Source organism: Nomascus leucogenys, chromosome 8 (genome assembly GCF_006542625.1).
Source record: "Nomascus leucogenys isolate Asia chromosome 8, Asia_NLE_v1, whole genome shotgun sequence".
NCBI classification, from domain to species: domain Eukaryota; kingdom Metazoa; phylum Chordata; class Mammalia; order Primates; family Hylobatidae; genus Nomascus; species Nomascus leucogenys.
In genome coordinates this window covers 90,878,625-90,950,713 of record NC_044388.1, presented here as the reverse complement: position 1 = coordinate 90,950,713, position 72,089 = coordinate 90,878,625, and the positions used below count along the sequence as shown (strand labels likewise).

General features: G+C 41.9%; 1 protein-coding gene across 2 annotated transcripts; it reads left to right on the top strand.

Moving 5' to 3' along the window:
* The first annotated feature begins 16,653 nt into the window (after positions 1 to 16,653).
* On the top strand, positions 16,654 to 54,582 carry TNFSF8 (TNF superfamily member 8). Of its 2 annotated transcripts, XM_012509125.2 has the most exons (5): positions 16,654 to 17,140; positions 28,973 to 29,015; positions 42,022 to 42,093; positions 43,579 to 43,677; positions 53,761 to 54,582. In XM_012509125.2, exons 1-5 carry the CDS (start codon positions 16,946 to 16,948, stop codon positions 53,844 to 53,846), a joined length of 495 nt encoding a protein of 164 aa, XP_012364579.1. In that variant the 5' UTR covers positions 16,654 to 16,945; the 3' UTR covers positions 53,847 to 54,582. The 2 variants fall into 2 exon arrangements, with proteins under 2 accessions (XP_012364579.1, XP_003264096.1); XM_003264048.4 differs by lacking the exon at positions 53,761 to 54,582 and having other exon boundaries at positions 43,579 to 46,757.
* The last annotated feature ends 17,507 nt before the right edge of the window (positions 54,583 to 72,089 follow it).

The window sequence follows — 72,089 nt, the reverse complement described above, 5'->3', positions numbered from 1 at the left end:
ATAAAACAAATCTTGTTAAATTAATGAAACCACAAAAGACAGAACTGAACTTCCACAGTGATTCTGATCACTGCCCCACACTTTCCTCTCTTGGATCTACCCAGCCTTGACATCATGCTAGATTATCTTTCTAACTATTGCTCTAATTTTGCCATTCTTCTAAAAAGAAAATGCAATGTCCCACTATTGCCCACAGCATAAAGTCCCAACTCCTTATCCTACTATTTGTACCCTTCTGTGATCTGGTTTGACTGCACCTGCTTTACCAAATTTCTCTTTCTCTCTCTTCTCCTCTACCTCCTACCTATGAATGCCAGGTGGCCCACTGCAAGGCTGCCTTGATGAAGAAAGTAATATACTGATTTACATTCAAGCACATTTTTTATCTCACTGAGACACAGAACAGCTATTTTGAATACCACTGCCTAATACAGTTCTATCTGTCTGTTAAAGTCCAACTCAAAGTCCACCACCTCCAGAAAGTCTTCCCTGGTCTTTTCAGCTCAGCTAAACACAGCGTCATTGATGATCCTGCTTATACTCCCTAACAGCATCTACAAAGCTGGGTGTGGCTGTGCTTATTCACTTCTCCAGCCTCATCCAGCACCACCTGCCCTTTGTCCCTATATATAGGTCCCTCCTCTGTATGTTCCTTGAACATATAAAGTTCTTTCCGTCCTGGGGGCCTTCATACATATTCTTTCTTTCTTCTAAAACCCACTTCCTCCCATTAGTTGTCTGGTCCACAATTTCTGACATTTCAGGCTTCAACTTAAAAGCCACATCCTCAAAAAGACCCTCTTGGATATACGTCAGTCAGGGCCTCGGCAGGAAACAGGTGTCACATTCCAAATGGGGTAAAATGTTCACAAAGAAGCCATATACAAAGGTATGGACAGGGTTTAGGGACACCAACAAGAGATAGTGTGGTACCCCATGGCTACCATCAGCTGGGGAGGCCGGAAGCAGGAGGGAAGGGAATGTACTAGAACCTGGAGAGTGTAAGGATAAGGGCCACCTTAAAGAATTGAGAATTGATGGCATTCAGTGGAGAGTTTCAATCAAATAGAGATATGGCGTGGAGAGAGCCAGGAAAGCAAATAACCCAGCCTCATTCTTCACCCACCATCTCAATGGCCAATCCCCACTGGACGCAGAGGAACCCTTTAAAGCAGTCGATGCAGAAAGGCTCCCAGGAAGGGTGAGGAAGGGTGGGAAAAGGGGCTGCTGGGACAAACAGAAGCTACCAAACACACCACTCATTCTTAGGTAGACACTCTGATTATTCTGCCTCATACACACCAACCTATTGTTTTTCTTCTTAGTAGTCAATAACATTTTTAATTATACATTTATCTTTTTGCTTATGTCTATAAGCACCTTCAGATTGTCAACTCCGTGGCCATGAAGACACGAACCTTATTTAGTGAGCTCACTGAAGCATTCACAGAATGTAGCACATAACAGATGTTGAATAAATACTTGCTAATAAATGAGTGAACACATGGATCCATCAGATATGTAGACATGTGTCAATACGTGTGTGACACATATAATTATGCACACATACTTCTCAGCTTCAAAGAAACAAACCTCCTCTGCAGAATTAAGAAATGCCAGAACATTTCACATCTAAATCAATGAAATGAAAACAAAATGCTGCATAGCATAGAGACTCAAATTCTAACTTCAAAGAGAGCTGATCATTTTCTGAGATGAGAAAGTCTTTCCCATTAACCTCCTGTGAAACACACTGAGCCAGACTAGATAAGCTATCACTGTATTATACAAAATTGTTATCTTCCCCAATACACATTGCAGATTTAAATGAGGTTGAGTGGGAGTATTCTCCTTAAACTCTGTTCTTTAAAAAACCTCAGTAGCTCCCATATCCAACTTTTTAGCTTCAAAAGATGGAAAGTACTAGCAAAAGCTGAGTCCCCTTCTCTTGGAATTGGGGTTTTACATATCTTCCAAAAGCCTACATTTCTCTGAGATCTTGCAGTACCATTGCAAGGAATCCAGACACAACCTCTTTAAATCAAATTTTCCATAAGTTCATATTACATGGTAAGTATAATTTATAGACCGTTACATTTAACACCGAAACACAAACTTCCACATTTCCTTCTCTCCTCCCTCCGCAACACATTCTCACTTTGATGGGAAAGGAGGAAGTCTTTTTCCTTTAGCATCACACACAGCATAATTCCAAATGCTTTCCTTCAGTTCCTCAAATGTGTCATATGCCATGTTCTCTCCAACCACAGGGTCTTTGTACTTGTTCCTTTTTGGTAGGAAATGCAACTCTCTTTTCTACAGCTAGTTTTGTCTTTAAACAACAACAACAAAAAAACAGAAAGGGGGTAATATTAATAACTAGATTGTAGAATGACTGTAGGGCAAACTTGTCCAACTCATGGCCCGCAGACCAGGATAGCTTTGAATGCAGCCCAACACAAATGTGTAAACTTTCTTAAAACATTATGAGGTATTTTGCAATTTTTTAGCTCATCAGCAATCGCTAGTGTTAGCATATTTTATGTGTGGCCCAAGACAATTCTTCTTCCAGTGTGGCCCACAAAAGATTGCTCACTCCTGCTGTATGAAATAATCAAGATAATACATGCAAGGCACATAAAATAGAGCCTGACACTTAGTAAGGTCTCAGTAAATGCCATCATCATTATCATCATCAACCACATCATCAATTATTACTTTACTTCCAAATTATCTTTCAGATCTCTAATCTAATATTACTCACTCCAGGAAGTTTTTACATACCCCAAATTGGATTAGATGCCCCAATCATGCCCTTTCATATGACTAGTACCTTTTCTTCATAGCACTAATTATAACCCATAATTAGATATTATTCAAATAAACACAAAAATAGTGTATATGTTGCCAACTAAGAGAAAAAAATCCTTGAGGATGTGTGCAGCAAGCATGTTTGTTACTGTCCACCCTTGTGTCTCTAGTTCTAGAATAATGTCTTGCATTTAGTGCTCAAAAAATGTGTTAAATGAACAAACAGACAACCTCTCTCCTTTTGTGCCATAGTAATCACTTTTCATAAATTTCACACCCCTTTTCATAAATTTCCTTCATCCTCCTTATTTCAGGAGCTCTAAAGTTAGGCATTTCAAGAAGCTGATGCATCAAGAAGACCCATGACCAGAGATCCCAGCTCCCAGATTCACAGATGGGCCACAACCCAAATGTGCATAATTCCAATTGCAGAGTATCCTGGGCATAGGAAGGAAATGAAAGAAGCTATCTGTTGTGGACTGAAAGCTTGTGTCCCCCCAAAATTTAAATGTTGAAGCCTTAACCTCCAATGTGATGATATTTGGAAGTAGGGCCTTTGAGGGTAATTAGATTTACATGAAGTTATAAGGGGAAGGTTCTTGTGATGGCACTAGTTCCCTTATAAGAAGAGACCAGAGAGCTTGCTCCCTCTCTTTCTACCATGCAGGATACAGCAAGAAGGCAGCCACCTGCAAGCCATGAAGGGGGCCCTCATCAGAACCTGACCCTGCTGGCACTCTGATCTCTGACTTCCCAGCCTCCAAAACTGTGAGAAATAAATGTCTGTTGTTTAAGCCACCCAGTCTAAGGTATTTTATTATAGCAGCCCAAGAAGACTAATGCAGTCTCCTACATGGATGGGAGTGGGGGTGGGGGACACTTTGCTGCATTCATGGATACTTCAATCTTACTTATCTAGTTTCTTACACAATTGTTAAAGCATAGTTCTGAGAAAGTATGCAAAGAAAACGCCTTATGTCCACCACATTATTTCCTCTTCCTGGACACACAGAAGGAGCACATTTCCCTTACTTGTACTTGGATGCAGGTCACATGACTGAATCCTGGTTAATAGAAGGCAGACAGCAGTGCTAGAGAGAGATAGATTTTATATATATATATATGCCATTCCCATGCCTGACCCAAAAAATATCCCATGTGCAATATTCCAGTCTTCCCCTCCATTACCACCTTGTAGGTTACCAGGGCTACTTGTCACCTATTATACCTCAAACAAGTGAGAAATACATTTTTATTTTATTAAGTCCCTGATATTTCAGGGCTTATTTGTCACTGCTGCATATCCTAGTATTTTCCTGACTAATGCAAAGAGACAGAGTGGAACAGTGGAAAAAGAAAGAGAGAGATCAAGGATTTGAGGCCTGGTTCAACCATCAGCTTGTGATGTCATATTGGAACATCATCTCCTCTGTAGCCCTGAATTTTCTCATTCATGCTACTCAGATGGGAATAGATCACCATGAACGGTCTCTGATTTTGCCCCATATCTACCTGGAAGCCAGATTCAATGCTTCATTATATCCCTTCCTCCCACACATACACACAGTTCTAAACACAGTGATAAATCACATTGTTTTTCACTGACAAATTTCTTGGATGATAACAGGGATTATAGCTAGAATGACCTTATATGTCATGGTTTGGCTAGGAAAATCTCCATTTATGCCTGTTGTCTCAGTGTAATTCATTATGGTTATTAATAAAAGAGCCCCCCATTTGCCTCTTAGGCATCCTGGTTTAAACAATAAATTATAGGGTTAAGCTAGTTATATCATACACAGTTCTTACCAGAAACCTCTCTGCCCATTCTATTTTTCTCCCTCCACCTTGAGGCTTCATCATCCACAAAAGTCTTCCCTGGAGTCCTTTACTAAGTAACGTTTATTGGATCATCTGCCTGCAGCCATCTGGCTAGCTGAGAAATTGCTCAGAGAAATACCTAACTCACAATCATATTCCATGGCCTCAAACTGGCCACATGGCCTCACTCTAACTGCAAGGGAGACAGGTTATTGTAGACTTCCTGGTGGCCTTGTATGCTCATGAACTTAAAACAAATTGGTATATGTAAAGTTGTTATTTTGTTTTGTTATTATTATTGTATTTTATTTTGTTGCTATAAAGACATGGGAGTATGTCAAGTTTTAATAAAATGCCTTTGCTTTCTCTGTAGGAAAACGACTATGGGGTAACCTTATAGGACTATTCCCCGGAAGCTATTCCCTGATAAAGGTGGAAAGGCATTGTTAATGAGGAAAATGACATCTGATTGATAAACTGATTCTACACCGGGCAAACTGTGAATGAATATGAATACCTGGAGGGAAGGCATAGATTTGGGCTTCCCACAGTGCAAGACCTGGATGCTGTTATAAAAGATATTGGTTCCTATGGAGTTTTGAGTTTTTAAGCTAGGATGGTTCCCATACTTAATCCTGTAGTCTCTACAACAACAACAACAACACCTGTGTTTTTAGTGGGAGGAGGAGCCTGGTCCTTGGGCTGCCGTGAAAACTCACACCAAAAAGATGATATGCTTGATGCTGCCCTCCTGGCCTGCTGTGTTTCCTCTGGAACACTCTTCTAAGTGAAATTGACCACTGTGGTCATGTGACTTTGATTACCTTTCCTTGCTATTCAAAGTATGCATCTTGGAGAAGCAGCATCAGCATTCTCCCAGGACCTGTGAGATATGCAGTCAACCTCCTCCCCTACAGACCTACTAAATTAGAATCTACAGTTTAACAAGGTCTCCACATGACTCTTATGCACAGTTAAAGTTTGAGAGGCAGCGGTATGAATGTACCAGGACTATGGCTAATCAAATAGCCTGCAGTCCCAACACAGCCTAGACAACAATTTCCCTCAATGTTTTAAGTGTATTAACAGTTAGGCTTTATTACCTTCCCTCGAAAATGTTTACCAAGCTCCATCACGTGAAAGCAAGAGAAAAAGACAATAAGAGAAAATCCATGTAGACTAGAACACAGGGCTCCCCTGGTCCCATGAAGTCCAGGAGAGCTGGGCCAGTTTCGCTCAGCCTGGGCCCTCCAATAAACATCTACAGGGAAATTAAAGGCAGGACTTCATGGGAGAAGCTCTAGGCCAAGAGAGTCCTTCCTGCTTTTCCAGCCATGCATGGGTTCCAGCTCTCTGAGAGCAGAGGAATTGTCTTCTATAGTGTTGCCAAATTGGCACAGTGAGGCCCTTAGACTGATACCTTATTCTCTCCCAGTTCCCATTCTGTCCAGCTGTTCATCAGCTACACTAACATCTTCTGAAGTGAAGAACAGAATGGGCTACCCCGGAAAGCAACTTTTTGGAGAACAAAGAAAAGGGCACACAGGGCTGGGTCAACTACTCCATGTGCTGGCTTCAGAGGGAGAAATTTAATTTTATTTTTATATATTCCACATTCCCTGGAAAGAGGTAGTGAGAAGTCATGCCTGGTGTTTAGATAAAGAAATACTAGATTTTCCTATAAGAAATAGGAAACCACATGTATTAAAAATGAAAACAACCATATAACATATATTCCGTATGGTCCCAAGATATTACTTACAGTCTTCTCTATGGGTAAGGATTATGAGCTGTTTCCAGTAACTTCTTTATAAAAAATAACACATAATATAATGCATTGTATTAAAAAAAATACAATCATACATTTTTCATTTGAAATGAAAATATATAAAATGTGAAAACAAAAGAGATAAATACAAGAGATCTTCAAAAAACTTTATGAAAAATGCATATTGTGAACAAACTCCATGAAGTTCAAAAATGTTTTGCACCAAAATAAACTCATACTAACTTGTTATAACATGTCTGAAACAGATTTAGTTTTAGGCACTAAAAAGAAAATATAGTTTGAAAAGCTCCTATATCAGAATGAAGTGAATTCTGCTAGAATTGAAGCAAGAACAAACATCAAATTTTTGGTGAAGTTTGAGTGGAAGAATGGTGAAATCAATGATGCTTTACAAAAAGTTTATGGGAACAATGCTCCCAAAGAAATCAACAGCTTACAAATGGATAACTGGGAGTGTGGAAGATGGGAGAAAAGTGAAAAGATTGCCTTGGATGATTTGAGAAGAAAGAAGGGAGAGTTGTTCTTGTCTGGATATGTAGCTCAATGGTTTATTTGGCTAGCTTGGAATCTCACACTTCAAGTCAACATAAGAAAGGCTCACACCTGGCCAGGTGTGGTGGCTTACATCTGTAATACTAGCACTTTGGAGGCCAAGGCAGGAGGATTGCTTAAGCCCAGGAGTTCAAGACCAGACTGGGCAATATAGCGAGACCTCCTCTCTACAAAAATTTATTTTTAATTAGCCAGGCATAGTGGCACATGCCTGCAATCCTAGCTACTTAGGGGACTGAGTTGGTATATGTAAAGTTTTTGTTTTGTTTTGTTACTATTATTATATTTTATTTTCTTGCTATAAAGACATAGGTATACGTGAAGTTTTAATAAAATGCCTTTGCTTTCTCTTTAGGAAAATGACTATGGAGTAACCTTGTAGCACTATTCCCTGGAAGCTATTCCCCGATAAAGGTGGAATGGCATTGTTAATGAGGAAAATGACATCTGATTGATAAACTGAGGTGGGAGGATGGCTTGAGCCCCGGAGATCAAGGCTGCAGTGAGCAGCAAGCAGTGATCATGCCACTGTACTCCAGTCTGGGCAACAGAGCAAGACCCTACCTCAGAAAAAAAAAAAGAAAAAGAAAAAAAGAAAGAAAAGGCTCAGATCCTTTCAACAAATGTAAGTTAAGTGCTCGCTATGTATTATACAAGGAGATGTTTTAAAGTGTTTTAAACATACAATATCCATCCTTTAACCACTCTAAAAGTGAAAATTATTATTATCACGCTATCAGTGAAAACAACTGAGATTTGGGGTGACTAAGTGGCCCCCCTAAAGGCTGCAAGCACCTACCTTATTGCAGGGCTTCATAAATGTTTGTTTTGGAGTAGAAGAAAGTGGAAGGGGAGTTGAAGTCAGATCTGCATTTCCTGGACACCTCTTTGAACTATTCTTCAAATATTCAGTCTTCTATAGCTTCACTGAGGACAAATTTCCCAGAGAAATTTGCTCCACTTAGTGCTTCCATTTTCAACACCTTTTGCGTCCCCCACATTGACTATCCCCTCTCTGGCCCCTCTGCCCAGGCATCAAGCAAACACCCACACTTGGGCAATTACTGTCTTCCAATCCTCTCTTTCTTTGCACAGCTGAAAGTTCAATGTTAGGAAGGCAAAGTATTAAAAGTATAAAAAGAAAAAAATCACTGAAAAATCCATTGGTGCTCTATGCTGTGGTTCACCTGTTTCTCCTTTGCTTGTCTTTTCACAACTGAATATATGCACCACTGCACAGCTAATGTACCTGTCCAATCTGATATAGCTTACTCAATTGCCCTATCCACGCAGAGATGCATTGATTTTTACTTCAAAACCAACACCACCAAGCTTCCTATTTCATAGAAATTGAAAAAAAAGAAAAAGTTAGCCCACTTTAAAGAGAAAAGGTCACTTCCTGATTTTGCTAACATCAGGAAACAAAGCTTTAGATCTTTCAGTACCTGCCTCCACCCCCAACAAAGCCCATAAATCTAGCATAACCAGAGGACAGATGATTGATTGTACATGTGAAAAGTTTGGGTAACTCAGAAATGAGCCATTCTTCTTTTCAAAAAACTTCAGATCTTGAACTTCTAAAATGTACTCAGATTCAGATCTCTCTCTTTCTCTCTCTTTCTTTCTTTCTTGAAATAGCATTTGTTCATCCAAACTTTTTGCACGCCAATTACGTTAAAGGAACCATTCCAAGAAGGCACCAGTCCCCTGAGACATCGGTGCGCAACATTTTCTGTCTACTTCTGTTTCGAAAACATGTGTGAGTACATGCAGTTAGAGGCAAAAGGCAGAGTGGGGAGAGACAGATATTTGGAGGATGGAAGTCAGCAAGAGGGAACCAGAGAAAAAGCCAGGCCTGAGCTGAGATCTCTTTTCTGGGATGGTCCTGTGGTTTTGGATCTCTGTAAAACGAAAAAAAAAAAAAGAAGCCTTAAAACAAATCGTGTTTTTCCTGATATTTTGTATTTAAAATTACTAGGTAAATGTACAGTTTAAACATTTATTGGGAGCCTGCTAGGCATGAACATGTACAAACCACATGCTGTATTCTCAAGGTGCTTACAGTGCATTTGGGGAGAGCCCTACATAGCTACCTACAATACAGGTAACATAATTACATAGTGGTTACAGCAACTTTCTCTGGAATCAGGCAGACCTGTGCAACAATGCCAACTCCATCGATTAGTAGCAGTAAAAACCTGGAAAAGCCATTTTGCCACTCCAAGTCTCAGTTTCTTTATCTGCCAAATGTGAACAGTAGCATTAGTGGGATTATTGTAAAACTAAGTGAAATTATGAGCATCATGTGCGTAGCACATGAACTCGTAATATGAGCTCACTAAAGGTAGGCAGTTGTTGTGACGGTAAAATAATAATTAGTACTCTCATCATTAATGATTGCAGATAGAAGCATGATATGAAACCCTACAGAGGAAAGAGGGATTTCTTTCTTACTGGAAGTTGAGGGAGGAAGCACAGAAATGAGGCAATATATGAGCAGTAACTTTTTTTTTTTTTTTAATGAAAGATGTATGAAAGGGCATAAGATGTCACAATGAGGATGCCGCCTGCACAAAAATGGAGTCAGGCACTGGGGTTGGAATAAAGAAGTGTGCCTGGAGTCAAGGGAGTGGAATCAGAGGCTGAAAACAAAGCTAAGGGGAAGGCCAGGGAGGCCTTCCAAGGAAACATGACCAGGATTTTGCAGGCACGGGGAGATGTTGAAAGATTTTACATTGGAAGAGGAAGGGAGTGAAATGAACTAGGAAGAGTTTGGGGTGGAGTCTTACTCGTCAAGCTAGTGTAGAGGTAGAAGAGTTAACCTCAATGAAGTCCCCTAGAGAATGACAGATCAGCTTAAGATTTCCCTACTGTGTACACATAACACCATGAATTGTCTGTTATTAATATAATGTTATATAATAATTACTTATTACTTAACTTCTTGTCTTACCCACCTTACTGTAAGTTTCATGAAAGCAGAGATAATGTTTGACTTGCTCATTGTTATATGGGCAGCGCCCAGTACATATTAAGCTCTCAAATACCCAATGGATATCTCTTCCTTTATCCATTATTAATTGATATAGAAGGACTTTCCCCAGCTTTGCAAAGAATGCAGACTCATCTCTCTTCTTTGAATGACAGTGGAGTTATTAAGGACCATGTAACTAATAGAGTTTTCTAGCCATTCAGCTATACTGGAAGACCCCAGAAGCCAGAAAAGTGATGTTCTTTTTTATTTTTTCTTTCTTTGAATCTCCTACTTCCCTAGTATTAGTTTATCATTAGTTCTGCATCACTGAAAATCATAAAACTACATTTAAAAAGTTTCAGTATTTCCACTTGGTAAAATCTGCCATTATCCTAATTCATTGCAATGGCATGCTTTAAATTCATAGATTACATTCATCTGGTATTTTGGAATATGTTGCATATCTCAAAGCACTTATATAACCAGCAATGTATCCATTTCTCCTTTTAAGCTCATCTGCTTTTTATGACCAAAGAGAGTTATGCAATCCAATGTATAATCCAATCTGCTTCTTTTCCCTGGTTACCAGGAAGCTCATAAGTATACATGTTATGCTTAACTATTAAAACTGTTATCAGACAGGATATCTTAATACATTCACTTTACTCTCTACGTTTATATCTTGACTCCTACCTTTTACCTTTTGTTAATGGCTTCAGTATATACCTGTGCATTTATTTTATATTGTGTCAAAACCTTTTTAAGGTTGACAGGAAGATGATAGATAGATAGATAGATAGATAGATAGATAGATAGATAATAGATCGATAGATAGATATATATGATATGATTTAAATACACACATATATATATATCACCAATACTGGAAGTATATCTATCTAACTCCCAGATGACTTCTGTCCCACATTTCTATCAGCTCTGTCTTCTTCAGTAATCTATTTTGTCACCCACCAACCAGAACACATAACTTCTCTACAATTAGTGAATTCCAAAAAGAATCTTCTCACGTGAAGCATGAGTTAACAATTTAGACATTAGGGAAGAGTTTATAGAGGTGTCTTTTTTTATTTGTACCAATTATGGGCCACATGTGAAATTTTGTTACATGTATATAATGCATAGTGATCAAATCGGGGTATTTAGGGTGTCCATCTCCTGAGTAAAGTACATTTTTGTTTAAATGTAGTCATACTACTCTACTATCAATCAGTGAATTTATTTTTTCTATCCTCCGTATATTCATACCCTTTAACCCACTTCTCTTTGTCTTCCCACTCCCCCTGCACTCATCCTTCCCAGTTTGTATTCTCCATCTTTCTACTCTCTACCTCCACGTGACCCAGTTTTTTAGCTGCCACTTGTAAATGAGAACATGTGATATTTGTCTTTTTGTGCCTGCTTATTTCACTTAAGATAATGATCTCCAGTTTCATCCATGTTGCTGCAAATGACATGATTTTATTCTTTGTTATGGCCAAATAGTATTTCACTGTGCATATATACCACATTTTCTGTATCCATTCATCTGTTTGTGAACACTTAAGTTGATTCCACATCTGTGCTATTGTGAATAGTGCTGCAGTAAACATATGAGTGCAGGTATCTCTTTGATATACTGATTGTTTTCCTTTCGGTAGAGACCCAGTAGTGGGATTGCTGGATCAAATGGTAGTTCTATTTTCAGCTTTATGAGGATTCTTCATACGATTTTTCATGGTGGCTGTACTGGTTTACATTCCCATCAATAGGGAATTGAGTTCCCTTTTCTCCGCATGGAAGTGTATTAGGAAATGCATTTCTGTTCTTTTTCCCAAATCTCTTTCAGTTATCCTGCCTTGGGTCTATTTTAATACTCTAAACCAAGGGTCATCAAGCTTTCTCTGTAATGGTCTAAATAGCAAATATTTTAGACTTCGCCAGCTGTGAGGTTTCTGTTGAAACCACTCAGATTTGCTGTTGTAGTGGAATTGAAGCCATAGATGTATACACAAATGGATATGATTACATTTCAATATAACTTCAATTACAAAAATAGGTGCCTGCCAGATTTGGCCTGTGGTTCAGTTTGCTAGCCCTGTTCCAAACCTTCCTCCCCCTGTCCCTGTCCTCACTGGGCCCTCTCAATGAAGTGTCACTGTGGCTCAACTCCAACGTCCAATGTCTTCAAGTTAGCCCCAGCAAGACAAAGAGCTCTAAAGTTAAAGGGACAGGACCCTCCCTCCTCAAAAGGCCTTTTAGTTACATGTGTTATAGCTTGAATATACCCTAGGTGAGTCTGTCCTTGTCTCACATATACCCATAGTTAAAAAAATATATATTTCTACCATGTACAGTGATCACCAAAAGAGAACCTTAAATGAATAAAATTATTAATGGCAAAAACCGCAATCACTTTTGCACCAACCTAACGATTTTAAATGGAGTAAAATGTCTCCATTCTATTTCAAATATAGCTGCATTCCAGAAAAGTTCTGAAAGTATTTCTAGAGCCTGCGGCCTTAGTCAAGGTTAGAAAGAGGGCTCAATCAAGGGAGCAGAAAAACTAGTCTGTAAACCAACATGACCCAGCTACATGACCCCAGAGAATAACTTTATTATGCCTCAGTTTCCCTACCTACACAATGGAGGTGGTAGTTTACCTGCCCAAAGGCTAAATTTTGGACCAGATGATCTCTTGGAGATTGTTTCCCTAAATCAGTGTTTTTCAAGTGGTCTCAGGCATCTGCATTCCCTGGGGTGCTTTGTTAAAATAGACTACCAGACCCCAGCCTGAGTTTCTGAATTAGAGTAGGTCTAGAGGGTCTTAAAGTGGCACCAAGTTCCCAGGTGCTATTGCTGCCACTGCTGGTGTGGGCTTACACCTGAGGGCCTCTAGTCTCTACAACGGAGATCTCCCAGTCCCTTATACAGGAAAGCAATGTTGGAGGAATGGCTACTGCTGGCTTCCCTTTATTTTTCAAAATGGCTTCCTTCTTGAAGGGATGAGAGGTTGGTTCTATTTGCCCACTTAGTCTCAGGCACTGCAGCCACACCTCAGCAGCTAATTCCAGGCTGAAAGGAGGCTGGGGTGGTCACTCTCATGGGGCCATTCTCTGGAGAAAGATAGAGACACGGAGTACAGTTGAGAAGAGAGAGGCAAGAATGCCACCACACAATTCCTTTATATAAGCCACCCTTCTAGAACTTTCTCTTTCCATAAACATGAAGCATAGATTGAAGGTCAACCCTACATATATGCCCAGCAGCAAGAAATGCAAGGTGGGATGCAAGGACTTAGAAGGCTAGGAAAGTGCAGACCGCCCTCCGGGACTCTCATCTTATGGGCAAGGCAACATTTACATGTGTTTACACACTTGGGTTCCACGTCAAGAGAAGTAGATAATTAAACAATTAGATTATGTGGCATGAAAATAGAGGCGTTCCAGAGAGGGTGTTGGTGGACTTGAGAGATCTGGGCAAGCATTCCTGGAGATGGTGAGGCGGGTTGGCAAAGGCTGGAAGGGAGAGGAAGAACAAGAGCAGTGGAAAGCCAAGTAAAACGCAAGAAGAAGCCTGGATGCACCTGGAATATTAGCAGAGCCAGCATGAGAATGAGCAGAGGGGGCCGGGCAAGCAAAGGGGGCTGTGTGCGGTAGCTCATGCCTGTAATCCCAGCACTTTGGGAGGCCGAGACAGGCAGATCACGAGGTCAGGAGTTCAAGACCAGCCTGGCCAACATGGTGAAACCCCATCTCTACAAAAGATAAAAAAGAAAAAAAATTAGCCAGGCATGGCGGTGTGTGCCTGTAATCCCAGCAACTCAGGAGGCTGAGGCAGGAGAATCACTTGAACCTAGGAGGCAGAGGTGCAGTGAGCCGAGATTGCGCCATTGCACTCCAGCCTGGGTGACAGGGTGAGACTCAGTCAAAAAAAGAAAAAAAAAAGGAGAGAGAATGAGCAGAGGGGACTCTTACACCTGTCTCTCTCCCTGCTGGTATGTGCACCCTTTAGTTGTTCCCATTTCTGTGTCCCAGTTTCCTCCTTTCGTGGAATGAAGGATTCAAGCCAAATTTTCTGAAGTTTCTAAATTTTGTTCACCTTGGAGAGACCCCATGCCAGAAAAGGGTGAATGAGCAGGTGAAGCTTAGCCCTTCTCTCTGTTCCACCTGTGCTTCAGCCAAAGCAGCCCTGTTTTCTTATGTTTTTATACTCCTTGTACAGCTTTGCTTCCAGAAAGGATTTAAAACTTACTCAACAAGAAATTCTATAAAGGCTCCTTCCATCTGCACATTGTACAGCTTGAGTAGAAGACAGAAAGAAGCCAGTTAGCACAGGTCATGGATTTCTATGTTGGACAGGCTAGATTCTAGAACAGCTGGAAAGCAGAGAGGGGCTTAGAGCAATGGGGGTGGGAAATAGGGAGCCATTGAAGGTTTGTGAGTAGAGGAGTGTCACAGCAAAAGAATGAATTGAGCCCACAAACTACTGTACTAAGAACTGATCTGAAAATCTCAACTGCTCAGAAAGTTGAGTAAAAACAAAGGGTGATTTTTCCCCCTTGTCAGCCTTCCCTCTCAGGACATTGTATTGTATGCAAAACGGGTAACTGTAAGACAAACATTTTTTTCCACTGCCCTTCTCAGTCCCACAAGCCTTCAGGAAGATCCGAACTTCAAGCAAAGCCTTTTTATTTTTCAACACCCACAGCTTCCATTCAACAATCAGAAGTTTTCCACTTTGATCAAAGAGGCTAAACAAGAGGGCCAAGGGAGCAGCTGGTTCTCAGCAGCTCTGGGCAGACCACAGAGCCCTTGCTACCTACTCACTGTCTGTGCCCACCAGAGGACACAGCCTTCTCCCCAAATCAGCCAGGTACATGCCCCAGAAAACACTGGCTTGCCTCGTTCCCACTTTAATTACCAGACCAAACGAATGTGAACACACTGTTTTCAAAACCAAACTCAACTTGGGATCATGGGGGCCTCGGTTTCCTTGATTGTAAAATGGGCATATCGCCCCCCACTCTATTTAGCCCAAGAAAACAATTTATCTCTTGATGTCTCTTTCATCTCCAGGATCTATGCTTTTACAGACTCACTGGGAGGAAATAGCCAGACCAACTCCTGAAGCCTGACCTAATTTGGGAGATGCTCAGAAGTTTTGGTTCTATGCAAGAACAGCAGTGGTAATAATCCAAGCTTGGCTTTAGACACAGGACATTTCCTTAGGGGCATCTGGAATCTCTGCTGGCTCAAAGTGATGCACTGCAGACAAAGAGTGAGCAGAAAGGAAAGAGGTGCTAGGCAGAATGAGCTTCTTCCAGTGTGATACCAAATGGAGCTTTCAAAGGCCCACATCTGGAGGCAGCAGCTATGCAGTGATTAACATTTTAAATGGTGTTTTGAAATGGAGATCATTAGTAACCACAGATGTGACCTAACTCTGTCCCCCCCCAGATAATCTGTTTATTGTATCTAAATTCCAGACTTGGCCCAGTAGACCACTTGGGATGCTTAACAGGAATTGTCCAACACTATCCCCAAATCTATTTTTATTCATAGTACTCTGACATCATCTCGCTTGGTCTTCCTGATGACTGCAATGCAGATTGGGAACAGAGAAAGCCATGAAGACTTGTATGATGGCCCAAGGCTAAGAAGGGAAAGGGCTGAGACCACACTTCAGGTTTTAGCTTTCAGGTGCAGTGAAGATTGAATGACTTACTTAGCACGAGCTTTCAGCCAGGCAGGCTGCAAAGTGCACCCAAGTTCTTTCAGTGATCGACACTTGCAACTTGGGTTGAGATAGTTTTCATCCTCCCTGAGCCTCAGTTTTCCCATCTGTAAAAAATAAATATTGCCTGCCTCGGAGGGTGGAGGTGGAAGTGGAGTGAAGCCACATTAACTCCTAGCGCTGTGCCTGAGACAGTAGAGGTTCAATTATAGTAGTCATATACACACACAACACATACATACACAAGACACAACACACCACACACAACACATACCTACACAACACACCACACACAACACATACATACACACCACATACGGCATGCATTACAGGTCACAAATGCACACCGCACACACACTGCATACATATACCATACAGAACACACAACACATACACATACCCCCATACCACAAATACACACACACCACATAGTACACGACGCAGAACACACACAGCCCCCACATTCCACACCACACCACCTCACTGCCAATTCCTTTCCCTCTTCATGAGTTTTATGTCGGGTCCAGGTTCATCTGCTGGTTTAACAGATCCCAAAACATTCTGCAGGAGTGTTTGTTCAAAGGATTTTTTGATATTTCCAGATTCTTTCTCTCTGACAGTCTCTTTGAACCCCAAATTTCATACTGCCATGAGCCAGTCCCCCTTTGGAGAAATATCTCCATTTGTGCACCCTCTTTCCCCCAGAGAGCCTGCAGCATGTCCCTTTTTAAGCAGGAGCCAATCAAACCGAACCCTTTGGAGTTATTCCACTGCAGTCCGAGGGATCCGGCCTCCCTGAGACCCAGCAAGGACTCATTATCTGGGGAGGTCTTCTGAGCCACAGGCCTCGCTGAAAGAAGGTGCAGCTTCTTGAAGAGGAAGGCGTTTTGTGGCCGAGTCTAAACGAAACAGAAGTTGCTTTGTGTGTGCGCACGCATGCACACACACACACACACACACACACGAGTAGGAGAACCGTCATTTTCCTACGCGCCCTCTGACATCAGCCACCTTCTCTGTAGCTAGTTTCTCTGCACACAACTTAATCCCTGGCAATGAAAAATGAACCTCTCCCCCACCCTTGCTGCTGCCTCTCGCCTCACGCCCCCAGAGAAGAGTTTCTCCGCCAGGCAGCAGGTGAAGGTTTTTTTCCAAGTCACATGATTCAGGATTCAGGGGGAGAATCCTTCTTGGAACAGAGATGGGCCCAGAACTGAATCAGATGAAGAGAGATAAGGTGTGATGTGGGGAAGACTATATAAAGAATGGACCCAGGGCTGCAGCAAGCACTCAACGGAATGGCCCCTCCTGGAGACACAGCCATGCATGTGCCGGAGGGCTCCGTGGCCAGCCACCTGGGGACCACGAGCCGCAGCTATTTCTATTTCACCACAGCCACGCTGGCTCTGTGCCTCATCTTCACGGTGGCCACTATTATGGTGTTGGTAGTTCAGAGGACGGTAAGTGGACTACTCTTCCTCCCTTTCCTTTTCTTGTTTTGCCTAGAGAAAGAGCCCTGGGAACAAATGATATTCGTTTGTTGGTTAAGAGCAAAAAATAAAATTAAATAAACTCTCTCTCTCTCTCTATATATATATATATATATACACTACAGTATATACTGTATAACCTAATACACTTATGTTACATAATATATGTTATACTATATATATATATGAGAAAAGGAGAAAAGAAAGAGGAACTTAACTCTCTAAAATAATTTGGCTTGTTGAGAGAAATATTGTTAGACCATCATCATCTTAAAATTTTGCAGACCTGTCTGAGCAAAACAGTGGAGGGGAGCTATTGGCCTTTGAAAGTTAAGATTTAAATCTTAATGAGCCAGAGACCCGTATCAAGGAAGGAAGCAATAGAGAAACCTGATAACACATTTGCACAAGTTGTTATCATGTCTTCAAGGACTTCAGACTGGATTCTGAGGTTCTATATCCTAAGTCCGAGTGTCCTGGAGGTTTCTGAGGCCTCACCCATTGCCAAGAGTTTTGTTTTTGCTTTCGTTTTATACAAGGAGCTAAGTTTCAGAGGCCAAGGTTTAGAAGGAAAGGAGGCAAAAGAGAAGACCATGGCTTCTTAGAGCTTTGGACATTTTGGTGTTAAAGCCAGCAAGACAAATCGAAAGCTTCCTCTTAAGCCACAACTTTGAAGAAGTTAGGGCGTCACCAAAAAAAAACAAACAGGACATAGAAGCAGAAAGTCGAAAAGTTTTTAGCACCTGTTCTCTCTGAGGTTCCTCACAATACTAAACAATTGATGGGTACACACTGTACAGGGTCAGACTGTCTTGGAAGATTTACTTTGAAGTAAATGGTAAGATTTGTTTTGAAAACAGAAGAGGAGGAGAAAGAGGAAGTTTCTTCATATTTTAGGAAATTGGTCTTTACAGAGAATCCACCAGTATATATTATATAGAAAATGCTGTAGTAATAGCATATATTGCTCATGAATTTTTTGATGAAGTTGTTAATTTGGGTAATTTAAGAACTGCACCCACCCACATGACCTGCCAAAGTGAGAATATTTCTGTTTCTTACTTCATAGTGCCTACTTTTCGTGGAATTATAATCCTGCAGAATTTGTTCTGGTTTTTCTTCAGTTTCCTTAGGCCAAATACTCTATAGCTTATCAATTGCTGGAAAGAACTAGGCTTTAAAAGGCTTTGATATCTATTTCTCAAGTGTCATCAAGCTTTGAAATTAAATGGAAGCTTTGAAACTCATATCTCTACAAAAGTAAAAAGAAGGAGTCGCAAATATTTGATTTAGATAGTGGAATTCTTAAAACTCATAATTTAATGGGCTTATCTACATCTACTAAGTATAATAATCTTGAAAACACTTTAGGGCATCTTTTCTTCTGTAGGGGCTCTGCAATTTCTGTAATTCTAATTTGGAGTAAACCAAGGGTATGTCATTTTATAGCAATGGCCAAAGAAAAGAAATTGAAGTATCCTTTAAGAAGTTCTTTAGTTAAAGGATCCAACTAGAACTGCTGAGAGAGAGAGAGAGATGGTGGAAAAATGGGTGGCGAAGTCTCTCTGAAGCTAGAGAGAGCTTCAGAGCTCATTCATATCCAAATTTTAGTTGAATTGATTTCTTCTATAAAAGAACCAGAGCAGATCTTTCTGCCTCATTTTTGTAAATGTGGAAAATGAGGAGCAGAGAGGGAACAGGACTTGAACTATGTCACCCTGAGAAAGTGGTAGAGCCAATGTGGCTTGATTGTTTAATGCAAGCAGCATCCCCTTTGCCAATACAGACAGCCACAGAAGCACTAAGAAATATTGCACCCACTCTTCTCTTGGGAGCTTTATCTTCTTGTGCGTCCACTTCCTTGACTTACCCCTCATGTTTGGATATGAAAAGATTCACCACGCAATCTGATTGCACAGTTCGGTGTGCTGTGATTTCTTAGCCCAGGAAATATCAGTTGCTTCCTTAAAACTAAGGCTTGCCATGTTAATAGTAGCCGTAGTATATAAAGTGTCAAATGCATTGCACGTATCATTTTCAATAAATTCCTCAGATCTTAACTGTTGTAAGACCTAACAAGAAAAAAAAAAGCATCATTTTCCCATTAACTTGAGTTATCAGGAAGGGTTTCCTATAGGAAGATGGAATGTAGACTGACTCGAAAACAGGAAGAACTTAGACAAGTGAAGAGGCTCTAAAAGAAACTCTAGGAAAGAAATCAATGGGAGAAAGCCAAGGAGCTTAGACTCACATCCCCATTATTAAAAATGGAATGAGTTAATGATCAATTAGCACTCTGTATGTGATGGGAACAGGGGTGGAGAACCATAAGAATGGTTTTACTGGCGTAAGAAGTCACACAATTCTTATCCCAAGGCACATGTATAGACAAAATTTAAAACAACTAAGTCATAACACATAATGAGTGATTAAAGGGATACCATGAGACCACAAGTTAAGGAGAGAGTGTATTTTTCCAGACAGGTTTAAGAAAAACTTTCCTGGGGATTAGAGTTTCAGGTTGGCTTGAGAAACGTGAACAACTTCAAACAGGCAGGGAAGGGAAAGCAGAAGAGAGGCACTCCTAGCCAATGGAACAGCATGAGCAAAGAGACAGAGGAGAGAAGACATAGAAAGTGTAGGGAAATCAACAGAGCTTGCCTTGAGGTTTGACTTGAAGATCAGGTAGCTCCAAGCTTAAACTCCTTGGGAGAGACAAAGGAGGAACTTAGGTTTCCCTCTCAAATATTTATTAAATATCTACTGCGTGCAGGACGTTGTTCTAAAGTCTTGAAAAAAAACAACAAAATCCCTGTCTTTGAGTTACTGTGGAACTTACTACTTTCCCGTGATATTTTTAAAGTCTCAGTGGTGGCTGTATTTTGTTTTATTTACATTTAAGCCAGCATATTTATAAAATAAATATTATTTTATATTATATAATAATATTACTTTATATTATAAAATAAACATTTCTATTTTATATTATAAACATTTCTATTTTATATTATAAAATAAACATTTTATATTATAAATATATTATAAAATAATATTTATTTTATGTTATTTAATATTTTATAATATATTGATATATTTTATAATATTTACATTATGAAATACTATACTTACATGGCTTAAGAACAGTAACTAGCAAATAAGAGAAAAGAAAGTAAAAATCTTCACACCTTCCCCACCCAACCACTAATCCCTCTTCGCCGAGATAACCACCATTGACAGATTCTTGTGTGTCCTTCCAAAAATCTGTGCATCTACAAATACACAGTACACATTATAATATATAATAAACCCATGGGTCATTATAATAAACCCATAATTTTGCATCTTGCTTTATTCACTTGACAACACACTGTATATCTTAGAGATCCTTCCATGTCAGTACATAGAAGTTCATTTCATTCTTTTGAAGAGTCGCATAGTACGAAGTGTAAATGCTTCATAATTTATCTGTGCCTGGTGAGAGACATCAATGTTTTCTCTAGAATTTGTGCCCTCTGTGCATGTCTGCAAGTATATCTGGGGAATAAATTTTTAGTGATAGGAATGGAATGTGCACTTTCTTTTTTTCTTTTTTTGGAGACAGAGTCTCGCTCTGTCGCCCAGGCTGGAGTGCAGCGGCACGATCTCTGCTCACTGCAAGCTCCGCCTCCCGGCTTCACGCCGTTCTCCTGCCTCAGCCTCACGAGTAGCTGGAATCACAGGCGCCCGCCACCACGCCAGGCTAATTTTTTTGTATTTTTAGTAGAGATGGGGTTTCACCGTGTTAGCCAGGAGGAATGTGCATTTTCGCTTCAATAAATGTCAGCCTGTCTCCAAAGAGATTGTACTAGTGTACCCCTAAGGAAATAAAAGTCCTACCAACAGACACCTCTTTACATCAATATGGAAAGAAAAAAAAATGATTTACTGTTAAGCACAAGAGTACATGCAAATAGGCAGCCTGCAACAGACTACAAAGTGAGGATGAAATTTCACACAATTAATCTAGCAAAGCAAAAGAACAAAAAATAAAACTCTTGTCTTCTCAAGAGACAGGAGAATACATAATGAGATAGACAATGAGACGGACTCCTAGGTTAACACCAGAGGTAGGTGTTTACATTTCAAAAAGACTCTGAAGCCCTCAACCTTAGAGACATCTTTGTTTTGTAAACCAGGAGACTGGGCTTCTCTAGCCCCAGGGGAGAATGTAAAGGGTTACATTCCAAAAGGTTAGAGTATAGGTAGGCTTTCAAGAAAGAAGCTGCCTCTTTTCCCTTTATAAGCAAAGACAATTCTTTTTTTTAAAATAATAATAATAATACTCTTTTTTAGTTATCTCCACACCAACAGTGGAGCTGAGCACCTGTTTAAGGTTAGTGATTAGTGATGGTGGTGTGGTATTTTGGGTTTATTTTTAATCTCAGATACAAAATAGAAGTGTAGGGTAAACACACCTGATATAGCAATAACTGAAGCATACCCTTAGAATAACCACGTATGGCAGACACGTCTGAATGGGTGTTCCAAGCTAGAGAGTCCAGGAATGGTCAACCTGGAGACTCATTCCTTGTCTATGAGGAACATCTGAGCCCCCAGCCCATCCCGTGGAACATGGGCCATACAGGAGATTAAGGCCTGCGTTTTTGGCTACATGAAGGCTGCCAGGTGGAGGCCATTAAGGGGAGACTGTTAAGTGAGCATGCTATAGAAACTGCATGCTATTTGCAAGTGGTTGTGGTTTTCCTGCCCAGCCCACCACCACTGGACTGTATATAAGGTGAATATGTTGTCCAGCCTGTTGCCATGAGATCACTTCTGTCCGTAAAGCAGTTTTCCTGTTCAGCTCGCTGCCACTGGACTCTCTCCCCTGTATGAAAGCCCCCAGTAAAACCCCACATCTTGTTTGCTGACTCTACGCCTCTTCTTTAGCCTCTTGAACGTGGTGCCTTCCCTGTTGAGGCTAATAGGAGTTTGGCACAAGAAGAAGTTATTTGGAATGCCCCATGACACTCTACACTACCCAAGGTTCTCCCTCCACCTGACATTCATTCCATTTAGCAATCCAGAAAAATCCACTATAAATCTTCCCAGGAGCGAGCCCTGTGTGAGGTTAGGTGGGGAGGTCCCAAGTGGAAGGGGCAAGACCCTGTGTTCTGGGAACTCTGTTAAATTGAGCAGATGAAGCCCAAACACCAATTCTTGGGTTCTGGGCAGAATGGCACAGAATGCCACAGAGCAAAGGAGAAGTCATTTCTGCTTGGGATGAAGGAGGGGTTTGCAGAAGAGCTAGAACAAAAGCCAGGCTTCCAAGAATTACAAGTCATGGCTTATTCCCAAAGTCTTATTTTGAAAATGTTCAAACCTACAGAAAAGTGGGATGGCAAATGCTCGTATAACCTTGCACCTAGATTGCTGTGTCAATATCTTGCTGTATTTTTGCTCTCTCTCTATATAAGGATATGAAAGTAAGCTGTAGGCAGCATGACCTTTCACTCACATGTACTTCAGTACCCATCTCTTAACTAACTGCAATGCCATTATCATAGCCAAGAGAGTTAATATTAATTCAATAATATCATCTAATAATAATATATGGTCCATATTTTAATTTCTTGTTCAAAAATGTCTTATATGTATGGCTGTTGTGTTTTTGTTTGTTTGAACCAACAATCTAGGGTCACATACTGTGTTATGATAATATCTGTTTTAATCTAGAACTTTGCTTTTTAAGGTGTGGTCCTGGGCCTTGTTAGAAATTCAAAATCTCAGGGCTCACCCCAGATCTCCTGAATCAGAATCTACATTTTAACAAGCTCCCCCAGTAATCTGTATGCACATGAAAGTTTGAGAAGCACTGAGCTAAAATCTCCTTTGCTCTTTGGTGTTTGTTTTAAATAACACTGACCTTTTCTTAAGGGTCCAGGCCAATTCTGTTGTAGAAATCCATTCATAGCCTGGACTTGTCTTAGTATTAACTCATGGTTATATTCAGATGAAACATTTTTGGTAAGAATAGTATATAGGTAATTCTATATACTTCTTATTGCAGCACAGCTACAGACATATGTCAGGTTGTCCCATTTTTGATGACTATAGGTTTAGTCACTTGATTAAAGCGGTGACCACCAACTATCGCCTTTGTAAAACATTTTTTCTTTCTCATTAATAAGTAATCTGTCCAGGAGCAGTGGCTCATGCCTGTAATCCCAACACTTTGGGAGGCGAAGGCGGGTGGATCACTTAAGGCCAGGAGTTCAACACCAGCCTGACCAACATGGCGAAATCCTGTCTCTACAAAAAAACTACTAAAATTAGCCGGATGTGGTGGCACAGACCTGTAGTCCCAGCTACTGGGGAGGCTGAGGCAGGAGAATCGCTTGAACCCGGGAGGCCAAGGTTGCAGTAAACAGAGATGGCACACTGCACTCCAGCCTGAGTGACAGAGTGAGATTTCATCTCAAAAAAAAAAAAAAAAAAGAAAAAGAAAGAAAAGTAATCTATATATGGGATAATACTCTGAAGACATAAATACCCTTCACTTGGTGGTTTTGCCATTTCTTAATGATCCTTGTCTGAATCAGCTAATGCACTGAGGGTTGAAAAACAGGGAATGCCTAAGTCTGTCACTCCTTCCAAATTTATTAGCTGTCATTCTTCTGCAGAGAAGAGTTCCCCATTGGAAAGATGGTGGCAGGAGGAGGAGGAGCAGGATATTCCAGGTGAGGCAGAAGAGAAAGCAGTGGCACAGCCCATAGGAAGGCAAGCCCAGGTGTGAGGAGAGGAGTGGTAGGGCCAGAAGTCAGTCCAGATTGTACAGAGGAGAAGAAACGGAACTAGATGACAAAAAGATTTGATAGAAGAGACTGAGAGGACAGGATGCCACTGCCATCTTCAAACTAGGAAGATTTCCTAAGCCCATATCTGAGCCCAAATCTACACTCAACCTCCTACAGCCATCTTTCAAGACCTCAGGTGTTCTGACTGCCTACTGAGTAGCGTATTTAAGACCTTGCTACTCAAGGTGTGCTCCATGGCCTGGCAACATTGGCATCACCTGGAAGCTCATCAAAAATGCAAAACCTAAGGGCCCCTCCCTACTGAGTCAGAATCTGTTTTTACCAAAATCCCCAGATGCTGGTCAGTCTTTTAAAGTGGGAGAAGCACTGCTTTAAGCCACTTAAGCCACTGTGGTCCAATTCTCACTTTGGCAGACCATGTGCTCCCAGTAAAAATAGTCTTCCCCTGAGGATTTTCTATGACTTCTATTCACTTTTCCATGAAATTTCAGGAGATTTTGCTGCTCAGTTTTATCCTTCCCTCATCTAGAGAGGCAATGTAGCAGGACATTGAAGGGCAGTGCCTTCAAAGTCAAACTCACCTAAGTTTGAATCCCTTCTGTGCTATTCACCACCTGTGGGACCCTCTATAAACATTATCACATTATGAAATAACTTCTCTAAGTCTTGATGAATCCCTAACTCTTGGGGTCAAGTTAAAGGCCAAATGAAATAGTACATGTAGAGTAACCCTCATTAAGTGCCCAATGAATTAGCTTGAAAATAAGAGGTATTCTTGGCAAAAGTCTCTTTGGGCCATAAGCCAGAGCCCACCTTACAAGACTATGTGAGGGCAACAAGGAAAGGAATGTGGACTTCCCCTGGCATATTCCAAATAGAGCTTCCTTTGATCATTTTTGGTCCAAGAGGGCATTTTGTGTCCAAAGCAAATTCAGGAGTTGATTGCATCTGCTGATCATTCCTCTGTGAAAAGAAACCAGCCTTTCAAGGTATTGAGGCAAATTAAGCACATCATTAACACCAAGGCAGTGCTCAAAATAGCTGTGCTTTTCAAGTACTTGCTAACACTTTATAATATCTTATGATGTCCACAATAACCCAGTGGAAAGACGGATTATTAGCCATCTAATCACTGATTAAAGGAGAGGAAAACACTCCTAGGCAGGGAAGATGGTTGGGATGGGGATCGTTTTACCTGGAGACAATATGTTAAACATGACCATTCCTCCCTCCATACATGAAAAGAACTTTATTACTGTTGGGAATACTCATCAGACATCTACAGAGGCCAAAAAAAGAGGAAGTACACTTAAGGAAGTGTAACTGGTTGATAACCACGGAGACACATTTTCCTGAGCTACTCAGTGGAGCTGAGAATGAAAACCTGGGAGAGTCCATTTGTTTGTGCCTGCGTTCAGCCTAGGCACTACCTTACTCAAAGCCAAGTCATCAAGCAAGACAGTTCACATTTCCTGAGCTAGGACCCAGATCCCCAGACAAGATTAGGGAGAGAATTCTAGAACTGGGGGACATCTTGCCAAAGAGGAGTTGGTGAACAACACTTCGTATAATACCTGTTTATGAACAGTCTTCATTGAATTTCAACAGCCATCATCTCCTTAGACACTGCTTCTCCACCTCCAAATGCAGGGACTGCTTATGGGAGAGGGGAGGAGGGAAGAATGAGCTCTTCTATCCTTGGTTTCTGGAAACAGCCTCTCTCCTAGGGCAGTGGAAAGTACACCAGAGAATTTCAGTCCAAGATCTGCCTCTGACTCATGAGCCCCTTGGTTTCCTCCTCCATAAAATTAGCTTGATGGACTGAAAGATGTCCCAATCTCCCTCTGGCTTTGATTGTCTAATCTTGACTACCATGGGTAGCTGGGAGAAGCTGTAAAGACCTCGTCCCAAGAGCTCTTCAAAACAGGAATAGTCACGCCTCTGTAGTGGATTTCCTGGGCCCTGGGTGAAGGTTTAAATGACAGGCTTCTTTCCTGTTTGAGATGCTCTGCTTTTGACATCCCGTGTCTGAAACTAGGAAACCAGAAAGCATTCAAGTGACAGAGAGAAAAGAGGCTTTCCTTGACCCCCATATAAATTAGATCCTCCTCTCTGATATTACTTCTCACAGCTGTGCTATTCAAAGTGTGTTCTGTGGGCCAGGAGTATCAGTATTACTCAAAAGCTGCCAGAAATACAGAATGTTGGCCAGGTGCGGTGGCTCACGCTTGTAATCCTAGCACTTTGGGAGGCCCAGGAGGGCAGATCACAAGAGGTCAGGAGTTCAAGACCAGCCTGGCCAACATGGCGAAACCTCGTCTCTACTAAAAATACAAAAATTAGCCGGGGGTGGTGGTGGGCCCCTGTAGTCCCAGCTACTGGGGAGGCTGAGGTATGGGAATTGCTTGAACCCAGGAGAAGGAGGCTACAGTGAGCCGAGATTGTGCCACTGCACTCCAGCCTGGGTGACAGAGTGAGGCTCCATCTCAAAAAGAAAGAAAAAACTACAGAATGTCAAACTCCCCCCAAATCTGCAGAATCAGAATTTGCATTTTAACGAGACTCCCAGGTGATTCATAATGCACACTGAAGTTCTAACAGCACTACCTTAAAGCACTATGATTCTTTTCCTCCATAGCTCTTGCCACAACCTGCAATTCTAATTACACATTTATTTATATTTTTTAAATGGCTGCCTTAATGACTAAAGCATAAAATCCATAGGATGTCTTTTAATGAGTAACGTAGTTCCTACCACAGACCAGGTGCTCATCCAAGGTGTGCTGTGTGAATGATTCTCTAGGACTTCCCGAACTGCTAGCAGCCTCCGCAATGATGGCTCTACCAGGTTTGCTTTTCTAGCCTCTCTCACTGTCCCTGTATGTGTCCCTGGGCAGCTGATGAATTTGATGATTGTGGTAAGACATTTCAATGCAGATTTTTTTCTTAGTGCATTTGCACATCACGCTAATCAATGGTCACTCTTGGCAGTAAGTTGTAAGTTGTTTATTAAATTTTAAAATGTTGTGTGTTGTCTCACAAGGGCAACATAAAGGGGAATTTTGTGATATCAAGTTTTCCTGCAAACTGCATGCATAACTGAAAGACTACAAAAACTTACAGCTTTGTTAGGTTAAAAGCTTTCAACTAAGGAAACAAAGTCATGGAGTATTACAGTAGGAAGGGCCTTCCAGGACAAGTTTGCCTTCCTTCCCCTGAGAAGGTGGGGCCCAAATGTTTAAACTGACTTCCCCCATCTCCAGATTGGTGCTGTGCCAGGGCTTTGCCTTCAGGAGACCTCCTTGACTCACTACCATCCTCTTGCACTAGAGAAGAGATCCATTCATAAGAAAACAAGCTTTCAGCGGAAGGCAAAGGACAGAGCTCCCAGGGAAATGTTACAATAGGGGAACTCCAGATGGTCCTAGTGTTCATACAGAACACTAAGAAAATAAGCTGTGGGCAGCTGCTAATTTCTTGCTTTGGTAGAGGTTAGGAAGTTGGTTTTTTCGCATACACATGCTCGCACCTCTCTAGGTCTTTATTAATATTTTAATTCAATGCAATTCAGGAGATTCCAACCTGGGCAGGTCAAAAGATGAATAAAATACTTCATTCCTTATTGGCAGAATATTGTATGGGTGTCTCCATGGCTGGAGAGAAACGGGAGGGAGAATCGGGGTGTGAAACTTAGTGTCTGAAGAATTTATTAGGGGAAAAGAACTGTGCCTCTCTGCTTCTGTTAACTCCTTGTTGAGAGTCCTTGAACTAGAACCTCCCTTTAATCACCTTCAATCCCCAGCCCAGGATTCCCTCCTTCAAAAGACAATCTGTTTCTATCCACCTCTTATTTGTGTAAATATTTATGTATATATTTGTTACAGAATAAATTATATTATGTAAATGTTTAAAAATATGCATTTGTATGTATTTATACTACATGTGTATACATATTTGTATATTTAAATATAAACTTGTAATAAATCCATAAGGGTGGGGACCCAATTTAATTATGTATGGTGTCCTCACAATGCTTGGCATATAAACACACAATTAATTCAGAATTTCCAACCATAGGAGAGATAGAGATGTACCTTACCATGTATGTTTACAACATACGTTCACAGATGAATCAAACATGGAAAAAAAAACCACATATACTTTTATAATATACTTGATTATTCTCATGTTGACCAAAAGGAAAAAAAAAGAAAAAAAACCCCAAACATGTCAAGGGGGGGAAAGCACCAGATTGGGAGTTGAGTCCTGGCTCTAGCCAAGTGTGATAGCTCACACCTGTAATCCCAGCACTTTGGGAGGCTGAGGTGGGTGGATCACAAGGTCAGGAGTTTGAGAACAACCTGGCCAATATGGTGAAACCCTGTGTCTACTAAAAATACAAAACTTAGCTGGGCATGGTGGTGGGTGCCTGTAGGCCCAGCTACTCTGGAGACTGAGGCAGGGGAATCGCCTGAACCCGGGAGGCAGAGGTTGCAGTGAGCCGAGATAGTGCCAGTGCACTCCAGCCTGGCAACAGAGCGAGACTCCTTTTTTTAATTAGCTGAACGTAGTGGTGTGCACTTGTACTCCCAGCTACTCAGGAAGCTGAGGCGAGAGGATCGCTTGAGCTCAGGAGGATGAAGCTGCAGTGACCCATGATCATACCACTGCACTCCAGCATGGGTGACAGAGTCAAACTTTGTCTAAAAAACGAAAACAAAAACAAAACAAAAAAAAGTCCCAGCTCTGGTCCCTGATCTTCTATAAATTCTCTTGCCTGTGGAACAAGGACAGTAATCCTCATCTTGCATTTCTAATAGATTGTCAAACAAATGGATAGAATGCCCATTGGAAGCTACATCAGTGAATTAATTTTTAAAATTTAAGAGGCAGGTAGAGGATGAATTGTAAATTGCACAGTGCTTTAAGGACAACAAAATGAAAAAAAAAATTGTTTCAACTGAATGTCACACCTCATGCTGCTTTTTTCTTTCTTCTCTTCCAGGACTCCATTCCCAACTCACCTGACAACGTCCCCCTCAAAGGAGGTAAGATCTTGGAATTAGGTGTAAATGTGTAGTAAGTCATCCAGATAAATGCCATAAAGTGTGAAACCTGATTATCAACCAGAAACAACTCTATGACATGACCTAACAGTAAAGTGGGTAGGGGTGGAGGCAAGGGCTGCTCAGGACTGAGCTGATGCACCTGAATTCATCTTAGCAGCTCCTGAACTCATCCCCACAAGTCTCCCACCAGCCCTTGACACTCCCACTAATGAAAATTCTACCTCTGGCATAGGCAGGACTGCAAGGCAGTGTTGTGTTAAATGCTTGAAACCTGAGATCAGATAAATGGGGGAATGAATCTTGGCTTGACTTCCCACCCGGGAGCCTCAACTCCTCAACTGTTAAATGGGAATAATAATACTCACCTCATCAAGGTATTGGAGAAGCCATTCAGATCTCATCTGTAAATTGCTTGGCATGGCAACCAGCACATAGTAATCATTAAATAACTAGTAATAGCTAAAATGCATAATGAAGTCAAGGACTTGTGAAAACAGACTTCCTCCTCACTCCTATATTTCCAATCATTGAAGTCACTAATTAACACGTCGTCTCTACTAGCCTCAGAGAGATGATATGCCAAGTTCAGTTAACATCGATGATGAGAAATTTTCAGATGACCCGATTAATGTTTTTATTGCTCAGAGAAGCAAAAGGAAGACCCAGAGAGGGAAAGTGAAGTATCCTGTCCAAGGTCATACAAAGCCAAGCCTAGAACCCAGAAAGATGTCCTCATCTCTAATACAGTGTCTTTTCCACCCAAGAACACCAACCCCCATCTCAGTCCTCTAACCTTTAGAACCTAGACGGCAAACACAGCTGGATAGCCAGAAAGCTCAGAGCAAAAAGTAAGGAAGTGAGTTAATGTAGGCACCAGGGTAGGGGCACAAGAGTGTCCTTGAGACCAGAGGACACAGATGACTGGACACAGCTACTCACACTCACAGCCTCACACTTGGAACGTCCTTCAACTTTCCTTTGGCCATGACTTTCCTGTGGTTTATCACCCAGAGACTTCAAAAATAGGGGCAAAAGTCCCCAAAAGACAAGGATTCTGGATCTTTCAAGGCAGACTAATAATCACAGCCTTGTCAACAATATCTCATTTTGGCTGGAATTACTTAGCATGTGACCTCAATTCCTACCATGTCTATGTAAACAGTCACATTAATATTAAAAGGAGCATGGTAGAATGCAGGGGTAAGCAAACTTTTTCTACAAAGGGCCGGATAGTAAACGTTTAGGCTTTAGGGGCCACTATGTCTCTTGTTGCAATTACTCAGCTCTGCTGGTGTAGTGCTGAGCCAGCCTGACTACATGCAATTAAGTAACCACGGCTGCATTTCCATAAAATGTTGTTTATCAAATGAGGTGGTGGGCTGGATTTGGCTTATGAATTGGAGGAGTCACTGCAGGCTTTGGAGACAGATGTTTCCGTTAAACACCTAATAATGCACGTTCACACGGAGCTTTGGAAAAACCAAAAGGCTCTGAGTGAATATAACTCGCCCCTCCCCACTCCCACTGTAACACCACCACCTCCACTCAGACTTTCCAAGGAATATAGAAACTTTTCATTTTTTGACAGGGAGAAGGGATTTTTAACATGAACACGGTCTCAGTGACAAGGATAGTTTTGATTAGGTAATAGGACCTTAGCCATTCTGGATCTCAGTTTCCTCGCCTAAAGAGCACTTCAATGCAAAGTTGCCAAGCATAGGGGCTGTAACTAGTATTCTGGTCCCATAATAAAGTTGATAAAGTTTTCATCAGTCCAAAGTGAAGTACAAAAAATAAGGACACAGTAGCACCCTTTTTACAGGGCCAACTTTATCTAATGTAAGAGGCACTCTTCCTCTGAGAAGGTCCTTCATTTTTGTGTGTCAAAATGTCCTTTTTTTACAACATGAAGTTGATATAGGCAGGAGTTAAGTTGGCTTGTTTTTTGCCAGAGTTATTTTGTTTTGTTTTAATCATCACAATAGGCAAAATAAAAAGCTGTCCACTTCATATTGGTCTCCGAATTTTCATTCTGGGGAGAAATTTCCTGGGTCTATAAAGTCCAAACTTTTCAGAACCATGGACAAAATCACTTATCAGATTTCTTCTTATCTGGACCATGAATGGGAATATCAGAACACAAAGTAATCAAAACCAACCCCAGTTTATAATTCAACATTTCCACAACCAGATTTTTTTAAATGCTAATAATATTCGGTTGGTGCAAAAGACATTGCAGCTTTTGCCATTATGTTCAATGGCAAAAACCATGATTACTTTTGCACCAACTCAATAATCCCCACTGGGACTGTGAAACTTTTGTTAAAGAACTTCCCATACCTCCTTTGGGTTCATTCTCACCTCAACCCTGTGAGCAAGCCACAGCAACATGGGGAATAGTCTTCCCATTTTGCAGATGAGGAGCTGAGGCCTAAAGAAGCCAAGTGATTTGCCCAAGGTCATACAAGGAGTCAATGGCCAAGTGAGAATCCGGGACTCCTCCCTCTTCTCCCTGCATGACGGGCTTCCGCCATGAGATGCCAGTGACCTGCTGGAGGTGGTACCTGACTTTCTCTTGCTTTTAATGCAAGTCGACATCCCCTTAACTCAGCAATCTGCAGAGACACTGTAGTAGGGTGAGGTAGAAAAAATATTCCTGGGCTCCAGAACTGACCACATCAACAAGTCTTTTCTCCTCTCTGAGCCTCATCTGTAATATAACAGCAATGTACTAAATGCCCTGGAGGAGTCTCTCCAGCTTTGACGCTTTATGAGACTATAATTCTCTTGTACAATATGTAAAAATAGAAGAAAAAAAACCTAACAAAAATCTCAAGGAAATCTGAAGCCACAGCTTCCTTCCCCAACGAACCCGGCTTAAACATGCACAGAAGCAGTAAATCGTCTCTTTTGAAAAAAGCCATTGCAAAACATTCCAGGCAGAGGAGAACCATCTTTCGGTACTCTTGGGAAGAAGCTTCAGGGGCAGCACGTGGTTTGTCACTAGACAGGAAAAGGGCAGAAGCCAGACACCTTCCAGGGAGCCCTTTGTCACTGGCCGTTGAAAATCTTCCACCATCAGCGGAAAATCAGCAGTGGCTCAGAGCCTGGGATGTAGAGCTATGTGCACATGCTAAAGAAAAAACACAGGATACACTTCGCTACAGAGGAAACACCGAAAATCAAACCCTTGTGGGTAATGAAAGGATTTCTGAGTCCTGTCACAATCTTCCCATTCCCGGCCAGGATAGCCCCCAGCCAACTGACACCTCACAGGCAGTCAGCCAGGAAGAGCGCCTGGGAGGAGAACCTTTCCCCCACACCCTTCTCCTTTCTGGGTTTTAGTTTTCTCACCCAGAAGACAGAGTTAATAATGACTTTTGCATGAAGCCACCATGAGTATGAAATGGGACAGCAAATGTGACCCTCATCCGATACCTGGTTGAGCCTATGTCCTTTGGGCATAGGATCCACTCTGTTCTTTCATATCCAGATAAAGTGTTCCCATCTCATTTCACAAATGGCATGGAACCAAGGAGAATGGTGTAAAGAGAGTGAAGCTCATCCTTCTCCTCATCACTCCTTGTTTCACTTTTCTGCTTCCCTCAAATTTTGAATCTCATGTCTGCACATGGTTTCTGGCTTATTTGCCCAAATCAGAGAAGACAGCCACTTTTGCCTTGATTTCCAAGTTTGAACAGTAACCCACATTTATGAACAGCGACATCTACAGAAGGATTTGGATGCAGAGAAGCTGATAGGGCAGTGTAGCACATCCCAGTGTAGCCCAGCAGATGACACAGAATTGAATATTAGGTCCCTCTGTTCTTGCAAGGCCTCAACTATTCCAGCCACTGGGAATTTCTCAAGGGACAGCTCTCCTCCCCGAGGTTCAGCCCTCTGACACCTGAACTGACTTACTCTCCTTCCTGTCTGTTTTAATGTCCTTCTCCCATTTCCCCTCCACTTTCCACTTCCCTCATAAACTCTGCAGAAATTCAAATTGTTCTGACTTTAATTTGCAGAATGATTCTGGTCCTTTGGTCTCACCTCTGGGCCTTCTCAATATACTCTGGCCCTTTTTATAACAAATCACCCCACCAAATGATAGCTCTACCAGCACTAGAATTCTGTAGACAGTGTTCTTTCTCGTACTCCCTCGTTGCATCCGTATGAGGCCACGGCAGAGTGAGAATAATGAACGTTGACAGGCATCACTATGTGCCAAGAATTGGCTGAGTACTTAGTAATTCACTCATGCAGTTCTCACAATAAGCTCCCAGGAATCATAATTAGCCCCATTTTACAGGTAAGGAAACTGGAGCACAGACAGGCTTGTTGCCTTGCCTAAAATTTCAGAGCTGGTTAGGAGGGATGAGCCCTCAAATCCAGTGTATCCACCTTGCAGCCCTTATGCTTAACTGGGATTGTATTGTAGACCATCTGGGAAAACTCAGTACTGCACATCCTTCCAGTGCCCCTACCTGCTGGCCAAGTCTAGATAGCCCCTTCCAGGGCTCTATCAGCTCTATCACTTCCTCGGCACCTGCAGCCCCCAGCTCTTGGCTTTCATGTCTCAGAAGTGCACTCTCTGTTACCAAGCTTAAGGTCACAGAGGGCCACACGCATGAGTTTGAATCAGGTGAAGTGCTGAGGGGAAACATGGTCCATGGCGAGGGTTCTAGAGGCTGAATTTCAGCTCTGGCTTTGCAGCTGAAGGGTCATGTGCCTTGGGACAATTCCTTCCCCACTGCCTACCAGTTAAAACAGATTTGTCTTTCCTACAAATGTAATGTAGCCTCCAACACCCAAAGGTTCCTGGAGGCCCTAAGGAATTTGGAACAGTGGATAGACCTCGTGTGGGTCCTGACAACTCCACCCTCGCCTGAATTCAGTCTCCAGCCGAAGTTGGGATACAAAATGCAGAGGACCCGCCAGGAATTTGGAATGCTGACATTCAAGTCTTGGGACTTGAAGCAATTCACTTTCCCTCTCAGGGCCTTGGGTTTCCTATTTTCTAAAATATCAGAAGTGAGGGGAACAGGCCAGATGTCCTAACCCTGAGGTTGATTTTGCTTTGATTATAGCGTTCCATGAATCAAACAAATATCTTAGGATTCTTTGACCACTTTAACATTCTAACATTTGGAATTTTATAAGGCATGGCAGGCTACCCTCCTTGCCCCTCCCCTTGCTAAAAAGAAAATGGCATTAAAGAAGATGAAGTGAGGTTGGCTCTCTAATTTTACCAAATGAACCCACCCCAAAGAAACAATAAAAGCTGTGCCTTGAAGGCAGTGACATTAAGCCAAGACTAGGTTCTCACCAAGATCCAACTGTCCCTCATGTCCCACGGTCACAATCAGACGACAGCAGCCCCAGTGGAACACCACACTGGAAGCAGTCAAGAGGCAACGTGCACTTTGGGAGGCCGAGGCGGGTGGGTCACAAGGTCAAGAGATCGAGACCATTCTGGCCAACATGGTGAAACCCCGTCTTCAAAAAAAATACAAAAACTAGCTGGGCATGATGGCACATGCCTGTAGTCCCAGCTACTCAAGAGGCTGAGGCAGAAGAATCGCTTGAACCTGGGAGGCGGAGGTTGCAGTGAGCCGAGATCGCGCCACTGCACTCCAGCCTGGCAACAGAGTGAGACTCCATCTCTTCCTGACAGCTCCTTCCCCTAGAAAGACAAAAACTAGCAAGCAGAAACATTTCTGGATCTAGAATGCCCAATTCATCTCCTTCCTTTCTTTCTTCCTTTCTTTCTTTCTCTCTCTCTTTCTCTCTCTCTCTTTCTTTCTTTTTCTTCACAGCAAGGGAGAGTGCTCCTGCTCAGGGGGAAAATTATTTTTCAGATAAGTCACAGGTTTCAAAAGCCTATTTGCTTCTCCATTTACTTTAAACACACTCACTCAAAATCTACTCTTAAACTCACTTTTTCTTAAAGCAGAGCTAACAGGAATCAGAAATCTCTCACAAAAAAAAAAAAAAAAAGAAAGAAAGACAGAAAGAAAGAAACTAGACAATGAACCACTCAAAATAAAGTGGAATGGGATCTTGGAGAGGCCATCAGAGTTCTAAAGCCATCTGCCCCTAATCCCCACACCCCTGCCACCAAGAGAAGAGAAGAGAGAGAAGAAGAGAGGAGGTGCAGCGGAGGGGAGAGAACAAGAAAAAAGAAAAGGAAAAAAACAAATCACTGAGTTACATGTGAAAATTTATACTTGAATTTAGCACACATAAATCACAAGTCTTTGAATCCAGAGGAAATCTCAGAATTCCTCACAATTCAGACAGCACTTTGGAGAAGGAGAGAGAAAAGGAAGAAAAGAAGGAGGGAGGGAGGGAAGGAAGGGAGGGAGGGAGGAAGGGAAGGAGGGAGGGAATGAATGAAAAGAAGGAAAGGAAGGGAGGGAGGGAGGAAAGGAAGGAAGGGAGGGAGAGAGGGAGGGTAAGGGAGAGAAAGCAGGCCCATTCCTTGAAATGTTTGTTATGTATTTCATTCAAACTATCTAGACACAACATGTGTTGGCTTAAGTTTCTACATTTCAAGCAGCACAAACCATGGACTAGGGCAAAGGACTCAACCACTGTTTGGTATAGTTTGGGTGGTAGACACCAGGCTCATTTTTATGCATTATCTCATTTAATCCTCCCTACAACTCTCCATGATAGTTATTTTATTATTCTCAATTTTAAGAAGAAAAAAGGACAATTCAAAGAGGCTGCATGATTTTTGCAAAGTCACACAGCTAGCAATGGCAGAGGTGGAATTTGAACCCAAGTCTGTCTAACTTTCTAAAATTAATTGATTTGAACCCAAAACAAACTTTCTAAAATTGCTGCCATACTTTTGCATTTTGAACAGCTAGGGAGTGTTTTTTTTTTAAGGTTATTAAAATGTTAGCAGATTTTACCCTATGTCTCCAGACTCACCTTTCCTTTTAAATTATAGACTTTAAAGATGCTTCTTACTTACCCACAGTCATGTCAATTCAACCTGTGTTTAGTATAAACGAATTCCAGGGAAATGCCCATAGTGTCAGATAGGTTTACTAACTGTTGCAGATACACTGCAACCAGTCAGGACTGAAAAGACATTAACATCCCAAGGAAAGTAGGTGGGGTGGGGGGTGGGGGGAGGCAGGATTTAAATTATTTAAATGAATTCCAGCTTGATCTTAATTTATATTTACTGATCACTTCCTATGTGCTCAGTCAGCACTAAGTGTGTTCATATGGGCATTCTCCAAATCCTTTTGGAAATCAGGGTCACCTAGTGGTCCTTTGTTTAACAAATGGTCCATTGTGCAGTTTATCTCTCTATTACCAGTTGGCTTAGTGATATCACTTAGTGATATCAAGGAAATGGTCAAAAGCCTCAATTACTTTTGCACCAACCTAATAGTTGAAATGACCCTTGTTCAGGTTAAGGACTCACTTTGAATCCAAATTTTATCCAGAGGGGAGAGACTGTCCTCTAGATGTCACTGTTGGGACTCTCCTGGATATTCTCCCTGAAGCCTGGAATGAAGAAGCCAGGGCATGGCAGATGCAGAGTCATTAGGTTAATCCCTTTCCTTCTTGGAAGGATTAAAACATTTTTCAACAAACGTAAAGAGGATTCGGCACACATTCCTGGAAGCATCAGATAGCCTTAAACACTTAGGTACTTAACTGAGGAGCTCCCGTCTATCAGATAACATCATGAGCTTCATTTTAATGAGCATTTCATCTGCCAATTCACTCTGCTAAGTGGCATTGCTAAACTGTGTCACTATAACAACAAAGAAAAGAGGAGTAAGGCAGAAAGAATCTACTTTACTGAGTGTCTCCTCTAGCCACAGGCCGCACTGATCACCTTACATCCACGGTCTCATTGCATCTTCATGACATCCATACATTTAGGTTGATTGTTTTAATTCTCACTTAGTGGATGTGGCAGCTGAGGCTCAGTAAGGGGGAATGACAGATCCAGAGCTAAAAGCTCTGACCAGAACTCAGGTGCTCTTTTTGCGATGCATCCTGTCTTCCTTGTTCTTATATCAAAGGTGCTGTACATCTGGAAGGTACCTGGCACTCAAACCACATACCATCTGGCTGGGATGGTTGGCTTGGTTTGTTTTGCCATGGTAGAGCCGCCTTGAGCATATTTGCATCTTTATGTGCCCATGACTTGTAAATTGGCAGTGTTCAGCACACGGGCCTGAAGTCATCTGCTGGCCTTCTCCCACAAGACGGAACCCAGGAGCTCATTAGTGCTTGTTTTCCCAGCACCTCCAGCTGTCTTGTCAGTTTTCAGTTCCAGTGTCTGTAGTGGCTGCAAACCCACTTCTTCCTGCATTTAACCCTTCCTATTCCACAGGAATGCTGAAAGTCAGAGAAGAGCCCTGGATTAGGAGTCAGAAGCCCTGTGTTCTGAACCCAGCTCCACCATTTACCTACTGTGGGGTCTTGGGCCAGACCCTAGTCTCCCTGGGTTCAGTCTCGCCACTTCTAAAACTAGGATCTCTGTTGGCATGGCATTTAATGACCCTTTCTGTCCAACATTGTGAAATCTCAAGGTGAAAGCTAGTCTTAAGGTTGCCATAATCTTGACCTTCTAGAACATGGTCCTTTCAACCACCTCGAGCAACCTCTCTTTCTATCTCTCTCCTCTGTGTGAAACTGGCCAGGAGGGTTTTGTTGACACATCTTTCTCTTCAGCCTCTCAAACAAAACCACAGAAAGTCCCATGATCCTTCTAGAAGAGGCTAAAGCTTGGAAAGGTGATTTACAAAGCTGATGCATCTGAAGGCTTTGGTCCTCTGGGAAGTTCACGCAGTGCTCGGGTTGTCTGAAAGATAGACTGCCGTACAGAAGGAGCAATGAACCCTGGTCTCTGGTCCTGTCTCTCTCACTCACTCTCTGGATGACCTAGGAGCAGCCTGCCATAGGGGCAACATTGAGGAGCACATGAGTTATGTGTTCACCAAGCCTGAACCAGGCGATCTCAGGGAACTTTCATTTCTCCAAACTATGCAAATCCTTACAGAACCAGACTATTCATAACTTAGATTGTCCTCAGAGCTAAAATGTTCTGTTCTACTACTGCAGGTGTCTGAAAACCTGAATGTGTGAAGACACAGTCTCCTACCTTGGGTAATGCAACATGTCCACAAAGATAGACAGGTGCAGCTGGGACTGACTCCCCATCCCAAACCTTCCCACCCCCACCACCAGCAGGTCTGGTAGAGGATGGCTGAGTCTGTACAGCCTGCTGAAATAAGCTAGGTAGGCCCTTTTAGATAGATCATCAAATCCACACTGCTCTTCATCTATTATGTTGGTGCAGAAGTAATTGCAGTTTTTGTTATTGCTTTTAATGCCAAAACACAATTACTTTTGCACAAACCTAATAGGGACACTAGAGCCCAGAGAGGAGAAATCCCAGGATTCTAACTCCCAGGTCATCAACTCAGCTGTGACTTGCAGACAGTTCTCATTTCCCCCACTCTGAGGCTCTGTTCTTCAAACTAAACCTCTCCAGGCATCACTTTTTGCTCCCTCTGCTCCCAGCCTTCAGCATTCCAGGGACATTGCAGAATTTCAGCTGCATGTAATGCCACTATTTATAAGTCATGTTTTTCTGTCTTCATAACCAAAAAAGAAAGTTACATCATAGACTCACAGGGTGATGAGAAGACTCAGGCCACATGGCTGATGACCCATGAAATGTTCATCTAGCTCTTGACAAGAGCCTCATGACCTCCAAAGCAGCCCACCTCTTTTATGAGCAGCACTGACTGGTCAACTCTGTGAGCTGCCAGCACTGTGACTCACAGTGTGACATAGGTGTTTTTAGTGTACGTCTTTCCATTGCTGCATCTGAGAAATGGGGATTAGAGCAGTGTTAGCTCTTAGCTGAGGGCTTCATCTCCTTCCTCTTCCACTTGGAGGTTTAGTACTTGGGCCCCATGGTGTGCCGACAGCCTCATCAAGCATTGAAGGACAGAGGCTGTGCCCTCCTCTGGGGTCTTCTCCAAGTTTAACAGCCCCTTCCCTCAATAGCTCCTCTAGCGTCCTGCTTTTAGCCCCTTTCTGAACCAGCTCTGGCAACATCATTCCTAAAAGGGCTGCCTGTGTTTTTCCCTTTAGCTAGAAACCATCTAAATGATTTTTAAAGAAAAACTAAAATATACCATGCCATTTGACTTCAGGAAATGCAAATGTTTCAAAATAAGGTTTTTTTTTCCATCCTCGGGTTTCTCAGAATTACAACTGAGGTCAACCCAAAGGGGAAAAAACAACAAAAGAAACAGAATGTGTGAGAGGCAAGCCTGGGCTTGCACTTCTCCAGCCACCTGTTTACAGAGGCTCACCTGCCATAAGGGGTAAGGAGCACAGTGTGAGGGGGCTTTCGGCCAATGAGCAGAGCCTGTTCTTGATGTTTTGTGCTGGCCTCAGCCCAAGGCATGAGTCTTATCTTCCCATCGAATCTAGCCTGACCTGCAAAGCCAGTGGGAGAATGAGGCCCTGTGTTATTCTAGCCCTCAGGCAAAAGGCAAGCCAAGCATCCTGATTCACCTCACTGTTGTCCTAAGTACTTACTCTGTATCCACAGAGGGAAACAAGAAAGATGAACTAGGTGATTCAATTCAACAAACATTTACAGAGCATCTGCTAGGCTGGGCAGTGGGGGTTTATAAACAGGAGTCTGTGCCCTGAGGGTTCACTGTCTAATAGAAAGGGCAAATAGGCAAAGGGAAGTATCCTGGAGGAGCTGACTGCCAGGCTGTGTTTCAAATGAGGAAAAACTTGCCTGGTGAAGGAGGCAGTCCAGGTAGAGAGCCCAGCAAGTGCCAAGGTGTAATGATAAATCAACATTCCTAAATGGTATGTTTAGGGGGACTGCAAAGCCCCAAACTCCAGGACAGCGGTCAGGAATCCATTCAGGCAGTGGTCAGGCAGCCTGAGTTTGGATCTCTACTCCACCCCTGACTACCTGTGTGAATGTGAACAAGTCAGTTAACCTTTAAAAGGGTCCATTTCCTTATGTACAAGATAGACTTAATTATGGTACCTCCCTCGTCGTGTGGTTGTGAGAATTAAATGAAATAATGCATGTAGCATACTTAGCAGAGTACCTGGAAAATGGCTATCACTCAACATGTATTAGTTATGATCATTCATATTATTATCACTGTTCCTCCTCATTATTATTACTATTGGAACATAAAGGGAAAGGGGAGGAGGGAAGGTGAGGGGTGAGACCAGAGAGTTCAGTAGGAGTCAGAATACTGGGGACCATGAAAGCCATGCTGAGGAGCTTGGGCCTGATCCTGCAGGCAAAAGGAGTCAGAAAGGGCTTCCATGCAAACAGACAGCCAGGTCTGTCTCCCTGGCTTGATGTTCTACAGCTTAGAGTAGGAGGTTAGGCCAGGAGGACTCTCTAACCATAGTCAAAGTCCATTAGGAGCATAAGCAGCCATTAGTGTTGGGGTTCTGACTACAGACCCCAGGAGTGTGGGCCATGGGCTGCAACAGGCAGGACCAGAGCACTGATCAGAGGATGCATGAGGATGAAACCAAGGGAGTGACAGCTGACGCACTGGCCTTCACCACCAAGACAGCTTTGGACCAGAAGCTCTATGTGGATGCAGCAGATAAGGAGGAAACCTGCCCCTGCTTCTGCCGGGAGTGCCTCTCGCAGTGAGCCTGTTCAGACAGCAGAGGGAACTCTTCATTTAACTTTCAACCACTCCAAAGCCCCCATGAAGCTATGAGGATGGCCAGGAGGGACTTTCTCAGGGCTGGGCAGAGATTGCAATGGGAAAGGTTGTGAGCCCAGCAGGTACTGCTCGGCTATGCAGTGAGCAAACATCCCAGGGTGTGGCTGCTCCATTGAATGGGGCTTTGGCTGCCTACTGTCTGATGGATGGACTACATGGTCATCTCTGATGATATCTTTGAAAAGATGTCCATGTCAGGTCAAAGATCGCCCAGTTTTACACATGGGGAAACCAAGGATCAAAGAAGAGATTCGCTCTGAATAAGTTGAATTCAAGAGTCATTGCAGGAAATGTATAACTGGAATCTTTGCATACAAAATATTAAGTAGTTACTACAATAAAAAAAAAAGCTAAGCCACCATCACTAGTGAATACATGAAAAATATTTTTATCTCTTAAATACCACAATAACATAATATTATGTTTGCCTCTGCCAAGGAAGCTCCAAATAGTAGGACTTCTACTAAGATTTCTTTAACCCTGTGTCCTCTTAAAATTGAACACCAAGATGTTTTTATCTTCGTGGTCTAGCACAATAGCCTAGACCAGGAAACCCGGCCTCTGGAATTAGCCATGGGCAATTCCAGCATTTACACAAACTTGCCTGAACTTAGGTGATGGTATGGACCAGCTCTAGGCATCAAACTTAACTCTGCAGGATTAGTCTGAGAACTAGATCAGCTGATATATTACCCAGCTTTAAAAGTACCCGGACTAGTTTCTGCCGTGTGGTAGGTAAGTTGACAGTATTTACTATCAGTATTATCATTCTCACTACCACTGCCTGGCAAGGTGCCATGAAACAATGTATTTCACCTGCCTGGTCTCCAGATTTTTTTCCCATCTGTAAAAGGGGCTTAATAATACCCCTGTCATAGAGTTGCTGCTGAGATTAAGGAGATGAAATAGGTATAGTGGCAGAAAATGGCACCTGACACATTATAGGAATGCATGTCATGTTTATTTCCTTCCCTGATTTCTACCGTCTTCCATAAAAGCCCAAGTGGAAGCAATCAATAAAAATAAATTTAAAAAATTAAAATCCTAAAATATCTGATGGCAAAATGAGAAATAAAGAGCTTTTCTCCTTATTCTCAAAATGGAAAACAGAATGGTAATTGTCTCCATCAAAGTGTTGTAGAAAAAGATCAGGTATCTCCAGATCCCAGAACGGCAGAAGACATTTTAATGTACCGTCTCCTTATTTTTAGGAAATTGCTCAGAAGACCTCTTATGTATCCTGAAAAGGGCTCCATTCAAGAAGTCATGGGCCTACCTCCAAGGTCAGTAACCAAACCCAGGAAACCTAAACATATGAAAACCGCTTCTGTGGCTTTTCAGCAACTTTTAAGCCAGAAGTCACAATTAGAGTCCCATGGCCAAATGTGACCTGCAGATGTGTACTGTTTAGTCTGCAGGATATGTTTTTGTAATTTGAATTTGAATGTCTTAGCGGGGAGAGCGTTATTCTCCAAAGCTACAAGGCTCCTCTTTCCTCAGCCCCATTCACTCCTTTATGTTGCCTACTTGGCCTCTGTGGGCATTCATGGTCCCCACCGCCACTGCCCCCACCCCTCACCCCTCCTTATTCAGCTACCTACCAGTTTCAGCAAAGTACACAGTCCTTTTCCTAATGCAAGGGAGGCAAGCACTTAATCTCTGCCTCTATGAAGTTATTCACAAGGGAACCATAAAATTGCCTTGTCCCCAGATTGACAGCTTAATGAACATGTCAGCACAGGGCCGATTTGCATATCGCAGTGTGCTTCAGGTAAGAGGTCCCTTACAAATGAAGCAATAAGAGACACTTTAGACTCCAGAATGAGAGAGAGATGGCCAAGATTCTCTGAATAGCCATCCTGCTCATTTTAAAAATTCAATTTTGCCGTTAGATTAGTTCTCACTCTTCAGTTGAATTGCAACGAGATTTAAAGGGAAAGCATGGAAGCAATTAAAACTAGCATGCCAGCTTCCTGGCCCTGAAAGTCACCCTTACCAGTCAGTGCTAATTTTCACGTGTTAGGACTTAGAGACTCACCTTCGAACACAAACTTGTCAGCTTAGAGGGTCTGCTAATTCTCTGCTTTTCAATAAATCCCAGATGGCAAGAGCCCCTTAATAAGCACATGGGGGACCTACACAATTTTTTTTGGCTGCCCTTTGAAGGGAAGAAGGCATTCAAAAGTTCAGACAATGAACCGTTAGAGGATACATCTTAACGTGAAAATTAATGGCGATTCTCCTGGACATCTTCGTACCTAAATTGGATATTAACTGAATAATATTATTGAATGTCCTACCTTGTACTTTCTGCAATGTCTATCAAACAATATTATTGAATTTCCTATCTCTGATACCTTTTGCAATGCCCATTCATGATAAATGAACATAATAGTTCTGACCTTGTGGAGAACAGAGTCCAGGAGCTTATAGTCTGAAAAGGGAAAGATCATCATTGTCATCATAGAATAATATGATACTGATTCAGTGGAAAACCATTCTATAGGAGGTAGAAGTAAAGTACCATGTGTGTTCTGACCCTCCAGCTTTGAGCATTGAAGAAAAGGAAGAGGGGTGGTTTTATACCTGTGCCTTGAGTAATAAGTAGACTCTAGAGGGAGTAACATGGAAGATATTCAGATGATTAGAACATTACAGAAAACATGGGAATGTTTTCTGAATGGGAAACTTTGAATAAAGACTTAGAATTTTGCAATGTGTACCTACAATCTTCTCAATAATTCTGTTTTCTATACTTATCTTTCTAGTGGCAAAGCATCTAAACAAAACCAAGTTGTCTTGGAACAAAGATGGCATTCTCCATGGAGTCAGATATCAGGATGGGAATCTGGTGATCCAATTCCCTGGTTTGTACTTCATCATTTGCCAACTGCAGTTTCTCGTACAATGCCCAAATAATTCTGTCGATCTGAAGTTGGAGCTTCTCATCAACAAGCATATCAAAAAACAGGCCCTGGTGACAGTGTGTGAGTCTGGAATGCAAACCAAACACGTATACCAGAATCTCTCTCAATTCTTGCTGGATTACCTGCAGGTCAACACCACCATATCAGTCAATGTGGATACATTCCAGTACATAGATACAAGCACCTTTCCTCTTGAGAATGTGTTGTCCATCTTCTTATACAGTAATTCAGACTGAACAGTTTCTCTTGGCCTTCAGGAAGAAAGCACCTCTCTACCATACAGTATTTCATCCCTCCAAACACTTGGGCAAAAAGAAAACTTTAGACCAAGACGAACTACACAGGATATTAAATAGTATACTTCTCCTTCTGTCTCTTGGAAAGATACAGCTCCAGGGTTAAAAAGAGAGTTTTGAGTGAAGTATCTTTCAGATAGCAGGCAGGGAAGCAATGCAGTGCGGTGGGCAGAGCCCCACATGGGAATCAGAAAGGATGAATGGATGTCCCAGCCCAACCACTCATTCACTGTATGGTCTTGATCTATTTCTTCTGTTTTGAGAGCCTCCAGATAAAATGGGGCTCCAGTACCAGAGCAGCTAGCAACTCTGCCCTAATGGGAAATGAAGGGGAGCTGGGTGTGAGTGTTTACACTGTGCCCTTCACGGGATACTTCTTTTACCTGCAGATGGCCTAATGCTTAGTTGTCCAAGTCGCGATCAAGGACTCTCTCACACAGGAAACTTCCCTATACTGGCAGATATACTTGTGACTGAACCATGCCCAGTTTATGCCTGTCTGACTATCACTCTGGTGCTGGGAGGCTGATCTTGTGCTCCATATGACCCCACCCCTAGGAACCCCCAGGGAAAACCAGGCCTGGGACAGCCCCCTGTTCCTGAGATGGAAAGCACAAATTTAATACACCACCACAATGGAAAACAAGTTCAAAGACTTTTACTTACAGATCCTGGACAGAAAGGGCATAATGAGTCTGAAGGGCAGTCCTCCTTCTCCAGGTTACATGAGGCAGGAATGAGAAGTCAGACAGAGACAGCAAGGCAGTTAACAATATAGGTAAATAAATAGGGTGTGGTCACTCTCAATTCACTGGCAAAGGCCTGAATGGTCTGTCTGAAGGCAGCAACAGAGAAGTGGGGAATCTAGTCTGCTAGGCAGGAGAGATGCCTCTAAGTTCTTGTCTCTGGCCAGAGGTGTGGTATAGAACTGGAAACCCATATCAAGGGTGACTAAGCCCAGCTTCTGGTATGAGAAAATTAAACTTGTATACAAAATGGTTGCCAAGGCAACATAAAATTATAAGAATTCACTATACCTTCCCCTCCCTGGAACTCAGGATCCAAGTCTAGAAAATGAAAGGACTGGGTTTGAATTGCTTCAAAACCTCTTCCATCTCAGAAGACCAGACCCTGGGAACTGAGATTCCAGACACAATTTTGGAAGCTCTCCAACCAAAATAAGGCTCTGCTACCCCAGTATAAAATTGAAGACACTAGTAGCACCTGACTGCATCTCATCTCAGCAGAGCCAGAATATAGGGACAAGGTTCAGGGTGCCCTGCTGAATGGTGTGAACAGCAGGATCTCAAGGATGTAATGGAAAGAACTACCATGCTGACCATCCAGAATCTAAGAGACCATCTGGGTGTTTGGGAAACCATCTGACGAGGTCTGACTCTATTCCAGTTAGATTGACAATAATTGAGCAGCAGGCATTTTTCATTTCTGTTCAGGAAAGCATTGTGCCTTTAGCAAACAATCAGTGTGCAACAGTGATGTGGTCATCTAGCCAGGGAATGGCTGCTCCATCTCCCACATAATATATTCCTGCTTCAAACACCTCTCAGAAAACCAGTTCCGTGAGGGTTTTTAAATCCCCACAAAGTTGTTGACAGACAATGATGACCCTGGAAGTGAGGAGGAGGACTTCTGAGAAATGGCAACCTCTCTCTTGATTGGGGTAGCCATGAGATTTCTCTAGCTATATCCAACTTGGCATCTGTACATCACCTTTGGAGGAACATCTTATTTGTGGAAGGACCTTGACAAGCCGTTTGAGATGGAATGTAGGCCCTGAAGTTATGCTTCAGTAAAAAAAGATGGAAGCTTCCCTGCTATACCAAAACATGGAGCGAAATTTGCATTTTTCTCAAGAAGGAGAGAAAAGGAGTAAGACTCCAGCAAAGTTTGTCAGAAGAAAAGCTGGAAAACATTTAAAAGAAAAAAAGAAAGAACAAATCAGCAGTGGTGGTATGGATGAGAGGGACTTGAGAGAACAAAAATGGCTAAGGGAAAATTTTCGGTCATCTGCTGAGCAGTGTGCTGTGTCAACCTCCTCCTAGGTCTCCTCTATGAAATATTTAGTAAAGTCTACATTTCTCTTTAACTCTTTCTGTGAGTAGATTCTTTGGGAGAAGCAGGCATTCGAAGAGGTGTTGAATTCAGCAAGCCAAGTGGTCTGTGGTAAAAAACAGACTTTGAGACTCAAGGCTAAAAAAAACAGGGAAAGGGCTGGCATTTGAGTCACACACTAACCGCATAGGACAAATGAATCTTGCTTAAACCAACTCATGCTTTCTTGAAAAGGTATATGCAACCCAACTGTGTGTTAACTAAGCAAATTTTTTGCCATCTCACATTCTAACTCAAGAAAGATTCCATTTTCATTTTTCACCAACTGTTCTCTGAGCAGAGGTGCCTGACTTTTGCACTGTGAGTGGTTTCTAATCTCAGTCTCTGTCAAGCAATGCTAAGAAAGCCAACACCTAAAGACACAAGGGGTACATCATTTAAATGAATAATGTAACCAAACAAAAAAAAAAGAGAATAATCATTAATAACTCAACTGATAGATATGTAGGGAGTGGGCAACCCAGGAAGTTTAAAACTAAATTCTGTTACTCTTGAGGGTTAATCAGCCCCTGGGAATGTTATGAGCAAATGATATTCCGCGAGCAAAATGATATCTATGCAAGTAAAATAAATACTTTATCTAACTGGGAACCCAGGCTACCTAAAACATATGCCTCTTTGGTAAAAACTCAACTTGAGCTCGTTCCCTTCCTCCTACCCTCCGAACCCCACCTCCCCACCACACACACACACACTCAGTGTACTTGCAGAACTTGTAGAGGAAGATGGTGAGTGAGCTGATAAAAAAATAACAAGTCAATGTAGAGTCATCCAAACTGGAGTGGAGTGGTGCGATCTCGGCTCACTGCAGCCTCCCCTTCCTGGGTTCAAGTGATCCTCCTACCTCAGCCTCCTGAGCAGCTGGGACTACAGGCACACACCACCATACCCACTGATTTTTGTGTTTTTAGTAGAGACGAGGTTTCACCATGTTGGCCAGGCTGATCTCGAACTTCTGACCTCAAGCAATCTGCCCACCATGGCCTTCCAAAGAGCTAGGATTACAGGCGTGAGCAACCACACCCGGCCTCTAACCCTTTTCTGAATCGTATATTGACCATGTACTGAGTCTGTAGAGGATAGAGACCACCTGTGTCTCACATTCAAATTGCTGTCCTGGAGTGACCAGTGCGAGAGCAGGGAAGAGCAGAGGAAACCTCTGAATGTGGGGGACTGTCCAAAGCAAGGTTGGAAAGATGTGACCTGAGGAATTGCAGAAAGGCTACAGGAGGCCCTATCAAAGCTGGTGGGAAATAATGGAGATTGGAATATGAGACTGGGCTCAAATACCAGCTCTCTCACTAACCACACTTGAGGACTTCGCAAGTGTCTGCTCCTTGCTGGGCTTCCATCCAATGAGACTTCCATCAATCCTGGCAGATCTCTCAGGAGTGTTCTAGAGATGATACAGGCTGACTTCTCCATCCTCTTAATTTAAGGGTTTGTCCCTTCCATCCCAGAATAAGTGGTATTCCTGGAATTGTGGGAGGCTCCCTTGTCTGACAGATTCTGCCAGCTTCCCTCAGCACTTCCTCTCTTTAGTTCTTGTCCACATCGAAACCTCTTAGGGCACTAGGCTATTCTCTGAGCCATCCTTTATGTGACTGGAGATTCTGAGAAGGAATTAAATAGTAGAGTTTTGGTAGAGTAACTGCTATATATTTAATTGTTTGAATATACCATAGTTTGTCCATTCTTCTATGCAAGAACATTTAATTTGCTTTTAGGTTTTTGCTGTTATACACAAAGCTACAATAAGCACATTTTCTTGCACACCTCCCATCCCTAGTTGCCATTTTTCTATACGGCAAAAATATTCTTGGAAAATTATAAATGGTGTCACAAAGACACTGAGTTAACCATGGCTAGCGAGGGTTTAGACCCCTCTGTGATCAGAGCTCATGACCTGGAGCTTAGTCTCTGGAATCTGAATGGCTCCTTCCATACTTTCTAAGTACTTCTCTGCTCTGTACATTCTTTCAACACACATATCCCAAGTGCCAGTGAGTGCCAGGTCAGTTTACAGTCCAACATGGTGTGTGCTACAGCTCTGCCAAGCCACTGCAAAATCAGCCCTCATTAGCATGGGTTTGAAACATGCCTTTCAATGCACTCTGGGCCTTCCCTGGATCTAGCTCTCTTCCTGGAGAGTAAACAAACACGAGAAAGCGTGAAGGACAAGCACAGCTCCAGAAGATTTATCCCCCAAGATCAAATGTCCATATTCCCCATGGGCTCTTCTCACAGTTCTCTCCTGAAACTCTGCAATGGAAGATTGTCACTCAATGTATCGTATAATGACTTTCCAGGGTTTTTTTCCACCATGACCCAGAAGAAGAAATGTCATGTTGCCAACGAGGACTAAGAAAAAAAAGAACTTACTGTGACCACCTGAATTGATTTTATGATGCTCTCTTAAGTCACAACCCACATTTCCAAAATCCTATTCTAGTGTGCCTTCTCCTGCTCCACGTGTTGGAATGCTAAAAATATACTTTCCTTATTCTTTTGCAGCTCAGGCTCTAGTATTATTTAGTCTGAAATGGACAGAATTTTGGAATGTTTGTCCATCCAGCTAGCAAGCACAGCTGTGGAGGTGTTTGGTTTTTCTGCAGCTTTGTTTGCAGAGGTTTTAATGTTCAAATACGAGCTTAGCAGTTGGGGTGAGCCTAGGTGGTGGGGGAGAAGCATCCGTTCTGCTGATGTCGTCTGTTGCAGATGTGCACTGGTTCTGGAGCCCGGCAGCAGGAGCGGCTTCCTGATTGTAGTGGTTTCCTGTTCGCGGCAGTAGTTTTGTGGTTCTAGAGGGGCAAGTTTCCTGATTGCAAGATTATTGAAGAGACAGCAGCTACTATAGCAGCCCAGTTCCTAGGAGTCATATTATAGGTTTCTCCTGAAAGCTCAATCTCGATTCTGTTTCCTCAGCCCTCCTGACAATTCTACAAGCCATTTAATTTAATACCCTGTGATAAACCCCTTCCTGCCAAACAAGCTAACGTGAAGTCTGTTCTCTGCAACTGATTCCTCATGAATAACAACACGTACAAACTGACCTCACCATTATGTACAAACCAACCTCACCATACTCATCCTGAACTTAACACTATTCCTACATTCCAAATCTCAAGGACTATCTCAGTCTCTAAAGATCCTTCTTCTCACTTCCTACTCAATTAACACCCAACTAATTCCTCCAGTTTCCTAGTTCCAGCTACCACTCTCAATACGTCCTAACTCACAGCATTGCCTCCAGTCTTACTCCTGATAAAGCCCATCTCCAGACAGCAATAGCATCTCCCGATTGTTCTTGGAATTGATAGTGATAATAACCATTTATCGAGCTCTTACATGTTATGACTTTTCCTGCCCTCACTTATTTAATCTTCAAAGCAACCCAATGAAATAGGCATCATTGAGCCAGGCGCAGTGGCTCACGCCTGTAATCCCAGCACTTTGGGAGGTCGAGGCAGGCGGATCACGAGGTCAGGAGTTCGAGACCAGTCTGGCCAACATAGTGAAACCTCGTCTCTACTAAAAATACAAAAAAATAGCCAGGCGTGGTGGTGTACACCTGTAATCCCAGCTACTTGGGAGGCTGAGGCAGGAGAATTGCGTGAACCCAGGAGGCAGAGGTTGCAGTGAGCCGAGATCATGTCACTGCACTCCAGCCTGGGCAACAGAACAAGACTCCGTCTCAAAAAAAAAAAAAAAAATAGGCATCATTATCCCCATTCTTCACATAAGGACATTGAGAGTCTGAGACGTTGAGGAGCATGGCCAATGTCACACAGCCAGTGGATGGTAGAGCTGGGATTTAAGACCAAGTTTGCCTAACTCCACATTCCACACTCCAGTCACTATGAACATAGCCTTCCTAAACTCTAAGCTCTTTCCACCAGGTCTCTCCCTATCTAACTCCTGAATGTCTCTCTAGTTTTGTGCTCAGCCCCACCTCCTTGTGCTCTGTGATCAAATCACATTGCACTCCTTCCAGTTCCTCCAATCTTCCATGCTCTGCCTAGCCACCAGAAGCTTGCAGATAATTTTTCTTCCGCCTAGGATACTCCTGTCACACTCTTTTGCCTGATTAACTCCTATCATTGTTCTGATTTCCATTTCAATGTCACCTCCTCAGAGAAGTCTTCCTGACTCTGCCGGCTTCACTTAATACCTTGCTGTCACCTTCCATACTTCCCCATGCTTAATTGCATGACACTTTACCCTTCACCCCTGGTTCTCTCTATCATTCCTCTCCAACATTCAAATTCCCAGAAGGCAGGAACTCTATCAATCTTATTTAGCACTGGGTACTCACAGCGCAGCCCAATTCCTAGGTAGGACATAGTAGATGGCCATTCAATACATATTTCTTAAATGAATAAGCAAAGAAAACCACTTTAAACATAAGTCCATTTTAAGGAAAAGATATCAAATAAGCCATACCAAAACAAAAGAAAAAAACAGTTCTTTTCAAAATATGGAAATGTTAATTGAAAGGCTCTATTTTTCTTAGAAATAATTTTCAGGCCGGGAACAGTGGCTAATGCCTGTAATGCCAGCACTTTGGGAGGCCAAGGTGGGCGGATCACTTGAGGTCAGGAGTTCGAGACCAGCCTGACCAACATGGAGAAACCTCGTCTCTACTAAAAATCAAAATTAGCCAGGCGTGGTGGCACATGCCTGTAATCCCAGCTACTCGGGAGGCTGAGGCAGGAGAATCACTTGAACCCAGGAGGAGGAGGTTGCAGTGAGCCGAGATTGCACCACTGCAACTCCAGCCTGGGCAACAAGAGTGAAACTCCATCTCAAAAAAAAAGAAAGAAAGAAGGAAAAAAAGAATTTTCAGCACTCAGGAGGTAAGAATGCCTATTAGAGAAAGGTGAAATTTTTAGAAAGCAGAATCTACCTGTGCCATCTGAGAACATGGAAGGAAAAAAATAAATCTTTGCTTACTTTATTGAACCCCTTTTCTGAGCAAGGTGTGGTATATTTGCTGTAGAATCCATCGCCCTTCCTATCTCTGAGATATCTATATGCTATTCTAGTCATTTTGTGATTAGAAATAGTGAGATTAACCTTAGAAAGTTTTTTAAGTTTTATTTTTGATTGACACAAAAATAGTGTACATATTTAGGTAGCACAATGTGATATTTCAATACATGTATACATTGTGCAATAGTGAACATATCCCTTACTTTTTTACATATCCCTTACTTTAAACAGTTATTTCTTTGAGGTGAGAACATTCAAAATCCCCTCTTCTAGATATTTTGAAATACACTAGAAAGTTTAAATCAAACCTTGGTATACCTTAGAATCCTGAAATCCCAGACCACTTCCTAGAGCAATTAAATTAGAATCTCTGGATTTAGAACCCAGGCATCAGGATTATTTTAAGCTCCCAAACTTAAGCCAAGTATTAAGAGTCAGTGGTTTAAATCTTTGCTGTCTAAGTTATGTCCTGGTGCCTGTTATCACCAGAGAGCTTGTTAAAAATGCAGGCATCTCATACATACCTAAAAACTGGAACAGAATCTGCATTTTAATATGATCCAAGAGATTCAGGTGCACCTTACAATCTGAAGAACACTAGTTGGATGACTTTTTCTGGTAAGTGGAGAAGATTGCTGATAATCCGTTATGTTTCTGTTTCCCCCAAGTGGACTTTCATGAATTGACTTTATCTTCCTTGTCTGCTGCTTATGCAAATGTGAGGGTTTAAACACTACAAAACCATCAAGTCAACGTGATGGTATTCATTTGTAATGATCACCACTGAATTTTTAACAACTGCTTTTGGTCCAACTGTCTCCCTTGGAATACAGGGCAAGCACTAGGAAGAATCTGGACAATATGTCGAAAGCTTTAGATGCAGTTTAGAAACTTCCATGGGGGCTGTACTTTCCCTATAGCCAAGGAAAGAGAAAAAAACAAGTCTGAGGGTGGCAGATGGGAAAAAACAGTGGCCTTGGCAATTGGAAGCCAGTTTGAATCTGAGCTGAAGCAATTACTAACTCTATGACCTTGGCAAGTCACAGGGACTTTCTAAACTTAAATTTTCTCAGCTGTACAATGGGAAGCTGTTGGGAGAACAAACACATAGAATAACCTTGGAAAGTGTACAACTGTTGGGGTATTTTATCATATTCAGTATCTGTGAAGGAGTTAGACCTTGGGGAGAGGAGTAGGAAAAAATGAATCAATGCAAGTTTGAGAAAAGTGAAAGTTCCTCAAATCCACTGAAGCCTATTCCCATCTGCATTCAGAAAAGCCAGCCATTGGATCAACAAAGGTCTCTGTCAGGCCAACTCTCAAAGGATGGTTTCATCCTGCAGGGAAAACTGGACTAGATAACCAACTGACTGTTTGGGAGATGCAGTATCAGGGTCCTCTCCCTGTGCCTCTCTAGAAGCAGCACTGATTGCACTGGAAATGAACACTTTTCTCACTTAGAAATGAGCACTTAGAAGACAAGAAGAATCCATCTCCAAATCCCAGCACCCAAATCAGTGTTCTACACAAAGTCAGCACTCAGGAAATGTTTAGATTTCACTTGCAACAGGAAGAGGGAATTACCAGGCAGGGATATCAGCTAAACTAGTCAGGAACAAGCTGATTTGAAGGCTGATCCTCCTTCACAACCAGGAGGCTCCATGCAAAAACCAGCTGAAGTATTTCATCATTTCCTTTCCATTGCTAGGGACGCAGATGACCTAACCTCCTTGACATTCTGACTATGCCTTCCGTTCTCACAATGAGTCTCATTTTACCAGCTGGCCTGATGCAGTCAGCATATGGCACAGTCCTCAAGGGAAGAAAGGTCACAATCCATCACAGGATCAATACAATGGGATGAGTAAACAGCAAGAAAACACTGAAGGAGGCTTCATTTCTACCACCAACATTACATTCATACACTCACACAGTCCTCAATTGCATCTGGTCTTCTGGTCTTTTCATCCTCCTCATTCATTCCTTTGATGTGTTTACTTAAACCGCTTTATGTTATGTAAATATATAATTACTAATACTTACTGAATGCTTGCTTGCCAGGTTTCAGGCACTGCATGGAAGCCTTCAAATACTGTAATCTACTGCATCTCACCCTGATGAGATAGAGATGACCATTCCCATGTTGCAGATGAGGAAACAGAGGCTCGAAGAAATGCTTAAGTATGCCTAAGTTTCAGCAGCTCATGAGCTGAAGAGCTAAGATGTAACCACTGCAGTTTGGCTCCAGAGCTGTATTTCTAACCACACTACACTGCACTACCCTGAGGCTACTTGACACGGTGCCTGCTGATTCCTTTGTCCACAAGGTCCTTGCCCTTCATTCACATCTTGTTAATTTGACCTCATTCATAAAATTTCAACTCAGACATTATTGCTCAAGAACCACTCCCAGGCTAAATTAGACATCCAACCTGGACCTTGATATTCTCACTTCTGTCTAAAAACTTACTACACTGACTATGACAGCATGATTGTACATTTGCCTCCCTGCTAAACTGTGGGCTTCTGAGTAACAACAATGTCAAAGTGTATTACATCTCTTCTGCTGGTATCTACAAAGTAAAGTTATTCTTTCTTCCAGATTATTGTGGCATGATCCTCCACCATTTATACTCTACCCTGGACTCTGGGAAGGGACACTGCTGCCTTGAGACTCTTCAACCCTGAACCTTGATGCTGGTTGCTGCAGACAAGAACTGCTTCTACCCTGGGTCACTGTCACTGCTAAGTGGAAAGTCATGAACTTGATGGTACCAGTCACTCTTGGCCTAAACCAACATAGCCAGGAAACGGTTCACTCCCCACAAACAGAATCATCTAGACCTGTCCATGATTTGGAATCGTGGCCCAACACTTCCTGGCCCCAGAGAGAGAAAAAAGTCTGACCACCCCCTACTCAAAGTGCCAACTCATTTCCTTCCCAGAATTAATCACTTCCCAAAATGTATGACTGTGTGAACATCAATTCCCTTCAGGGGAAAACCCCACTCCCACCTCTCAGGCTGTCATCTTACCCTATGACCCCAACCTGACAATCACGCTACAGCCCAGTATTGGTACCTTTTCCAACGTTTAGGTGACTCATTCTTATCTACAATCACTTTGTTGTTCTAGGAAAGTTTTTGACACAGCAGGCATTTGATATATGTTTCTTGATTAAATGAAAGATTAAATGAATACCATCTTAGATGTCTGCATAGTGCTTTAAAGTTTACACCACTATTCTTTCAAATAGTACAAGAGAGAACTAAGCTGTGTACTCAACTGGGAAGAAGCAGAACTGAGAGTGGGAGCCCCTGGTATTCTGATTTCTTGTCTAGAACTATACTATATTCTGAGATCACTAAACTACAATCTCAGGGGACTCTGCCTACTTTTGTAAATAAAGTTTTATTGGAACACAGCCACATTCGTTCATGTATGTACAGTCTATGGCTGGTTTTATGCTGTGATGGCAGAGTTGAGTAGCTGCCCCAGAATCCATGAGCTGTTTGCAGAAAATGTCTGATGGACCTGCTATATATTGCTGGTGACTCCAGGTATGTTTAGATATACACACTTAGAGCACACACACACACACACACACACACACATAATAAATTCTCCCACAAACAGAACCATATGATCACTGTCTATCTGAACTTTTCAATATTGTCAGCTGTGAGAGGGGAGTACCAACTTTGTTGGAATCATGTATAGAACATGCCTCTGAGTGCTAAGAGATTCCATGGGCTAATGCACGATTTTTGACCATATACTTGATAATATCTATCTTAACAATATGAAGAAGTAGTAAACTTAAAAAAGAAAAGGACTCAGAGGCAAGTCCACCAAAAGCAGTGAGAAAGGAATAGCTTCCAAAAAGATCATGTTTTAAAATAAGGAGGTTAGAGATGTGAGGATTTTTTTCTTTACAACCAGTAAACCAGAGGCATGTGAGGATTTGAATGTCTTCATAATAATGAAATAATTTTAATCAAAATGTCTCTTTCTAAAATATAGATTTAGAATGTACTGTTCCAAGAAAATTATTTGTTCTTAGATGTTTTTCTTCAATCAACCACTCAAGGGAGTTTAGAAGAGACCAGATGGTGCCTTAAAAGGATATGAGGCCAGGCACGGTGGCTCACATCTGTAATCCCAGCACTTTAGGAGGCCGAGGCAGGTGGATCACTTGAGGTCAGGAGTTTGAGACCAGCCTGACCAACATGGTGAAACCTCATCTCTACTAAAAAAAAACAAAAAATACAAAATTAGCAGAGCATGGTGGCACATGCCTGTAATCCCACCTACTTGGGAGGCTGAGGCAGGAGAATCACTTGAACCCAGGAGGCGGAGGCTGCAGTGAAGTGAGGCGAGATTGCACCATTGCACTCCAGTCCAGACAACAAGAGCGAAACTCCATCTAAAATAAAAAATAAAAATAAAAAACGAAGGATATGAAAAAAGGGAACTTAAGTGGATTCTAATGAATCACAAAACCTCATATATAGCTATTCTCTAGACTGAATTACCCAGACTTCTGAAAATATACTATCAGACATAATTTCAGTATTCACAGGTATCCTATGAGTTTGCTCCCTGCCCAAACATAGGGCCAAACCACAACACTGTGGGTAGATAAGTATGGGATATGCCTGATAAAGGCAAGATATCATTATTATTCATCTAACATGGTAGAAACTTATGAAACATTTACTTTTTTTTTTTTTTTGAGATGGAGTCTCGCTCTGTCACCCAGGCTGGAGTGCAGTGGCGTGATCTCGGCTCACTGCAAGCTCCGCCTCCCAGGTTCACGCCATTCTCCTGCCTCAGCCTCTCCGAGTAGCTGGGACTACAGGCGCCCGCCACCACGCCTGGCTAATTTTTTTTTGTATTTTTAGTAAAGATGGGGTTTCACCGTGGTCTCGATCTCCTGACCTCGTGATCCGCCTGCCTCGGCCTCCCAAAGTGCTGGGATTACAAGCGTGAGCCACCGCGCCCGGCGAAACATTTACTTTTTAACAGTAGATTTTGTTTATATATTTATTTTCTCTTTTTAAAATTTTTAGTTGTTGTGGGTACATAGTAGGTGTATGTATTTATGAAGTACATGAGAAGTTTTGATACAGGCATGCAATGTGAAATAAGCTTATCATAGGAAATGGGGTGTCCATCCCCTCAAGCATATATCTTTTGAGTTACAAACAATTCAATCATACTGTTTAAGTTATTTTTAAATGTACAGGTAAGTTATTACTGACTAAAGTCACCCTGTTGTACTATCAAATAGTAGTTCTTATTCATTCTTTCTATTTTTTCTTTTTTTTTTTAAATTCATTAACTATTCCCCACCTCCCTTTCAGCCCCTCACTACCCTTGCCAGCCGCTGGTAACCATCCTTCTACTCTCTATATCTGTGAGTTCAATTGTCTTGATTTTTAGACCCCACAAATAAGTGATAACATGTGATGTGTGTCTTTCTCTGCCTGTCTTATTTCATTTAACATAATGATCTTCAGTTCCATCTATGTTGTTACAAATGACAGAATCTCGTTCTTTTTTATTGCTGAATAGTACTCCATTGTGTATATATACCACATTTTCTTTATCCATTCATCTGTTGATGGACACTTAGGTTGCTTTCAAATCTTAGCTATTGTAAACAGTGCTGTGTCTATGATTTCTTTCTGCAGTGTTTTGTAGTTTTCCGTGTAGAGGTCTTTCACTTCCTTGGTGACATATATTCCTAAGTTGTTTTTTTCTTTTTTTTTTGCAGCTATTATAAAAGGAGTTGATTTCTTGATTCGATTCTCAGTTTTGTCATTGTTGGTGTGTAGCAGGACTACTGATTTGTGTACATTAATTAATTTTGTGTCCTGAAACTTTGCTGAATTCATTTACCAATTCTAGGAGCTTTTTGGATGAGTCTTTATGGTTTTCTAGGTGCACAATCACGTCATCAGCAAATAGCAATAGTTTGACTTTCTCTGTTATTATCTCTTTTAATAAACTTTCTACCCGTATCTCTTTCTCAAACTGTTCTTTAAGGCCAATAACTCTTAGATTTGCTCTTTTGAGGCTACTTTCTAGATCTTGTAGGCATGTGTCATTGTTTTTTATCTTTTTTCTTTTGTCTCATCTGTGTATTATATTTTCCAATAGCCTATCTTCAAGCTTGCTAATTCTTTCTTCTTCTTGATAAGATCTGCTATTAAGGGACTCTGATGCATTCCTCAGTATGCCAATTGCATTTTTTCAGCTCCAGAATTTCTGCTTGATTCTTTTTAATTATTTTAATCTTTTTGTTAAATTTATCTGATAGAATTCTGAATTCCTTCTTTGCATTATTTTGAATCTCTTTGAGTTTCCTCTACACAGCTATTTTGAATTCTCTGTCTGAAAGGTTACATATCTCTGTTTCTCCAGGATTGGTCCATGGTGACTTATTAGTTCATTTGGTGAGGTCATGTTTTCCTGGATGGTGTTGACGTTAGCAGATATTCTTTAGTGTCTGGGCACTGAAAAGTTAGGTATTTATTGTAGTCTTCACTGTCTGTGCTTATTTGTACATATCTTCTTGGGAAGGTTTTTCAGATATTTGAAAGGATTTGGGTGTTATAATCTAAGCCGTAACTGCTTTAGGAGGCACCCCAAGCGCAGTAACACTGTGGTTCTTCCATACTCCTAAAGGTACTGCCTTGATGGTCTTGGACAAGATCCAGGAGAATTCTCTAGATTACCAGGCAGAGACTCTTGTTCTCTTTACTTTTTCCCAAATAAACAGGGTCTCTCTGTTCTGAGCCACCTAAAGCTGGGGCTGGAGTGACACAAGCACCCCTGAGGCTACCACCACTATGACTGCGCTGGGTCAGACCTGAAGCCAGCACAGTACTGGGTCTTGCCCAAGGCCTGCTGAAACCACTCCCTGGTTACTGCCTATGTTTGCTCAAGGCCTTGAAGCTCTACAAGCAGCTGGTGGCAAAGCCAGCCAGGCCTGCATCCTTCCCTTCAGGGTGATGAGGTCCCCCATGCCCCAGATGAGTACAGAGGTGCCATCCAGGAATCAGAGTCAAAAACCATAGATGTCTGTCTGGTGTTCTATTGTACTGTGGCTGAGCTGACATTCAAACCACAAGACACAGTACTTTCCATGCTTCCCTCCCCTTTCCAAAGATAGGGGAGCCCCACCCAGTAGCCACCACCACCCCAGGCCACGAGGAGTACTGCCAGACTACTGCCAAAGTTTTCTTAAGTCAGCTTGTGCTGCATGCTGCCTGGCCTGGGACTCACTCATCAGGGCAGTGGGCTCTCCTCTGACCCAGGGCAGTTCCATAAACACCATCCAAGAATCAAGTCCTGGAATCGGGGACCCCAGGAGCCCACTTGGTGCTCTACCCAACTGCTGGTATCTAAGGTGCAAGACAAGTCCCCTTTACTTTTCCCTCTGCTTTTCTCAAGCAGAAGGAGTTTTGCCCCATATCCACCTCAGATGTGCTGAGTCTCATCTGAACCCAGCAAGTCCCAGAGGCTTACCCTAGGCCCTCAAAGTAGTACCCGGACATCATTGATGTTTATTCAGGGCCCAAGAGCTCTTCAGTTAGCAGATGATGAATTCTGCTAGGACTGTGCCCTTTCCTTCAAGGCGCTTGGTTCCCTTCTGGCCCAGGGTATGCCTATAAATGTCATCTGAGAGCTAGGGCCTGGGACAAGGACCTCACAACTCTGTCTGGTGCCCTCTCCTGCTGTAGCTAAGCTGCTATCCAATATGCAAGACAAAGTCCTTCTTATTCTTTTCTCTCCTCTCCTCAAGCAGAAGGAAGGGGTCTCTTCTGGAGCCAGGAGCTGTGCAGCCTGGGTCTAGGGGAAAGGTGGTGCCAGCACTCTCTTGGCTGATGCAGCTGGTGTCTCTATGTCACATGTCACATGCCACCCAGTCCGCTGTCTCTGGCCCCAGTTTGGCACTAGGACTCACCTAAGAGTTGCAGGCCTTATGGCCTAGACTGCCTTTCAAGTTTACTTGGAGACACAGAGCACTGTAGCCCTCAGTGGTGAGGTTTGCAGGAACTCAAGTTTGGACTGCTGGGATTCATGATTCCACTCTGGCTAGGGCTGGTTTAAATGCTTCCTCGGTGGGTGGGCATCAGCTGAGTTTTGTCCAGTTTTCCTTTCTGCTCTAACAAGACAACACTGAGTTCAACTGCCTCACAATTGCTGTGCTGTCCCTCCCGCAGCACCCAGAAAAACTCTCCACACCATGACTGCTGGAGGGTGGGGGAGGGGTGACATCAGCAATTCAGAGCTGTTTTTTCTATCTCCTGAGTGCCTCTTTCAGCAATTTGAAGTTAGAACCAGGTACTGTGAGTGCTCACCTGATTTTTGGTTCTAACAAAGGTATTTTTTGGTGTGTAGATAGTTCTTAAATTGGCGCCCTTGTGGGGAGGACGGTCAGTGGAGCCTCCTATTCTGCCATCTTGCTCCACATCCCTTGATTTGAATAGAAGCTGCAATTACCTTTAAAAACATTTTGTCCTCTTGGTTCAAGCTCTTTTCCAAGCAAAAATATTGTACCCAAATACTCCTTAAATGGGCTACCTAGGCATATATTTTTAAATAATTAACTCAAGCCCTCTTTTAAATAAAGTATTAATAAGAATAGTGTTCTATTTGAGTAAACATGTAGTATAGGGAAAAATTGTGAGACTTTGAAATTTAGTGAGAGTACTGACGAGCTCATTAATTTTGGTTATTTTATGCTTTCGGTGGCTCTGAGATTTGTTTTACAGCCCTGAAAGTTGCAGAAAATTGATAGTAATGCAAATAATTCTTGTCCGTAAATATGCAAGTTGTGTCCCATGTGATGCAACTGATTACCACTCTGTAAATATTGACCAGTTTTGCAAGTTTCTGTCTATTTGTAACCCCTGTTCCACCCAGCAGCACCTATTACTGTCTATAGAGAACCTTCTTTTGGTCCACACTCTGTTGTGCGGTTACTAACTCAACAATGTCATATATGCACACATACACAAGCACACACACACCAGTGATTACAAAGTCAATTTATAGTATAATAGTGGTTTGACTATTTTTAAATAGTATTTTTATTAAGTAAATACAATTGTTTTGGTATTTTTAATCTGAATATTGAAATGCAGGAGAAAACTAAATACTGCATTAAAAATGAGGCATTATTGTTTCTATTTCATTGATGTAGGGAAACAGAATCAGAAATGAAAATCACCCACCTGATAAATAAATGCAGTAACCAGGACACTAACCCAAATTTTCAGAGACCAAATTAGTTACATTATATTTTTTTGAGGGAAGCTTTCTTTATCTTTCTCCAAATACTCAAAGAAGTAAAATCTCTGTATGATAAAGATAGATCTATTATATCTAGAATATGAGAACTTCAAAAAGCATCAGACTAATAGTATTGCAGAAACACAGGTAAAAGAAACACTAAAATTTCAATATTATTGTTTTGCTGTGGTATTGCAGATAGCAAATTCAACTAGCACAAAGGAAATTCAAGAAAAGCACAAGACCCAGACGTGTTTTTAATGAAGCTTCAAAACTAGGTTGGAAAATAAGTCACATTTTATCACAAATCATCCTGATAAAAGTATAAAATAACATATTTAAAAGCCCAATAAGTGCAATAATATAAGCTAATAAGAATAGCTAACATGTAGTAGGAGTTTACTGAGATCCAGGCACTGGTCTAAGTGCTTTTACATTCAAATAACTCTTGCAATATTCACAGGTATTCTATGAGATGGATCCTATTATTATTCCCAATGCGAAGATAAGATAAAGAGGACCTGAGGAGTTAATTTAATTCAAGGAATGTTATGGGAATGTTGAAGTGGTAGAACTCCTGTGGTTAAGTCCAGGGAGCAATCCTGTGGGGTTTGGCTCTGGAGGGCTTCACCCTTGGCCAGCCAGGGAAGAAAGATCTACAGGAGAAATTAGCTGTGCAGATCTGATGGTGCTGAGAAAAACGTCTAGGACTTCAAAGAGGGAAGGGTACTGTGTAGCTTTCTGTCAGGGATGAAGCTTGGCTAAGGTACAGCAGGAAGAACATGGAGAAGGAAAGGGTAATGGAAAGAGAGCTGGATAAGCAGAAGAGGAAGGAGGCTTAAATGGCCCATGAAGATCATACTTTAAAAATATATTTCCTTGACAGATGTTAAAACTTCTTTGTGACTAGTTTATTTAAAATTTGTTTTATTTTAAAATACTGAATATAATGCAACTAATAAAGGTAAAAGTATCTCTTAATACCACTATTAAAGTTTCAGAAGTGGTGAGAGCTACCTCTTTCTGCATTCAGGCTCTTGAACAAACTGAAGAGTAAAACAAATATTAAGGCAGACAGGAAATTAAAATATCAACTTCATGACTATGAAAGGTTAAGCTGGAGGATGCAGCTTAGCTTCAGAGCCAGAAAGACCAGCTCTGCTAGCTGAATCTCAGATCTAGATAGGCTTGCCTGTCATAGCATCACTGAATCCTGGGCAAGTACAGGGGATTCCTAAGTGGAAGATAAAGAGGGCAGTTGAAAGGAACATGCCTGCTCTTTTCCTCCCAGATTTATGAAGCAGATAAGTTATTCCACCATCCCTGTGACAGAGTGAACAAAAGCAAAGAAAGACATGGAGTTAAACTAACTGAGCTTCCTTCATGTGAAAGAAACTGCTAGAAAACAGAAGAAGTGTTTCTCATCAACAGCCATCCCTCTTGAAATATTTTATACTAAGAAACAAAAGAACCATATTTGTTAAAAACTTACACTAAAATCATACTCAGTGGTGAAACATAGAACGTTTTCCCTCTGGTTAGGAACAAGACAAAAATGTCTGTTAGCATCAATCCTATTCAACATTGAACTGGAGGTCCTAGCCAGAGAAATAAAGAAAAAGAAATAAATTATATAAAGATAAAAGAAGTGACACTTGTATATTAACAGATGATGCAAATATTATAGTTAAAAAATAATACAAAAGATTTATAAACAAATGAATTTAGCAAAGTTGCTAGGTATGAAGTAAATATACAAAAATCAATTATGTTTCTTTTTTCACTTTTATTTTAGTTTCAGAGGTACATGTGCAGGTTTTTTATGTAGGTAAATTGCATGTCATGAGGGTTTGGTGCACAGATCGTTTTATCACCCAGGTAATAGGCAAAGGTAGTTTTTAGATCCTTACTCTCCTCCCACCCTCCACCCTCAAGTAGGCCCCAGTGCCCATTGTTCCCTTTTTTGTATCAATGTGGACTCAATGTTTAGCTCCCACTTATAAGTGAAAATTTGTGGTATTTGGTTTTCTGCTCCTGCGTTATTTGCTTAATTCTATTTCTTATACTATCAACAAACAACCAGAAAATAAAATTTAGAAAAATAAACCATTTACAATAGCACTCAAAAATATCACATACCTAGGAATAAATCTGATGAAAAATGTAAAACCCTCTACACTGAAAATTATACAATATTGCTGAGAGAAAGTAGAGACCTAGTGGAGAGATGGCACACACATGGGTTGGAAAATTAAATATAAAATAATGTAAATCCTCCCCAAATTGATCCATGGAATCAACGTTATCACAGTTAAAATCACTACAGGTTTTTTTTATATGGAAATGACAAAATGTTTGTAAAATCTATTTGGAAATACAAAGAACCTAGGATAGCCAAAATAGGTTTGAAGAAAATGAGGAAATTGCAAGTCTTACTGTTACAGTAGGTAGCTCATCAGGCATGAGCAGGGTAGAAGAGGGCTCTCCCCGACTTCACACTCCCCCCCACCCCCTGCCACACACATCAGGAATGACAGGTGACAATCAGGTAATGGTTAATAATGGTCAGGCCATTGTTAACTGTCACTCTAAAATAATAATTGGTCACAGCCGGTGCCAGGGAAAGGCCATCTCCTGCTACATAGAAAACACCTGAAACTAGTGATCAGCAGCTTCCTGGAGTTGGGAAAGTGGACTCAAGTATGTGCATGCAGACAGCCTAACCCAAGGGAAGAATCAAAGGAGAAGTGACGCAAGACCCCGGAAGTATGCCAACATATAAAGCCAAAGTTAAACATCAAACCAAAGTATGCCAAAGTAAAACAACGTCAAACGGTCAAACCGCGTGCTTGTCTTTCAAGTTGCCCTCTTTGTCCTCTTCCAAGTGTACTTTCTTTCCTTCTTTTCATTCCTGCTCTAAAGTTTCTTAACAAACTTTTACTCTTGCTCTGAAACTTGCCTCAGTCTCTCCTGCCTTGTGCTCCTCAGTTGAATTCTTTCTTCTGAGGAGGCAAGAACTGAGGATGCTATAGGCCCACATGGGTTCACTGCCAGTAACATTACTATCAGATGCCAACTACATCGCAAAGGTAATCAAAGTACTGTGGGTGTTAGCATAAGAATAGAAAATATAGTCAATGGAATAAATCAACACAGGTATTATCATCTGAATTGTGACAAAAGTCTCAGTGTAGAAATAATGCCCTTTTTAATAAATGCTGCAGGAATAATTGTATCTGTAAAACAAATCAACTTTGAATCCCCCACCTTACACCATACATAAAAATTTATTTGAGATAGATTACAGACATAAATGCAAACGGCATGACAATAAAGCTTCTGAGATAAAGTATAGGAGAGTACTTTCATAATATTGAAATAGATAAAATATTTTATACAGAATATGAAAGGCACAAACCATAAAAGTAATGAATTGCTATTCACTACAATTAAGACCTTCTGCTCATCAAAGGACATCATTATGAAAGTGAGTAGAAAAGCCACAGATTGGAAAAAACTTTGCTCTGTGACAAAGGAGTCATATTCACAATACTATGTATAAAAATTCCTATAAATCAATTAAAAAGACAAATCAACCTAATTTTAAAATGAGCAAAACAATCGAATAGGACTTCAAAAAACACACTACCCATATGTCCAGTAGCTAATGATTCCCTGACGCTATCATTAGTCATCAGAGAAATGCAAATTAAAGCCATATAACCATCAAATTAAAATTACTACACACCCACCAAGTTACTAAAATTGAGATGACTGACAATATCAAGTGTTGGTGAGGAAGTGAAGCAACTGGAAACCTCATATATTGCTGGAGGAAGTGAAAGTGTTACAATCATTTTGGAAACCTGTTTGGCAATACCTACTAAAGCTAAACATATGCTTGCCTTATGATCCAACCATGCTACTCCGAGGCATATTTGTAGAAGTGAGGTCATATGTCAACAAAAAGGATGGGTAGAAGAATATTTGTAGCTTCTGAGCAAAACAACTCTCTGAATATTACCTTACTTTGGAAGGTATTGGCATACATTTGAATTAAAGTCAGAATTTTTCAAAATAAGCCCTAATTTAAAAGACTATTCTATATTCAAAGTAAAACAATATTAATAGAACTTTCCTTTGCAAAAACAATAAAGGAAACAAGGCATTTTGTAAAATGTGGTCCTGAACAAGTCACAGTAAAAAATAAATGTATATTTAACTTCCACCTCCTCAAAACAGAGGCTACTTTCTGTTCCTCAGCCTTGGAAACAAGGTGAAGAACAGCCTATATGCAACTTTGGACAGGGGTTACCAAAACAAAGCTGAAGAAGTTGACCATGGACACCTCAAAAGAATTTCGCAGAACCTGACCAAAGGATCCAAATTCTGTTTTTTGTTTTTGTTTCTGTTTTTGTTTTTTTTTTGAGACGGAGTCTCATCCTACTGCCCAGGCTGGGGTGCAGTGGCGTGATCTGGGCTCACTGCAACCTCCAACTCCCGGGTTCAATCTATTCTCCTGCCTCAGCCTTGCAAGTAGCTGGGATTACAGGCACCTGCCACCAGGCCTGGCTAATTTTGTTGTATTTTTAGTAGAGATGGGGTTTCACCATATTGGCCAGGGTGGTCTCAAACTCCTGACCTCAAGTGATCCGCCTGCCTCAGACTCCCAAAGTGCTGGGATTACACGTGTGAGCCACTGTGCCAGACCCAAATTCTATTTTTAACAACTAATACAAAGGTGAAGTGGCTCCTTCCAAGTAGCAGTGCTGCCGGGGCCTGGCCCAAGCCTAGCCCTAAGCTTGACACTCATGCTCCCAAGCAAACCGTGGTGCTCCTGCTCCAAGGTAGACCTTTTCCCTTTAGAGGTTCAGTGTCCAGGGAGCTCTATGATTGTGTGAATGAGGTGAGCACCAACTCCATGTGAGTATTTTAAGGCTTGGAGTCAAAGTATTTTCCTAATACTCCTAGGCAGAGTCCATGGCCCATCTCCAGTTTGTTCTAATTTCTTACCACGTATCTGTAGATCTAGGACAACAGACCTTCATCATAATCACAACTAATGTCCATTCTAATTTTTTTTTTTTTTTGAGACAGAGTCTTGCTCTGTTGCCCAGGCTGGAGTGCAGTGGCACCATCTCGGCTTACTACAAGCTCCATCTCCCAGGTTCATGCCATTCTCCTGCCTCAGCCTCCTGAGTAGCTGGGACTACAGGTGCCCGCCACCATGCCTGGCTAATTTTTTCATATTTTTAATAGAGATGAGGTTTCACCATGTTAGCCAGGATGGTCTCGACCTCCTGACCTCGTGATACACCTGCCTTGGCCTCCCAAAGTGCTGGGATTACAGGAGTGAGCCACCGTGCCTGGCCCATCCAAACTTATGATGCATATTTTGTACCTGGAAACAGTCCCTGTATTTAACAATAATACCTACACATAAAAACAATCCACTGTTACAGCTTATATGGTCACAAAACATTACTGATCTTCTGTAGAACAAGCAAATGTTTTTTTACCATAATTGTCGTTCATCAAATTCTTGGCTGTCTAGCATTTCTTGGTAAAGACATAATTCTAAAACCATTCCTCCATTGATAGACAAGCAGGCTATTCTCAATTTTTTGCTATTTCGACAGTACTACAATCAGCATTCCTCAAAATATAGCTTTATGCACCTAAAATACAATGAGAATCTTTTGTAGATTAGATTTCTGAAAGTGGAATTCAGCGTCAATGGATATGGGCGTTTGAAATTGTAACAGATGTCACAAATTATTCTCCACAATTTTGAAACAATTCACTACCCATCCAGTAGTATAGAGTGGGATCCATTTCCCACACCTTCACCAGCAATGGATGCTACCAATCTTTATTACTTTTGCTAATCTAAAGGGAGAAATGGTGTTTTATTGACATTTTATATGGCCTTTTTAAGATAACATAATAATACATTTATGCTAATTGCCAACAGCAATATGAACTAGACTCTACAAATAATGTCACATTACTTAAATATGTTTAAACACAAGATACTCACCATGCTATAGAGAAAACTTCTGCTTTTAAAAGGGGTTGGAACTGGTTACATTTTGCACAGGAATTCATTTGCCCTAGGAGTACCTGCCCTGTCCACAACCCTTGCTGAGGGAAATAATTCTGGGTAACTTCCTAAGCATAGAAAGCCACACTCTATATTCACATCATCACTGCCTGACTTTTAGAGAATTTGACCAGAAACAGATTACTCCTAACCAATCCTACAGAATGGCCAGTTACCCATGAGTTAGTCTAATTTGTAAGCTTGGCTCCACAGTGAAAACAATGAGTAAGTAGACTCACATCTTCATGGTGCTTTGTAACATCCTCTAACCTAACTCTAACCTAATCCAATTCCTGCCCCACAAATCCTTTCACTGTAACCCTCTGGATGCCTGCTCTGGGATCAGCAGACATCCTAAATTTCCAACCTTTTCTTAGTAAGTTCTTTTTACATATTTTGCCTTAGTTGAAATCTGGCTGTTCTCTGAGACAGCATTTCTCCTGTAGCCCTCTCAAAAGGAAGGTAGTTTGTTCTCTCATAACTCACAACCTCATAGTCTTGAGATGGGGTAGCTGTCTGTGCTCTCCATTTCTTCTTCCGTATATACTATCTCTCCCCCTTGCTCTTATAAAACACTCAAGCTCTTGCAAACTCACAGCCTCTCCTTGTTGCTATAAACTACTGACCTCCCGACCACAACCCCTAATCCTGACAACCTGAACCCTTGGCTCAGTTTTCTGTCCACCCCAACTCCTGCCATCATCATCACTGGTATCAACATCCAGCACCCTGGTGTTGCCATTCCCACTCCACCTTTTCCTCCACTCTATCTCATCTGCCCACTCCGACAGTCACACCTTGAATCTTCTCATCAACAGAAACAATATCACCTGTGAAATATCAGCTTAAACATCCCACTCCCTGACCACCACCTTCCATCAGTCCAGATCACATGCTCCAGAACAGCCCCACCACTCCCACCACAAGTCTTTGACGTCATCCTCCCATCCCCACAATTTTCTCATGGCTCTCCTGACTTCCCTTCCCTCTTGTCTGTCCTAGATTTCATGAATAATCATTTCAGTTACTTCCTGGCAAATCCTACCAACTCATTCACTCATATCCTCCTCCATCATACTTTACTGCAAACACCAGACATCTTCCTCCTTGAGGCTGTCCCCAAGCAGTTGTATGTTGCTAGAGGAAACAATTGCACAACTGAGATGATGGGTTTCTTGTTAATGTGGTGATCCCAAGAATTAATAGGGCTTTACCACTGCCCAGAGGGCTGATCATCTTTCTCTGACAGGCTCACCTTCCCACTCCCCAAGGTGAATAACTTCTCTCTCCCACACCTCCTCCTACATATATCATTTCTTTCCTCATAATTAAGAAAAAACAGAAGTCACCAGCAGCAAACTCTGAGCTTCTCACCACCCATGCTCAAGCTTACAATATCTGTACTCACCTCTTCTTTTTAACCTGTTATGGTGGAGGAAGTGTCCCCAGGCCTAATGAAGGCCAACTCTCCTCTTGGGCTCTGAATTCCATCCCATGAATTCATCCCTGCCTTCTAAAAGACTGTACCTCCTTAGTTATGTTCTCTCCTGGAATAGAGTCAGTCCTTCCTTTCTCCCTATGAAACCACTCCCATCAGCAAGCAAACATGCTCTACTGCCTACCTCTTTGAAAAGGCAAATCTTCACCCCTCCAGTTTCTGTACCATCTCTCTATCCCTTACTCACAGCCAAACTCACCAAGAAATACATCTACACAATATGTGTAAATTCTCACTTCACCTTATTCCTCTTTTACTATGTTATTCTAGAAAATTTAAAAATAGAGAAGAAATTGGATATTTATCTGTGTATTTTTTGATAAATTTTAAAAAGACGTACACAAAATGCACAACAGAGGTTGCCACTATGGTGGGCACAGCAGAATAAAACTAGAAGCATGACACAGAAGAGAACTTCAGCATCATCCTTTTATTCTCAGTGATGCTCTGCGCTCTGCCTTCCACCTCCACACCCAGTGGAAACTGATCTTGTTACAATCATCCGTCAACAAAACTCATGTTTTCAAATCCAATGGACATCACTTGGTCTTTGTTTTACTCAGCCTCCCAGTGTCTGTCACAGTGCCTAGCACATGCTTTTCTCTGGGCTTCCATATACCACCTCACTGGGACACCTTTCCCAGTCACCTGGCCATTTCCTCCTCATCTACCTGAACTTAGCATTCTTTGGAGGATTTTTTCTTCCATTATCTCTTCTATGATCATGGCTTCCAGTGCCATCTATCTGCTATAACTGCTGCATTAGTCCATTATCACACTGCTAATAAAGACATATCTGTGACTGGGTAATTTATAAAGGACAGACATTTGATTGACTCACAGTTCAGCATGGCTGGGGAGGCCTCAGGAAACTTACAACCATGGTGGAAGGGAAAGCAAACACATCTTTCTTCACATGGCGGTGGGAAGAGAAGAATGAGCAAAAGGGGGGAAAGCCCTTTATAAAACCACCAAGTCTGGTGAGAACTCACACATTATCATGAGAACAGCAGTGTGGGGGTAAACACCCCCATGATTCAATTAGCTCCCACCAGGTCCTTCCCATGACATGTAGGGACTATGGGAACTACAATTCAAGATGAGATTTGGAAAGAGACACATAACCTAACCATATCAACTGCCAAAATTACATCTCCAGTCCAGATAACTCCTCTGAGCTCAAATCTTCCTAATTCAACTATTTAACACTTTCTGGCAGGGCACAGTGGCTTATGCCTGTAATCCCAGCACTTTGGGAGGCTGAGGTGGGAGGACCACTTGAGGTGAGGAGTTCGAGACCAGCCTAGCCGACATAGTGAAACCCTGTCTCTACTAAAAATACAAAAATTAGCCAGGTATGTTGGTGTGCACCTGTAGTCCCAATTACTCAGGAGGCAAAGTCATGAGGATTGCTTGAACCCAGGAAGGAGAGGTTGCAGTGAGCCAAGTCTGCACTGCTGCACTCCAGCCTGGGCAACAAAGCAAGACTTTGTCCAAAAAAAAAACTATTTAACATTTTTTTCTGATATTGCCAATTTTAAATGCCCAAAACTCATTATTTTAACATCTTCCCCCACTTACCTCCCTTCTTCTGGGTTTCTGCAGTAACTGTTATCACCATCGATTCAGTTGACCAAACCAGAAATCTCCCTTTCACTAATATCCAGCATCTAAGCAACCAGTAAGTGGCTTGTACTACCTCCTAATATGCTCTCTCATTTTTCCTCTCTTGAATCATCTCTACTGCTAACACTGTAATCCACACCATCATTCTCACCTGCATTGCTGGAATAGGCTCCTACCTGTTCTCAACTCCTTCTTGCTGCCTCCTCCCTCACCCCTGGTGTATTTTTCATACACCAAGAAGAATCTTCTTAAAACAAAAAACTGGATTATGTTGGTTTATTGGTTGGTCTCGCTCTCTCTCTCTCTCCCTCTCTCCTCCTCTCTTCTCTATTCTCTCTTACATACTCTAGGACCCACAACTCTCTCACTATATCTGGAATCCCCAGAACCTAGCTCAACATTGACACTTAAGAGGAGGACTTTAAATATTAGTTAAATGAATCAGTGAAGTGGACAAATTAGGGTATCCTATGATCATTTAAAATACAGACACAAAGGGCTAAGAAACCAGTAAGAGAGCCAGAAACCAACGCACATGAGTAAAGAAAGCTAAAATAACAGCCAAGGAGGAGTAGACAATCTGAAAAATAGAGAAAATTATTAGAATTGAAAAGTGTTTGACATAGTATCTGAGCCTTAAAGAGAAATTGTTGCTGGTAGCTGAGACAGTTGCAGTACTCATGTAGTGTTCTGGAAAGGCCCTGAAGCTTCCAGTGCCCCCATATGATCCAGTCTTTTGAGGTATAGTTGTTTGAGATTCTATTCCTCCTTATTGCTATGTTTATCTTTACAGGAGGCTGAAGGATCTTCTGAGTTCCTTGGTATATCAGTGGTCTACCCAAACAACACTCTAATGTTGATTATCTCCTGAGTTGACTGGGAGGGTCTCTGTTCTTACAACTGGAAAAATGACAGATTAGGAGTCTGTGTGACCCCTCCCAGGGCTGGTATTCTGTCTTGTTCATCATAGCTCTGTTTCTGGTGCTGGCACACACTAGGAACCTGAAAAATGCGTGTTGAAATGAATTCAACAGATCAGAACTCTCCAATGAATTGAAATTTTTCTGGACTTTTTATGGCTTTCCCCTTTCTTTTAGCAGAAAAAGAGAATCAATTCTAGTGAAGTCCATTTCACGGCTAATGAAGCTTTAGCTGCAATGTGTCCAAGTGTGAAGACAGTATTAGAATATGATATGGTTTGGCTGTGTCCCCACCCAAATCTCATCTTGAATTGTAGTTCCCATCATCCCCATGTGTCATGGGAGAGACCAGATGGAGATAATTGAATCATGGGGGCAGTTTTCCTCATCCTGTTCTCATGATAGTTACTTCTCACAAGATCTGATGGTTTTATAAGGGGCTTCCCCCTCCTCTGGGCACTCACTTTTCTCTCCTGCTGCCATGTGAAGAAGGACTTGTTTGCTTCCCCTTCCACCATGATTGTAAATTTCCTGAGGTCTCCCTAGCCTTGTAGAAATGTAAGTCAATTAAACCTCTTTCCTTTATAAATTACCCAGTCTCAGGCAGCTCTTTATAGCAGCATGAGGAATGAACTAATACAGTAAATTGGTACTGGGTAATGGGGCACTGCTGTAAAGATACCCAAAAATGTAGAAGCGACTTTGGAACTGGGTACCAGGCAGAGGGTGAAACAGTTTGGAGGGCTCAGAAGAAGACAGGAAAATGTGAGAAAGTTTGGAACTTCGTAGAGACTTGGAGGGCTCAGAAGACAGGAAGATGTGGGAAAGTTTAGGACTTCCTAGAGACTTGTTGAGGGGCTTTGACCAAAATGCTGATAATGATACAGACAATGAAGTCCAGGCTGAGGTGGTCTCATAGATAGATGAGGAACTTGTTGGGAACTGGAGTAAATGTCACTCTTGCTATGCAGAGACTGCTGGCATTTTGCCACTGCCCTAAAAATCTGTGAAACTTTGATCTTGAGATAAATGACTTCAGGTATCTGGCAGAAGAAAGTTTTTAGCAGCAAAGCATTCAAGAGGAAGCAGAGCATAAAAGATTGGAAAATTTGCAGCCTGACAATGCAATAGAAAAGTAAACCCCATTTTCTGGGAATAAATTCAAGCCTGCTGCAGAAATTTGCATAAGTAACAAGGAGCCGAATGTTAATCACCAAGACACTGGGGAAAATGTCTCCTGGCCATGTCAGAGGCCTTCACAGCAATCCTACCATTCACAGACCCAGAGGTCTAGGAGGAAAAAATGGTTCTGTGGGCCAGGCCCAGGGCCCCACTTCTGTGTGCAGCCTGGGGACGTGGTGCCCTGTGTCCTAGCTGCTACAGCCATAGTCAAAAGGAGCCACAGTACAGCTCAGACCATGGCTTCAGAGGGTGCAAGCCCCAAGCCTTGGCTGCTTCTATGTGGTGTTGAGCCTGCA

Bases quoted from the DNA above. Each gene is read 5' to 3' on its own strand.
- TNFSF8 (XM_003264048.4), top strand. From the start codon at position 16,946: ATGGACCCAGGGCTGCAGCAAGCACTCAACGGAATGGCCCCTCCTGGA. The intron at 29,016-42,021 runs GTAAGATCTTGG...CCTTATTTTTAG, and splicing joins CAACGTCCCCCTCAAAGGAG to GAAATTGCTCAGAAGACCTC. The intron at 42,094-43,578 runs GTCAGTAACCAA...TTATCTTTCTAG, and splicing joins GTCATGGGCCTACCTCCAAG to TGGCAAAGCATCTAAACAAA.